The 72,089-nt window shown below is 26.0% G+C and overlaps 3 protein-coding genes across 6 annotated transcripts; 2 read left to right on the top strand and 1 right to left on the bottom strand.

The window, feature by feature from the left end:
* Positions 1-12,960: 12,960 nt before the first annotated feature.
* On the bottom strand, positions 12,961-24,356 carry LOC145828878 (uncharacterized). Its single transcript, XM_082936624.1, has 15 exons — positions 24,269-24,356; positions 23,758-23,942; positions 22,904-23,090; positions 22,205-22,285; positions 21,497-21,579; positions 21,352-21,436; positions 20,650-20,732; positions 19,828-19,864; positions 18,262-18,290; positions 15,988-16,021; positions 14,774-14,824; positions 14,561-14,611; positions 13,887-14,078; positions 13,454-13,703; positions 12,961-13,138 (listed from the first exon to the last, which is right to left on the bottom strand). Exons 1-15 carry the CDS (start codon positions 24,282-24,284, stop codon positions 12,961-12,963), a joined length of 1,542 nt encoding a protein of 513 aa, XP_082792750.1. The 5' UTR covers positions 24,285-24,356.
* Positions 24,357-33,326: 8,970 nt separating this feature from the next.
* Positions 33,327-46,407, top strand: LOC145829529 (uncharacterized). The gene is made up of 15 exons (XM_082937361.1): positions 33,327-33,361; positions 34,034-34,218; positions 35,440-35,659; positions 36,047-36,142; positions 36,484-36,572; positions 37,197-37,257; positions 39,156-39,184; positions 39,765-39,804; positions 40,507-40,569; positions 41,581-41,760; positions 42,179-42,244; positions 42,576-42,767; positions 43,387-43,642; positions 44,194-44,354; positions 45,942-46,407. The coding sequence occupies exons 1-14, from the start codon at positions 33,337-33,339 to the stop codon at positions 44,345-44,347; spliced, it is 1,656 nt and encodes a 551-aa protein (XP_082793487.1). The 5' UTR covers positions 33,327-33,336; the 3' UTR covers positions 44,348-44,354; positions 45,942-46,407.
* An 8,117-nt stretch (positions 46,408-54,524) lies between these two features.
* LOC145849601 (uncharacterized) lies at positions 54,525-67,475 on the top strand. Of its 4 annotated transcripts, none has more exons than XM_082954570.1 (4): positions 54,538-54,567; positions 56,531-56,600; positions 64,102-66,642; positions 67,319-67,475. In XM_082954570.1, the coding sequence occupies exon 3, from the start codon at positions 64,143-64,145 to the stop codon at positions 66,618-66,620; it is 2,478 nt and encodes an 825-aa protein (XP_082810696.1). In that variant the 5' UTR covers positions 54,538-54,567; positions 56,531-56,600; positions 64,102-64,142; the 3' UTR covers positions 66,621-66,642; positions 67,319-67,475. The 4 variants fall into 4 exon arrangements, with proteins under 4 accessions (XP_082810695.1, XP_082810696.1, XP_082810697.1 ...); XM_082954571.1 differs by having other exon boundaries at positions 64,102-66,646; XM_082954569.1 differs by lacking the exon at positions 56,531-56,600 and having other exon boundaries at positions 54,525-54,567; positions 64,102-67,475.
* Positions 67,476-72,089: the final 4,614 nt, after the last annotated feature.

Raw genomic sequence — 72,089 nt, 5'->3', positions numbered from 1 at the left:
GTTTTAAAATTATTGAAAAACAAAGCTCTAAAAATAATTAAGAGTTAGTTTAATAAAGGAGTAAATTTTATGAGATTTATAAAGTTTAGAAATAAAATGAGTGTAAGGGGTAGGCGTAGGATTTTATTAATTGTAGGTTAAAATATTAAGCTTATATTTAGGCATAACAGTTTAAATTAAAGTAACTATCACTTTTATTTAGTTTAAGTAAGTCAATTATCTTGTTTGTTTTATGTATTAACTTGTTGTGTGTATTACGTATAATTTTTGTTTTGTTGTTTTGTATTTTTTTAAATAGCAAGTATTATACTTGATTAAATATAATGATTAAATTAATTTAGTTGTTTTGTTATGTTAACAAAATAGGTACATAATTAATTATGTTATCATATTTTTATTGAATTCGTATTTATGAATAAATTTCAATGCAAAAACTTTTGAAAAATTGTTAAAATTTTTACATTAATAAACGCAAAATGTGCTGCTTTAGCACAGGCAACATGGACGAGTGGTCAAGACTCAAGGCTGTGTATTTTTGCTCAGAAACACCTGTATGAGGGTTCAAAGCCCACCACTTCCATATTTTTATTTATTTATATAATTATGTAAGTAACCACATATAATTATAAAACATAAATAAAAAGCCAATTATTATTTATCTATTACATTCAAAGAGTATCTTTAAGAAGTACACATCCGTGTAAGATAAGGGTAAGTTTAAGGGCATAGTGGGGTTAAAACACTTTTTTTAGAATGTGATCTAACTACAGATTTAAAAAATAAATTCAAAACAATCTTTGAGATATAGCCGGTCAAAGTCGGAGGCAACAATAGGTTCTTTATGGGAGGCACAACTAAAACAGCAAATAATTAGAATTCACTAAGAATATATCTTCTCCTAGGTTTTTTGAGATAACTACCTCAAATTTATAAGAAATGTTCCTTGCAATGTTTAGAAAAGTCTTTTGCGAAAAAAACCAAAAATATTATAACAAAAAAAACAAAAAAAAATTGTTTTATTTTATATATATATTTTTAATAATTTTAATAATTCCTTGCACCAGTATTTTCAAATGTTGCAAGGAACATTTCCTGAAAATTTGTGACAGTAATTTCAAAAATGCTAGGAGATATATCTTTAGTGAATTCTATTTATTTGCTGTTTTAGTTGTGCCTCCCATATGGAACCTATTGTTGCCTCCGAATTTGACCGGCTATACCTCAAAAGTTGTTTTGAATTTTTAAAGTATGTAAAAAGCAACTTGTAGCTTATTAAAAACTATACATAACAAGATCACATTACGAAAAAAGTGTTTAAACCCCCCTATGCCCCTAAATTTATTTTTACAGGGGGGTTACACTTTTTCTTAATGAATAACTAACCTTTAATTAATATTTATTTCTAAAAAAGTGTTTTAACCCCCCTATGCCCCTAAGTTTATTCTTACCTTACACGGATGCATACTTCTCAAAGATACTCTTTGAGTGTAATAGATAGATATTTTGAAAAATTTGTGCGTACCTTACACTGATGCGTACTTCTTAAAGATACCCTTTAAATATAAAACATATATGTTTTAAAAATTTAGTGAGTATCTTACATGTATGTAACCCCCTGGCCTCAACTGTAATTTCCTTATGCTTATTTAATGGAAGAATCATAGTTATATAAATAAACAAAAACATTGAAGTGATTGGCTTTTAACCTCCTATACCCTTAAAAAAAGTTCTTGTGGCAAATTAGATATCTGTTGTTCAAACAATGTTTTAGATCCAAAACAAAGTTTTAAAAACAATCAGAGGCCTAAGTTACCCTGTGAACTTTATTTTATACATTTAAGCTGAACTTAATTAAAAATAACTATAACTGTAAATATTATAAGCTAATACTTCAAGAAATAATATAAATTAAATCCTAATATATACTTGTTTGCCACTCTTTAAGTCATAAAATCTTCTGTGAGTAACCTTAACCTTCCCAGAGTTTTTTTTCAAATCCTTAAATATTTTTAATAAACTATTTAAAAAAAATTCCTGAGGTTTTCTTAAAAATCTTAAAACTGCTTTGAGTTTCCCAGAGTTTAAAAAAGTTAAAATTTTTGTGAGTTTCCCTGAGATTTTCTATTATCTGAAATTTCTCTGAGCTCATTAGTGTGTGGCAATCCTATATATTTTATTACATAAAAGCCAATGTGAATTTTATAACTATCTAGTTTAATGTTGCACCTGACTAACTGAAATTATATTGTATTTGATGTATTCTTAACTATAATTTTTGGCTAAAAATTTATATTTATAAGTACATAAATTAAGTTATATATCATAAATTAATAAAACTTAAATATATAATTGCATTTATTAAACAATATAAAGCAATTAAATCTTTTCAATTTTTTATATTGATTATGATATTGTAAAACATAATCAATCGAATACTTTAGTTTGTCATTAATAAATTTTATTCTCACTATGTATTTAAATCTTGTTTAAAACAAAGTATACTTCAAGCTAAACATAGTTAGCATAAAACATTGATTTTTAGCTTAAATAATGGTTAGAAAGACATTAAATTCAATATAATTTCAGCTTGACATTGGTGCAACTTCATCCTAGTTAATTACTGTGAATTTTTAAACCAAAATAATGAACCCCACCACTCATAACCTTATATTAGCAGTAAAAATTAATAATCCTAAGTTAAATTATTATTTAATAATTTTCTCTCATCCTACAGATGTATTACAGTTAAATTGTATACAAATTTCTGAAAGTAGTAAGGTTTAATATTTGAGAACATACTTTTGAATTTTAAACTAAGTCTTTTGCTAACTTGTAACAACTTGTGGCTCCAAAATATGATAAATAGCATCAAAATTTACGGTTGGATAGCTTTATCTCTATGAAAATAGATCAGCCAATCAGCGACACATGTGTAGAATATTCAGCCCGGATTACATAAAACTAAACTGGTCTTTTTGTTTTACTAAAATTATTTTAAAAATAAAGCAAACTTTGTTTATATTATATTGCAAGTATTTTAAAATTAAAGTTTTTAATTAATGCTGTGTGCGCAGTCACTATGTATATATATATATCTAATATTGTATTTAGTTTATTATGTTTAAGTAACTTTTTATCTTATTTTATAGTCATTTATCATGTCGTTTGGCATTTACAGGGTTCAAGTATTATTTGACGAAGTTAGAAAAAATTTCTTTGGTCAAAATTAAAAAGTTCTTTTTTTTAAAGCCTTCAAATGATAAAACACTTATTAAAAATCCTAAATTTAATCCTAAAACTACTAAAATTGCAAAATTTTTAATACCTTCATTTGGTGAAAATTATAAAAATTGATTTTATAAAACTGGAAGATCTTTCTACTATAATATGTAAACAACTGTTGTTTTAGGAGTATAAAAATAAGATTTAAAGCTTTATATAGTTTCAAGTGTTTGAGTACGTATTTTAGAACAATTAAAATAAGAGTTTGGTCAGAAAACTCAGAAAAATTTTAGTAAAAAGTCAGGAAATTTTTCTCAGTAACATGTACAGAAACCCTGCGTTTAACACTCTTTTAGATCTTGTAACCAAATTTGAATTTTAATATCTTACTTTTCATTTCAATAACAATTTTGTTAAGATTAAAAAAAGAATTAATCTTCAAGTAATTCAATTTTACTTTGAATTAAAGTTATTCTATACTATAAAAAACTGCAAAAAAAACAAATTTTATTTCACTTAGTTTTATATAGTTTTTGCAATACATTTTTGTAAAAATAATTATTAACTATCTAAAATTACTTCACTAAAAAATAATTATAGCTTGTATATACACATATCTAGTTTTTAAAATACTTGTAACAGAAAAGAGACATAATGAGTTTAAAAAAATCAGAAATGTATCAAACATTGAAATATACAACTATCAAACATAAATATTTTATTTAGATAATTTAATTTAAAGATTAGAAAAAGTACATAGCAGGGTTGCCAAAAAACCTGGAAAAACCTCGAACTTGAGAAATTGAAAAAAGTCACTTTAAAATATGGAAAGTCTGGTAGTTATAACAGATATTACATATTAAATTGTAAAAATTACATTTTACACGAAAAATCTGTCATGTAGACAAAAAAAAAATTCATCATAAAAAAAATATTTTATCTAAAGAAGCTCCTCTAAGATATATTTTTATACTATTTAACACAGTTTTTTACCTTAAACTTAATTATAAACTACAATTAGACCCTAAAATAAGTACTTTTTAAAACCTGGAAGAAATTTTAAAAACCTGGAATAACTTTGCCATGAACATTTGGCAACCCTGACTTATAAAAAGATTTAAAAAATAATAATTTAAAGTTGTTGAATATATGTGTGGGATTTAATTTAAATTGTTTTGTTCTAGAAAATTCTTTATATCTTTAATTGTTTTCTAAAACTGCAATTGATTTAGGCTTATTTGCTGATTTTTTACAAAGTTCAAGTTAGATTTTACTTTAATATCAAAATAGGTTTTTATAAATATAAAAAACTTAAACTCGAATATTTATAACATTTACCCTAAAATTAGGATTTTTAGGAAATTAATGGTTTTTATTAAAAACTGTAACTGTTTTTATTTTTGACCGTACCATTCATTTATAATTATTTTAGTAAACCCTGGCTATTTGTTATTCTCTCAAGTTAATTTTTTACTTCAATAAGTCCAAATTTTAACATTAATAATATAACTTACACTAAAGCACTAGTGTACGTTAGTTAGCTAAAGATATTGAAGAATGAGGAAAGCATAAATTAAAGTAACGATGCAGAAAGCTTCTTAATATACATAAAAAGTATGCTAGAAAATAATTGTAAATTATGACTTTGAAAGTATTAATATTAATTTGCAGTTACTTGAAGGCAATCTTAACAACTAATCTATGAGTTTAAAGTCAGAGAGCTTAAATGACTCTAGTTTGTAAGTAGATGTTCAAGATCATTTTAAAATAAATGTTTAAATATTCTTTTTTTTTGTAAAAAAATCTTGTTACAAATACAAGCTTAGATATTATATAACATAACATTTTTGTAAACCTATGAAAACATGTTTAACAATCAATGTACTCACATATAAAAAAATACTTAAAACAACAGTTTTACAAAAGCGCATTTATGAACCATTAAGATCATATATAGTTTTCTAGGTTAAGTTATTTTTCTCTAATGTTATTATTATTATTAGAAAAGTTTTTTGCTGTAAAGTCTTAAATATAGTTAGATATAATTTACTTTCTATGTGTCAAATTTTGTTTTATTATTTTTCTACTTCTAGTATTTTAGAAGTTAAAGTTTAAATTTAACTAGTTTGTAACTTTAACATTTTAATATAGCAACTACCAAAACAGTTTTTGTTAAACAAATTCGCAGGAAGTTTCAGAAAAATAACTGTAAAACTGGGTTATTTGAAAAACAAATTTAAACTTTATTATTAAATTAATACTTTAAATATTTTCAAAAAAAAAAAGAAAACAGACATCAAGTTATTGCTTTTCAGAACCTAAGAAAATATTTATATGCCTATTTAAAAGTTTTTTTTTTTGCAAATTTGTATATGAACTCTTGTTATATTTGCTAAAAACTAGCGTGAACTTAGCTTAAGCGTTTTTTAGGAACTTTATAAAAAGTCCAAACTTAAGACCCAATTTTTTTCCTTATCTTAATAGCTAATTAAAAACTTTTTTTAATTCTAGAGAACAGTCCTTTGTCTTTAATTTAAAAAAGATCCATTGAATTGGGGTTTGACTTTTTGAGTGGGGCCCATTTAAAAGTTTCATGTTTCTTTCTATTTTTTTATTTATACAGCCTCTTCTCCAAAATTTTTCTTTACAATTATTTTTTTAACATACTTATTAAATATAATTAGGTGTTGTAAACTTTTTTTTCAATTTTTTTTTTATATCATAGGCCTGAATAAACTTTTCAGAAAAATTCTGATTTTTGTATTTCAGATATACAACCTTTTATGAAAATAATAATAAAAAAAATTAATTTCACAGATTTGTATTGTTAGTTTTTATGATGTTGTTATATTTTTTTTCAGTTTATAATTGCTTTTAAAATATATGACCCATACAAGTTTTACCTAAACTCTTAGCACTTGAGCACGAAATGCCTCAAATAGCATTGCTAAAGTTTAGGTATTTTTATTAACTAATAGTTTATATTTAAAACCGTAAATATTTCTAGTTTTTTTGATCTTACTATTTGTTTATATCACATTTTAATAAATTTTGGTTAGCTTATAGATTTTCTAGTTAATTTTTTAACTATAAAATGACCAAATTTTATCAGTTATAACAAAATTTACATTAAAAAACTTCCATAGGTTATTTAGCTAAAGATATTAAATTTCAAGGATAGCATAAATTTAATCATGTAAAAAAGTATAAAGTATGGTAGCAAATAGTCGGTAACTATGACTAGATGATTAAGTATATTTTAATTTAATTTATAGTTACTTGTAGGAAAACATTACTAGTTAAGTAAGAATTTAAGGTCTGAGAGCTTGTCTAGTCCAGTTTGTAAAACCATAAGTTAAATCATTTTGAAGTTCATATATTTTTTTATTATTAAAAATTTTCTTAAAACATTAGCTCGGATATACTAAAAAATCACAATTTTTAGGCTCTGCTAAGAAATCTGCTACAAAGTTGTACTAACTTAAAAATAAAGTCTTTAAAACAGTAGCTTAACAAAAGCATCTTTTTATGACCATTTAATCATTAATTTCAGCTTAGTTTTTTCAGCTTAATTTAGTTTCATATAATGGAACAAAACAATCCTCTACAAGGGTCAAGAACCAAATCGGGCATACCACAAAATCGACAAGCACGAATTCAATTTAGGACTCCGCCGAGAATAGAGCGAAATCCGCATGGACCGTCAACATTAGGTTACAATCTCCGTTCAAGTGCAAGAAACCGTAGACAAAATGCAAACGACTCCGCTCAAAGTGTAAATGACCGTAACCAAGATACAAACAACAATAGAACAGACGCAAGCAACCATAGACAAAATGCAAACCACTCTACACAAAATGTAAATGACGGTAGCCAAAATACAAACAACCATAGAACAGATGCAAGCAAAAGTAGACAAAATTCCAACAACCGTAGACAAAATGCAAGCAACCGTAGACAAAATGCAAACGACTCTACACAAAATGCAAGCAACCGTAGACAAAATGCTATCAGCCCCAGACAAGATGACATCGACTTTACACAACTTTCAAACGACCTCACACGATTTGGTACCGGTCTCAGACAATTTGCAGCCGACCTCAGACAAGCTACAGACGACTTCATTCAAAGTGCAAACAACCGTAGACAACTTGTAAACGACCTCAGACAAAGTGTAATCAATCGTATACAAATAGTACTACCTTTACGAGTTCGTCGCCAAGTTTTTAGACGTCGTCACATTCTATATTCGAGGGGTCTAACACCCGAACGAATTGGTAGATTCAAACATTTTGATGCAGACCAGTCTATGGTCGGTGAACGTTGCATTATTTGCATGAGTGATTTGGAAGTTGGAACGAAAATGGTTCGTTTGGATTGTCATGTTGACCATTATTTGTGCAAAACTTGTACAGATGGTTGGTTTAAAGACCACAGAACATGTCCTACCTGTAGACATGCTTTCAATTGAAGCAGATAGTATTTATAGTTTTTGTCAATGCCTGAACAATAAACTATGTATTTTAGTTGCAGTTGTTTTAAATTATTGTAAATATATTTCAAATTATTTTAGCTAAAAATTTCAACCAACTAAATTAGCTTATTTTTATCTGAATTTAAAGAGATAAATAAAACGTTTCTTATATAAAAAAAATGATATTCTAATATTTAGCTAAGTATACTTTTTATTGCCCCACTTAGATATTGAAAAATATATTTCAACGTGTAAAATCATATTGTATTTTTAGTCTGTAAGATTGGCTTAAGTTTATTGCTAATTTACATTGTCTTCAAATTACAATGTAGAAGAGAAAAAAGAAGTAGTTACAATAGTTGTAATGAAATATAAGACCCTATTAAGATCTTTTATGAAATCAAACTAATTTTTTTTCTAAATTTTTTTTTTTAGAAAATATAAAAGACTCTGGTTATAGTTATATATATATATATTCTTTTTAGTATGGCTCCGTAATGTTTCCAAGTCTCGGGTCGCACGTTCTAGAAAAAATCTTTTGCGGACAGAATTTATAAAAAGACTGATATATGCAAGATAAAATCCTAATATAAAAATATTAATATCCTAAATGTTTTTCTTCTTTTTTAAAGTTCTTAACCAAAATGTCTCTCACATGCCGCAAATTTTTTGGCAATTGGGGTGGGGCTGTGGTTTGCCGACCCCTGCTTCAGAGAAGTGGTTCTAAAATTACTCAGTACTGCACATAATATTAACCTGAATTTTTTTCAGTTTGTAGAAGATAAAGTTTCAGGTAATTTGCCTAGCATGCATCTAGCTTTGTATAACAAAATGCAAAAAATGTTTTTGCTTAGGATTGCGATGGTTAAAGAAGCTACATTATTTAATTGCTCTGGCCAATCTGCTTTAAAAGCAAAACTTATATGTTCACAATATTGGGGTCAAAACTAGGGGCGTGTTTTGAATGGTTTCTTGTGCACTCCCTATAAAATTTAAAAAAAAAACGTTTAAATATAGTTTTCTTTAGATATTTTACTAAAAATAAATACCAATGTAATTGATTTTTGATATTAAGTAAAGTTTAAATCATATTTTTTATAGAACTACGTCACAATGACGTAGTTTTGTAATTTTTTAAAAATACATACAATACAAAATTTCTATAACAACAAAAGTTGCACAGTTTGAAAAATGAAACTTTTTATAAAAAACCAGCCGATCAAAAGATTTTAAAAAAGTATTTTTGAATGATTATACAATGATATAAAAACTGTAAATAATCTTATTCAAATAGAATATTCTATTGAATATGATTTTTTTGTTTAAACACTGACGAGGTCTTTGAACGAAACTTAGTTTGCGAAATAAAGTCTTGAAAGTTAAATTCATTATTTTTCCTCTGGTAGTTGAGATCTCTTTATATGTTTTCTTAAAATCAAAACATAAATTAAAAACAATTTTTTTTAAAACTAAAGTGTTGAAATCATTATGATAACACACAACTAAATATCGTTAACATTTTATTGGTCATACACAAGAATAGATGCAGGATTTCAAAGAACTTTTAAAATTAGCCTATTTTGAATTTCAATTAAGGTTTAACAACCAGATGTATAACTTGATTGATAAAATATCAAATGGGTTGCCACTCGGATCAACTATTTCGTGGGTTATGATCAACAACCGATTAAAGAAAATTATCTCATATTTTACAAAAGACATGTTGATTAATTGCTTGTTTTCTCTCCAGATGACAACAATATGACGTTTTTGTCAAAAATGAATGGTGTGCACACAAACTTTGGAGCTCACTGTGGAAAAAGCAATAGGTATTTAACATGTTTTTAAACGTTATAGTTTTACTAGGAGATCGAGAAACGTTTAGAGCAGAGTCTCCCAAACTTTTTTTCAAAAGGCCCCTTTAAAGCATTTAAAAAAACTATGACCCACTCCAACATTGTTATTCGAAAATCTATTCACCTTAGACTTTATTTGCTTTTTATCTACACCAGAATACTTATTGTAAGTCTCGAATTATGACCCTCCTTTTGCTGATAATGGCACCTTAAGTTTCTGATATGGCCTCCAAAAGCGGCCACTTGGCCCATTTTGGGAAACCTTGTTCTAAAGCAAAAGTACACTTGTTGGTTGTTATGTCCTACATAGCCAATAAAAAAAATGTATATCTTATTAGTTGCCTTGCGTATAGGGCAGTGAAAATCTGTTCCGACAGACATTAAACAACAGAATTAGCAAATGTGAAAAATTGCTTTCAACTCTCCACTAGACATCATTAAGACCAACATTTCCAAAACAAAACCAAAATTTGATTAGTTGATATTTAGAGCTAAAAAATGTCCGGTACATCTAAAATTCTAAAGTTACCATACAACCAAACTCCAGTTGCCCAAAATCGATTGAAGAAGTTGCTAGCGAACCTGTACAAACCTGTTAACTCAAAATTCCTGCATAAAACAAACATATTGTTCCAGATTAACAGTAAGCTACGTATTCTGAACACCAAACCATGTAATCTGTAAATGTGAACGTTTCTTGTAAACAAACAAACGTGGGTAGGACAGGGAACAATCTAATCCAGCGGTTCATATACTTTTTGTCATGTTTCACACTTTTTTGGAAAATTTTTACCAAAAGTACCCCTTTTTGGAAAGTAATTATTTACCCCCAATACACAAATAGTGTTTAATTTTGAGAAAACCTATTTTTTATTAAATAAGAAAATCATAAATTTTAAAGATTTTATTTAATTAAAAAACTTAGAGTTAAGTACTGTTTTATACTTTAAAATGACAATTAATAAAAATTAACTTACATAATTTGTAATAAAGATAATTTACCCCAGAGGTAAGTTTACCCCAGGTTAAGAATCGCTGATCTAATCAAAAGAATTGAACTACATCTACCAAAGAGTTCAACAAACAAGATTAGGGCATCTTAAAAAGGAAGTTTATAAACTACAGAAAACAAATAGCAATTAAGGGCGTAAAGGAGGTAAACACCCTTTTTTGGTTTTTGATCTTATTTTATATAGTCTTTACTAAGCTACAAAATGCTTTTTACAGATTTAAAAAAATCAAAGTCGATCAAAGTCGGAGGCAACAATAGGTTCCTTATGGGAGGCGCAAACTAAAATGGCAAAAATAGACTATTTCACTAAAAATCTATTTTCTCCTACATTTTTTGAGATAACTACCTCAAGTTTTCAGAAATTGTTCCTTAATATATTTAAAAAATTCTGTCGGAAAGAATTTTTTTAAAAATAAAAATTTTATAACAAAAAAACTAAAAAAAAACTGTTTTTTTTGTTTATTTTTTATATAAAATTTTCATTTTTTATCTTTTTAAAATTTCCTTCCGACAGGATTTTCTAAATATTGCAAGGAACATTTCCTAAAAATTTGAGATAGTTATCTCAAAAAACGTACGAGGAGATAGATTATTTTTAGTGATTTTAGTTATTTGCCGTTTCAGTTTGCGCCTTCCATAAGGATTCTATTGTTGTCTCTGACTTTGACCGGCTAAATCTCAAAAATTATTATGAATTTTTTAAATCTGTAAAAAGCATCTTCTAGCCTAGTAATAGCTATATAACATAAGATCAAAAACCAAAAAAGGGTGTTTACCCCCCCTATGCCCTTAAACGATTGGTCAAGATTTGATAAGTAATTAGAAATGCTTTGCAAAATATAACAATGGTAATCTACAAAATAATATCATGAGCTTATAACGATTTTCATCTAAAAACTGTAAGAGAAAATTTCAGCTTTAGCCTAATACTAACGCTGTGCACACGAAATAAATTTGTCTATTCGACCATGCTATTAACTTTGTTGAACTTAAATTGAATAAACTTATGCTCTATTTGGCTGATCAGTTGTGTTACTAATTTTTGTTTCAGCTACAACCAGTGAATGTTGTAACAGCAATTTCAGCCACGAATACTGATGAGAGCGGTTGAAAAGTACTTCTACATATTTGTTTATGTTAAGTAAAATATCAGTGATTTATAGCCGTGCATTATTATAATAAAAAAATCATTGTTTAGAAATTTTAATGTAAATACTATGATTGAAACAAAGTTTTTTATTTTACAGCATAAAACTTAGATACAAAATCATAGGCTGTGAATTCTAGTTTTTACAAATAAAATACTAATTTTTATTTTGTTGAGTTTACTTGAAAGTTTTTTAACAAAAGTAGTGTGTGGTACTAAAGTGTAAATATATCAAACTTGTTGAAAACATTCAACTAACATTTTTACGTGAATTAAAGCGATTTCCAAAAAAGTTCAAAGAAAAACTCACAAATATAAAAATGTACAAAATAAAAACCTAAAAAGATAAACTTCAATATTTTATTACTTACTAAAATACCAATATAACTAAACGTTGTTGACAAACAAACTAATAATTGAGGCATTATATGGTAAAAGAAAGTAAACTTAAGAGTAATTAGCTTAAAACATAAACTGCATTTAAAAAGGTTTTAAACATAGAATTGTTGCAAATACGAATGATAATATAAACATGGAATGATTATGAATATAAATTTATAAGTTATCTACATTATTTTATAAAAAACTATAAATAGGAATGGCAACATTGTTAGCAAATAATTGTTAATTACACTTAATTTACAAATTTGATCATTTTTTGAAGAAAAATGTTGAAATTAAGAGTAGACGGTATTAAATTTTAACTATTGATTAATTTTAAAAAAATATAAATTAACATATTTCGAGATAAGTTATAATGTACTATCTTATTCATAATCTTAACATATTTAAAAAATAAAAATAATATATTAGTACCATAAAGAATCGTTATGTATTGAAAATACTTAAAGAAAAATAGCTTGATCGTCTAAGTTTAAAAATGTGTTTGAGCTTAACTGAAAATTTTGTTTTGATCAAATAAACAGAAAAAATCACAAAATCTTTAAAAAAATAAAATCAAATTGGATTAAAAAAATAATTGGGCTGAAATTGATAATAAATCCATCAGGCTTTAGTTCTAAAAGTTAATTACAATATAGAATTAAAAACTTTATTTTCTAATGAAAAATATTATTTAAAAAATGTATATATAATTATATGCAAAACTAAACTATTCAAAAAACAACTTCACCCCAAACTGTATTATTTATCATAATAAAGATATAATAAAAAACATAAAAGTAAAACATAACTTTACAATAAAACTTTACAACAAAACGTAGAAAATATTTAAAGCAAATAATGTTTGCTAATTATCGTTTTCCAATGAAATTTTTCCAAGACTTTCCATGAGGTCCCTGTCAACACTGTTCAAAGCTTCGGACTTCTCCGACTGGAAATTTTCTTCTTCATTGTTTGTATTCACGCTCGTTTCGATCAAACAAATCGGTTTCAATTCAATCTTGACCAAGTCTGAGGTTCCAAACCTTGAATTATTTACACGACAAATTTACAAACGTAACGATTTAATAAAACTCTGAAATGATATTTTTTAATTGTTTGGAACTGAAACATGTATATAAATTTTTAATTTTTCAAATTAGTTGTTAGAGAATAAACATGAACAAATATTTTAAAAACTAATTAAACTAAAAACTTCAGCATAAATTCTAAAACAACAAAATGCCTGTTTAAAAAAAAACTATGACGATTTTAGCAGTTTTAGTTTGATTAGAATTTTATACAGCAAGAAGAAGTACCAACTAATAATAAGAAATTAATTTCATCCAAATTCAACAAACTTTATTGTGGTGGTAAAGTCGGAGTTTTGACCATACTTCAAACTAAAAACGTGCTTGTCGTAGCAAAACAGTCGATGAGAGTTTTTACCCAGCTGTGCGCAAGACCTTTCGACCTTCTGTAATTTTTTCCCGCGGTCCAAAAAGACTCTCTGCTGACACAAGCGGAAAAGTTTCAGCTGTTTGTTTTTGTACTTGAGAATTATTCCTCCCTTGGAGTTTTTTATGGTTCGCAACACTTGAGCTGAGTTGCCTAAAAACATTTTGGTTTTACTGATGATGTCATTTTTGTAAAACTATCTGATTTTGTAAACATTTTGGAAAAAAAATTGCTACTGTTTCAAAACAACAAACGAGGGAATTCTTTTTTTTACAAGCCAAAACTCGAAAAAAACAAAAAATCAAAAGCTTTTTACAAGAAAATAAAAACAAACACCTGAATACTTGAAAACTTTAACGTTTTTACCAATTCTTTCAATGAGTTCTCTCATGACCAAATCGTACTTTTTGATGGTGTAGTTGTACTCTTTGTGCAAGTTAACGTGAAGTCCCGTGTCTAGTTTGGCAACGAAACTTTCAGTCAGCCCGCCATAATTCACAGTCACTTGAAAGCGGGATAACTCTGAGTCTGGTTAAAAAAAAAAAACTGTCAATCTCAGTTATCAAGTTATAAAACGAAAGAGAACAAATTTGTAGTGTATTCTTAATTTTTGTACCCGCTTAATATCAGACGAAACTATTTTAACGTTGCATTTGGTTAGGCTTTAAAAACTTACTTTATTTTGCTTTAGAATAAAACGGCTGAGTCAAAAACTATAAGTTAAAATAAAATAAACTGTAAGTTAAAACGAACTTTAAGCTTTTAGAACAAAACTGTTATGAAAGGATAACTATTTATTATATAAGCAACATATCGAGTCTTCAGTTAACTACAATCATACAGAAACTTCAGTTAAAAATTCCAAAAACTATTTTTTTTTTACTTTTAAAATGTATGGAGTTTTTAGTTTATATATTACGACCGAAACAATTGTCATCACACTAACATACAGCTTTTGAATCACACAGCAACAGAAATGTATTTAAAATATTGAAAAAAACACAGCCTACCAGGTAGTTTCAAAATACGCCTTACAGATTTGTACTCGCTTCTTGTTTCGCCTGCAAAACGACTGTGTTTTAAATTAAACAAACAAAATGTATACGTAGCAGATATTCTACAGTTTTGTGACCAAACATATATTCAAACTTACACTTATTTTCAAGGCGGGCCTTTCATTCACTAAAATAACTATTTTCTATACAATTTTTTAATTTACTAACCTTTACAATCAAAAGTCATAACAGAAAATCCAATGGAATCTTTAGAAGTATCTGTAAATTAAAATAGATTTTTGATGATTTAAAATGTAAAAAGATGTATTTTTTTATACTCGCAATGAATACATACAAAAAAAAAACTGTTATACTTATCTTTTTAAAGTTAGAAAAATAGTATCACTTTTTATTTTTAACAAAAAAACTTAACATGCTTAAAAAAATACATATACTACCTTAAATCATTAAAATTAGTGTTTAGATAGTGTATACCAAAAACATATAAATTAAAATGTATGAAATTTAAACTTTGAGATAGTAATTATAATGCTTAAGTCACGACGTCAATCACGTTATATTCAAACTCTGAAAATTTAAACTCTGAAAATTTAAATTACTATAAAATGTTAAAGACCACTCCTCTAAAAATTGAAAACCTTGATCTAAATTTTAATTGCTAATGTATGTCCAATAAATAAAATTTTAATTGTAAAGAACTAAAAAATATATATTTTAAGATAAAATTTGTAATTACTAAATATAATAATTTATTTATAGTAATTTGATTAACCCATAATTTCATAACAAATTATTAACTATCAATCTTCCTTTTGGATAGGTTACTGTGTCTTATCTATTTGTTCTGAACTTAAAAGTTAAATTACTAAAAAAAGCCATATTTCAACAAGTTTCAAAACCTCTTTTAATCCCTTCTCAAAAATATTTTGAACTTGAAAAAAAAGTCAATGTAGGTCTGACTAATATAATTACAACAGAAAAAAAGTGAAACAAAGTTTTTTAAAAGAGATAATTCACAACAACTAAGAACTATTGAAATTTTTAACTGTTGAATTTTCACAAATCAAAATTTTAATAGTCTTGCACCCGTAACTCAGGGAGGAAAACTTAAAACCTGCAGGCAAGATCTGTACCAACATAAATTAATAAGACTTATATTTTAGGTGAAAAAAAATACAAAGCATACAAAACTAAGCTTTGACAAACAATTTCAACTTAATTTCAATACACAGTAGTGCTTGTTAAATAATATTTTTGTGATAGTTTTACTTCAAACGAGTAATTCTTTAATTTTTAAAGTATAGTTTACTAATAACAAATACTATCACTGGTAACCAACTACCAGAAAAGTCGTCCACCCTTAATGTAACTCTTTGTTAGTCAGCTAAACAAAACTTGCAAAATAACAAATAAAACTTTACCTGCACCTAGTGGTTTTGACAAGAGATCATTTTGCTGTTGAAAAATAATACGTTTTAATATTATAGTAAATATGAACTATAAGCCAGTTTTTATAGAATAAAGAGTTTAAATTAAGTTTTTGAGATAAATTAGTTAATAGTTATTTTTGTAAAAACTAAAAAAATAGATATTAACATATGGACTGCTTTATTTTCAACACAATTTTATAGGAAAACCAAAACTCATTAAAAACATGATCTTTTTTTTTCAAGCATAAGACCTTAAATTTTCAGGATGTATCCCTTGCAATATTTAAAAATAAATAATCAAATGTTTTTTTCTTTTCTTTTAATTAAGATTAATTTGGTGATTTATAAAAAGGAGACTGAGAAATTTTTTAAATATTGCTAAAATTGTAGCAGAAGAATTATTTTCAGTAACATAGCCTTTTTTGCCTTTTTAGTTTGCGATTTCCATAAAGAACCTATAAAACTCTCCGATTTTGACCATTTATTTTCTCAAAAGTTACTCCAAACTTTACAGAAACTTGCTATTAACTTAGTTATTTATGTAAAACCTTGAGTAAAAAAGTTATTTACTACAGTTTTGTTTTAAAACTGAAACTCAATCCTGTTTAAGTTTGCAAAAAAAACTCTGATTTATAATGGTACATAAACAGCTTCAATAAATTAATACATATTTTTTTGTGCGTTTTAATCTCACTAAAACTAATGCTTGAAGAACAAAAAAGCGATTATTTAGATTAAATTTCAGTTTGAATACCTATTCAAAAATACAAATTGTTTCTGCAGAATATCATGTATCTACCAAATTTTCACTATGGTAGTACGACAAACTCAAAAGTTCACAAACAATTCTTAGTCAAGTAGACTAGTTTATAAGGGAACGGGTCAAAATTGTACAAGGTTACTAAATTTCACAAGGGGACTATATTGCACGAGGGCACAAAATTTAACGAAGATACTTTTGTACGAAGATAAATTTGCACCTGATTGCACCAAGGATCAATTTTGCATGAGAGTAAAAAAAACAGAAATATATATAAAACAGGAAAAAAAACTAAAAGATAAATTAATAAAAAAACAAAAATAATAAAGTTACTGACCGAGGGTAAGGGTTAGTGGTAACAGTGATAAAAAACATAAAAAAAAAAACTAATAGAAATTATTTTTAAAAAAATGCATTTTAAAAAATAAATTAATTAAAAATAAAAAGCTACCAACCAAGGGTAAGGGTTAGGGAAAACAATGATAGTAAAAAAATTATAATAATCAAAAAGTAGATTAAATAATAAATTAAGTTATCGACCGAGGGTAAGGGTTAGGGGTAACAGTGAGAGTAAAAAAAAATGTTAAATTAAAGAAAAAGATAATAAACAATAAAAAACAGAAAATCAAACCGTGCAAAATTGTCTGCTTGTGCAAAAGTGTCTTCGTGCAAAAGTATATTCGTACAATTTTGTGCCCTCATGCAAATTAAACAGCTACCAAGTTTATAATGTAACTTAAAAATCAAATTACCCAGAGAAAGCGTAATATATTTATGTTATAAATATACCTATAACTATTGGTAATCTAATTTAACAATACATCTTTACATATTATAACATTTATACTAACAAACTTTTTTCAAAATACTTAACATATCAATTCAAAATTTTAAACTCAAAATTTTGAAACATCTATGTCAGGGTTTCCCAAACTTAGCCAAAGGGTTCCCTTTGGGCCCATGAGGTCTTAAAATGAAAATTACACTTTATATTCTGGAGTTAATGAAAAAACAAAAAAGGTCTTATGCTATTTATTTAGTTTTAAAACTTATACTAGATATTCTGGGATTGATGGGGAGAGCAAAAATAAAAGTGTTTTAGGCATTTCTAATTGTAGATTTTTGAGAAATCTTGTTGGAGGGGGCCATAGCTTTTTTTATTTTCTTTAAGGAGGGCCTTTTAAAAAAAGTTAGGGAAACCCTGGTCTATACTGACAAATCCAGACATTTTGCCTATGTTGTCAAAAATACTATTTTAGCTGATTAAATTGACTACTTCAGACACTGCATAGTGTTGGTTAACTTAATAACTTTTTATACGAATACTAACAGCAGGTATGAAAAACATTAAACTAAAATTAAAATCTTAAAATTACTCTTAGCTTGTTAAGTTATTGTTAAGTTTATTTAAATGTTATAACTGCATCATGTATCCTTTTCAGTTTTTACTATATATAGAGTCCTACTCTTGTAACACATGCTAAATTAAAATTGTTAACACTTACTTCACTTGCAGAGGGTAAGTTGAAGAAACCTGCAAACAATGTTAATGTTGAAATAAATTAACTAGATTAAGAATATCTAAAAATTAAAGTTGAAATACAAGTCTGTTTGTAGAAAAAAAATTAAACACTTCGGCTATTTGTGTTCGTTTCATAGCTTTATAATATTTATGCTTTCATAAACATTAAAAAAATAAGTTGTAAATATCTGAAATTTTTTTTCTAGTCACTTATAACAGTAAAAACTTTAATTGTGTAATTTTCAACACGAGGTATTAATAATAGCTTCATGTATTAAGTTTAAAAAAATTAGTTAACAAAAATTTTAGAACACTAAAAATATTAAATAAAATCACATTTTAAGTCATAAATCGCTGTATATTAGAACTACTTTTTTAGCTTGAGAATTATTTTTGTTTTCATCTTTTGATTTGTTTAACGTTTTTAACTATTAGAAGAACAACTTTTAGCAGCTACAAATGCTATGGTAAATTTTAGCAATAAAATTTTTAAGCAACTAAACATTTTTAAACACCGTCTCTTAAAACGTAAAACAAAAATTACAGTGATTTTGATGCTTAATTAAATTAAATGTTCTGTTTTTGTTCTACATATAAATTTGAATGCATCTTCAAAAACTTTACAAACAAATAAAAACTTTTTAAATACATGTAAATACGCATTATTTATTTGTTGTTTCCAAGTGGGTAGAAACAAAAACAAATTGTTTTAAGCGTAGCTCAAGTTAAAAAGTTATCTAAGATAGTACATGCAATAAAGCACATTTATTTACGGTACAAATTTTGCGTTTAAGCTTCTTCAAAGTACTATTTAGGGCATAGGGGGGTCCAACTTTTTTTTACTAAAATTAACATTGGATCTTATATAAAAGCTTTACAAACTACAAGCCAGTTTTTATAAAACTAAAAAATTGTATTTCACTTTTGAGATATTGTAATTTTTATAAAAAGTTTCGGATACAAACGTATGGACCGCAAGCTTTTTGGGGTCAATTTTCTTGGAAATTTAAAAAATCACTAAAAACCTATCTTCTTCTTCATTTTTTGAGATAGAGACCTCAAATTTTCAGAAAACGTTCCTTTTATAGTTTAAAAGACTTTGAATGTTGGAATTTTAAAAATATTAAAAAATGAAAATTTTGAATAAAAAAAACAAAAAATATGTGGTTTTTTATTAATAAAAATTTTATTTTTCAAATTTAAAAAAATTTCTGCATTCAATTTTTTTAAGTTTAATAATACACTTTCTGTAAAAATTTGAAGAAGATTGCTTAAAAAATGAAGAAGGAGATAGATTTTTAGTGAAATGGTCTTTTTTGCGTTTTTAGTTTGCGCCTTTCATTAGGAACCTATTGCGGTCACCCACTTTGTCTGCTCATATCTCAAAAAATACTTTGAATTTTTTCAAACGATTAAAAATGTATGATAGCTTGGATAAAACTCTATAAAATAAGATCAATTTGTAAAAATCAAGAAAGACCCCCCCTATGCCCTTAATGGTTCTAAATGGTGTTTAACATAAAAATACTTCAAAGTAGTTATATCTTACCTCTTACGTCTAAAGTGTCTTCATTGTCAGTATTCTCCTAAAAAAAACCTTGTTAATTTTTTTCAAGAATCAATAAGTTTTAAATGAGAGCCATAAAATAAAAAAGAATAAACTGTAAGTATTAGTTTTCAGACAAAAGAACTAGTATGAACTACATATCAACGTTCATAAAATATAAAAATGTTAATTAACTCCAGAAATATAGTCGATTTTGTAAACAGTTTCAAATAAAAGAATATAAACTGTAATTCCTACATTTTCAAATTATTCCAAACTAACTTTAAATATTGTTAAATATAACTTGTTGGGTATTTATTAAAGTTTCAAAAAAGTTACAAGAAAATTTCTATTAAAATAAAAAATTTATCATGGTTTTTAATTATGCAATATACATGTACTCTTTAAAACACCTAAGAAAAATGAAGAAAATTGAAAAATATTAGTTTAAATATAGGATAAGAAAAATTTAAATAAAATAGTCTATTTCGCCTTCAGTCTGCACATGTTTAAAAAACTTATTGGGCTCACCTATTTAAACTTTTACTATGTTTAAAGTTACTTAGAGTTTTGTTTAGTGATAAAAATGTGTCTTATAAAACTTTTCAAAACAAGTTTAACCTGTAATAAATAAGTTTAACCCACCTATGGTGTTAAAACGCTTTCACTATTTTTTGACACTAAAAACCTCTAACACATAAACTTAGTTGGTTATAATTGAGATATACTCTAAACATAAATAACATTACCTTATTGTTTAAGCCACTTCAAATTTGGATTTAATCATTAAAACTTTAGCAGATGTTTTAAAAATGTAAAACTTACTTGTATTATGTGTTGTGTGTTGAACTGATCAAGGATCATTCTTTCCTCTTCTAATAGCTGACAATGTATCTGCTGGTTCTTATCTGCTAAAATGTTTTTTTTAATTCTAAAAAAGTATAATTTTATTTGATGATCTAAAAATTGACCTACAACAGCGGTCGGCACATCTGAAAAATATTGGTTTTAAAATAAACTAGTTTTTAACCAGTATTTGTAAAAAAAAATAAAAGTTTTAAAAGATATAATTACTTAAACAAAACTATAACAAATCAATTGAAATAAAACTCTACAAGATAGCATTACCTATACAACACAAACCAAAAGCAGTTCATTCGAAATAGACTTACTTTATATATGAATATAGAAAACTTATTAAAGTATATCAAGTTGTATAAAGACTTTAAAAATATTTAAAACTTAAAATAAGTTTTTGTAATTTCAATAGTTAGTTTAAACAAATAGTCTGGCTTGAACAGTACAGTTTGATGGTTTATTAAAACAATTCATACTTTAGCGTACGTTTTCGAAAAAAAAAAAAAGAAATACACTTTGTGACAACCTTTATGAAGCTTATATCTATGACATTGATAATTGAATTATAAACTGTGAGATATGTTGAGTTTAAAGAAAGCGCAGTAATTAAATTTAGGCAAAGACAATAATAAGCTTGTTGATAAATAGACACATCAACAAAAATCTAACCAACAAGAAAACTCCTTTCGATGTTAGAGGCTTCGGAAATTGGATAATAATTGTTATGGGCAGAAGTGTGAGCATGTTGGCCACCCTGCAACAAATATCAAAGATTAGCAATAAAGTTCTCACTCTGTTACAACTTTTCATTTACCTGTGTTTCGTAGGTAACAACTGAAACTTCCGGCTGATGTTGCATTATTTGCTTTTTTGTCATTGGGTTTGGGTTGCCGTAATCTGGAAAATACAAAATACCGCAATGTGCATTTGCTAAACTAAAGTTTGCCCCTTAAGCTTATAAAGTCTAACTAATATTAAATAACTTTTATAAAAACTTACTTTTTTTACTGCCAACTAAGTATTATGTAAGTATTGAGAACTTATTTGTACTTCAAACTTTCAGTATTTATAAAACAAAACTAACTCTTACATCATTACTTTTTGCAGATTGTAATAAGTAGTTTTAAGTATGAGCCATAATTATAAGTAAAAACTTTGTAAATAAATATTGCTTGTTTTTTTAAATTTAGAAAAAAATTTAAATTAAAAGCTGTAAGATTTACATGGATTTCACTGTTGCATGAGTTATAAACTTTACAATAAAAAATTTTTCTAGAAGTTAACTTTTGTTTTGTCAAATATTAATTTTTTAACTTTAAATATTGTCTTCTTAGTGGTAATAAGTTTTTATACATTTATATGCATTTAAAGCTTTGATGGTTTTACGTTGAATTAACAACAATTAGGTATTTTTACTGACAAAAACTTTTACTAAATAACTTCTTTGAAGCTTTGAACAAAATAAACTTGTTTATTTTTTTACTTAAATAACAGCTTATAGAAAATTATTTTAAAAACTGACTTAAAAGATAGTTAGGCTTACTGGTTTTCTGTGTACTTATGTTTTGATTGGAGCTATAATGAGATCTTTTTCTGGATGAATCTATGAAAAAAAAAAAACAAATTTGAAAATTATAAATATAATGACTACACATGTTTTTTCAAAGTTTAGTGATAATATAACATTGAAACAGACTACAAGAGTCACATAGATGTACATAAAATTTAAAAAAAAAACATATATATACTACTAAAATGGTACATGTTTCTTTCTTTGTTATTTCATAAAGAATTAACTAATTAATTACTACCTACTACCTTAGTAGTTATATACATATACACGTACTACTGAGATGGTAAGTGTTGTATTCAAAATCTAAACAGCTGAAATATTATAGGATTAAGTTATATGAAACATATGTACTGTTAATTTTGAACTTTAGAATTTGCAATAGGATATCATAGCCTTTCAGTGGGCTCATTGATAGTTGAAGGTTAATTTGTTTCTACTACATTATTTATTTTTTTAATTTTCTGTGCATCTATTTTACCTATGGTCTGTATCAATGTAGGTGTTTTTGAAATAACTGATATTTTATGTTTGATGTTTCATAAAATAAAGACAATGAAATTAAGTTATTAATTTTGAAAATCAGAATATAATACTGTTAAAAACTGTTCAAATGTTTTCAACAACTTGTAAAATTTTTAAAACAATTACCTTTTCTGTTAAAATTTATGCAATAACAATTGTAATTTTTATCATAGTCTTTTATTCTTGTAAAATCTTTATTACTGTGCAATGCCATTCTGAAAGTATTTCGTAGATTTGAAATAATCTTTTTACTTTCTTCGTAAGTCCAAGTTTCCATTGCTGGAATAGGAAACTTTTTGTGTCTCGCATACTCCTTAGTAATAAATTTGTTTTGTTATGTTACATATAATAATTACAAATTTAGATTCACATTTGTATATTTAGATATAATCTTTTTTGGTACAATGTGTATAAAAAATATTTTTTAAATCTAGTGTAAAATTGTAGTAAATAAACCTGCTAGAAGGCACTGTACAGCAAGTTCAAATCTTAATACTGTTTGAATTTAAATTACTTCAAGTTTTTTATCTTATTGTGTGTTAAGCCAGCACTTTCAAATTAGGTACATAAAATAGCTTACTTTGCAAAGGAACTTTAGTGAGATGTAGCAGTTTAATTGTAAGCATACTTTTAAAGTTATTCTCTTTTTTTTTGTTATACTTGGTGTAGGTAATTACAAAACAAATAATTTATATATAAAAAATAAATTTTATAGAAAATTGCGCACAGATTTTTAATAAATAAACAACCAGAAACTTGTTTATACAGACAAAGTTTATGTTTATCTTAACATACTTTACTTTTTATAGTTAATGATTATGATATTTTCTAAACCATAAATAATAAACTTAAGTCTATTAAAAAAAAAACAAAATAGATTTAAAATCATGAAAAACAAGGTTTATCTTAAAACATTACAAAGTATTTTTAAGGCCACTATGTATGAAAAAATAATTTAAAAATTAACAGCTAAAACTAACGAATATAACACTCCACTTTTTCTTCCAACCAGGGTCATTCATTCTTACCCAGGGAAATTTAAATGTCCATGGTGGATAACCTGGTTCTTTGACCAGTTCTAATCCGGGGATATCCCCTTTATTGAGATGGTGGACTATCCAGTTTTTCAAAGTTGTACTTTCCATCATTAGGTCTTCTTTTGCACCTGATGATTTAAGGGTAAGTATTAGCATTTGATGATAAGTAAATGTTTTTAATAAGTAAGTACTTTTTATTGTAGACAAAGTTAAGCAAAAACAGAAGTTTTTCTTTGTGTCTAAAAATATTTTGAAGTACACTTGATTAAGCTTTTCCTTGTCTTTAAACTAGAAAAATATTATTTTCCACTAAAACTTCAAAAGAAACACAAAAAACAAATACAAAAACAAGTTCTCTAAAATTGAGATTTAAATAACAAAATGAAATGTGCTACTGCCAGACAATATACATTTAATATTTAAAACTAAACAATTTATTTTTAAAAAATTTAACTTGCAGAAGAATCCATGAATTCTTTAGCTAAAGTTATAAGACTTTTCTGCTGTGCATTAGACCTTCCAATATATTTTATGAATGTGTATTATCTACTAAAAAAATTTAAATGTTTACAATTATACATAACTTAAAAAGTTATTTTTAAGTTTGCTTAAAGATATAACAGTATAGAACTGAATATTGTAAGCTTTAAATATATTTAAAGATATTTTTTACTTATTTATTTTAAAAATTTATTATATTTTAAAGATAGAATCAAATTTGTATATAGTTTCCAAAGCAAATGAAAGGAAACAAAACTTTCATAGTAAGTTGCTTATAAAATTGTATGAGAACAAAATTTTCAAGTAAAATGTTTCTTTGTGCCTACAATGTGGAACTTATAAGAGCTCTTCAACTTAAATCAATTATATTTTTCAAATCCAGAAAACTAGTTTCAAAACAAAGTGATGTATTCCTTCATGTCCTAAATCAGCTCTTTAACAGTTTAGGAGAATAAGACAGAAGTTTAATAAAACTTTTAAAAGTAAAAGTGGTATGTCTGTTTTATCAAAGATGTTTTAACGAAATTCAGTAGAAGCCAATAGTAGAATGTGTACATATTTAGGCCATTTTACAACAGTTTGAAATTTACCTTAACTGCTACATTTGCTTTTTAAAATTATAAACTGTTACTCAAAACACTCTAATACAAATAGTTGTTCATTAAAACTGGTTAAGTTTTACAATGAAGAAATGTCGTTAAATGTACAGTTATTAACCAATTTGTTTTTTAAAGTTAAAACAATTTTTTTTTAATCTATCACAGTTTGAACTTAATATTCAAAAAATAGTTTTTTATCCATTCTAATTTCTAAAATTTTCAGTAAAAAAATAAAAAGTATTAAGGTAAATTTTAGACCACAGTTTTCCAAACTGGGCCAAGTGGCCCCCTTGGGGACCATAAGCAGTAAAGGGGCAAAGGGGGCATGAGGTCATAATTTGAAACTTACACTAGATATTCTGGAGTTGAGGATAGAGATCAAACAAAAAAATCTTAAGCTTTATTAATGATAGTTTTGAAACTCATACTACCTATTTTAGAAAAAAGATTGGGAAATGTTGGGTAGGAGTCTAATATGCACAAAGGGACACTTTTGCAGGCAGGATCAAATATGCACAAAGACACTTTTGAATGAACAGGGTAAAAAAGTTTAATTATTTTTTTTAATTCAATTTATTTTTTTCACTATTACTATTACCCCTAACCCTTACTTTTTGTCGGTATTTTTTTTATTTTTTTTTGCTTTTTTATTTGTTTTTATGGTTTTAGTTCTCCTTCTTTTTATTTTAATAAATTTTTTTATAGATTTTTTTCTTTCTTACCCTTGGTTGGCAAAGTTTTTTTTGTTTCTTTTTTTAGTTTTTTTTTTAATTCTTTTTTTCATAGTTTTTTAACCATTTTACTATAACTTTTACACCTAACCCTTACCCTTGGTGGGTAAGTTTTATATTTCTGTTTTTTTTTTTTTATTATTTTTTTTTACTCTCATGCAAAAATGACCCTTCGTACAAAAGTGACCCCTTATGCAAAAGTGTTTTTGTGAAAAAAAGTCTTTGTGCAAAAATGTACCTTTGTGCATATTTGACCCGTTCCTGTTTATGTTAGACAGCTTTGTCTGATTTTTTCCAGAGAAAATGTTACTATCATAATGAAAGGGTTATGGTTAACTTTAGGTGAGCACCAATATCAAGCTGAAAATATAATACATTTGATGTCTTTTTAACCATAATTTTAGGCTAAAAAAACAATACTTTGTTTTAAACAAGCTATATAAATACATAGAAAGAACTAAATTAATATATTATAAACTAAAATATTTAATCAATTTTTTTTTACAATATCATAATCAATATAAATTATTGTATTGGTGTAATCACTTATAAATTGTAAATTAAAAGCAATAGTATACAAGTATATAAGTTTATTATTTATCATATATAAGTTTAATTTTATTTATGTATTTATAAAAGATAATTTTTTAGCCTAAAATTAAGATTAAATAAGACATCAAATGTATTATAACTTCAGCTTGATATTGGTGCTCATCTAAAGTTAACGATAACCAATGAAAGTTAATTAGTTTTTTGATTTTTAATCATTTGCAGATTTCATTTTTAAAAGTAAATGTTTATGAGTTTTCTGTGGTGATAATAACTAGGGGGCAGTAGAGGTGCAAATGAGTTTTAACTACCTTAAACATATGTTAGTATACATACTGTTATACTAATACTTATACGCATTTAGACCCTTTTGCTACTTTTCCAATCTAAAAATAACATTTAAAGTTTCTCTGCTCCCATCATGTTATCAAACTTCATCCATGATGATTACCATGTGTGTAGTTCTTAAGTTAACTTTAGTCCATAATAAAACATAACACATACTTTAGCTCAGTAAATGAAAATAACTTTTGTTTTTTCAAAATAAAATTTTTTTTTATCAAAAGTAGTTATATTTAAAGGCTGAGTTGATAGATAATACAAAAAACTATATTGATATTTAATAAGAACAATTACATAGTTTTGGCAAATCATATTCATTGTGACAAAACACAGTGAATTTTTATTCTTTTTAACTTTACAAGTGACATTTTTAATTGAACATTCTTTATAATTTCAAACAGTACAGAAAACATTGAGTCCAAAAAATGTTGTTGCAAAAAATTAACTTTAAGAATGGTGTTTAAAAATAGAGGCAGGTATAGAAATACAAACAAAAGTTAGATTTTAGTAAAAGAAAAAGCATGTAGTTTGTAGTAGGGAATTTCCCAAAAAAATACAATTGTATGTAGACTATTAATGAAAAAGTTTTAGCTTTTTCAAAACTGTCTATTCTTACAACAAGCATATAACCCTATAACTAGAGATACTAAAAGAATACTTTTGTTAAAAATTTGCTATAAAAGTAATCGAGTCGATAATCACAGCCAAGGTCGATAAAATGAATTTTACATCTTTAAATTTATTAACTAGAACTGACTGTTGTAACAAAACAAATGACTAAACTAAAAGATTTGAAAACAGATGTTATTTATGTAGATAAAATTGTATGATTATAAAAAAAATAATGCTTGAAAATTAATTAAAAACATTTTATCTCGTAGTTTAACTTTCATTCGTTATAAAGTACTGTATTTTTTTTTATAAAAAACACGAAAACATAGTATTGTTTTAATCACTAATTTAAACTTTAAATAACGATAATTTAAAATTTATTTTTTATTATATGTTTTTTCTTAATACTTTAAAATTGTTTTTAGTTTGCTAAAAGATGTTCGAACTAATTAAATTTAAAAACCGATGTAAATTTTATTTTAATTGTAATCTATTTATAATAATTTAAACATAGTGGTGTAATTTTTTTCTAACCACACTTAATTACTTCAAACTAAAAATAGTTAAAAAAAGGGTCTTTAATCTAGTGTAGTTCATCTAACCACATAAAGATATTTATTACTTTTTTGGCTGGATATGCACAGATGATAATTAAGCACTGCTTAATTAGCAGCCCAATTCTAAAATAAGAGTAGTTAAAAACTAATTAGTCGTTAAAAGTTTAAAGTAGGATTGATTTCTCTTTTTAATTTTTTTATCCTTTTTTTAAGTAGTAGATTTTTTGAAGATTTTCAAAATTGTTTTACATCGCCTACTCTTTATTAAGAGTCTCTTTATTTCCTTGTAATAATATACTGAACCTCTTTGTTTAATTCAGATGTGGGCAATTTTAAATTTAAAAAAAATGTTCAGGTAGATATGTTTAAAAAAAGTTTTAGTGGGTCCTGTAATTTCAAAATAATATATATACAAAGCTAAAGCAACGTATAACAAAAGAAATGTTTAGGAACATTCATTTAATAACTATTTTTTGTATACTAAAAATCGTATTAGGTGAACATTTGAACCTATTTGTTATTAATTCTGATAAATCGTTTTTAACCTAAAAAATACGTTGCGACCAACATATTTATGTTGGAATGATTTGAATTTCAGCTTTAACGTTGCCCACTTGTAGTCAAAGATTTTACCTATTACAAAAACCATTAAAAAAATAATTTGTACATTATCAGAATGGCAAATTTAATAATCTTTAAAAAAGACTATTTGTCAATAAGTTTTAAAAACCACGTTTCAGGGTAATAAGTTTGAACTCAATAATTGTTATCAAGCAAATTATATTATCAAACAAGTTTTACTTTTTATTTTGATTTTTTAAACTTCATAAACATATTAAAATGCATGTAAAAACTTTTTTACATATCTATATTTTATGTTACGTGAATAGGACATAGGTCTTTGTAACTTTATCTTCTAGTTAAACGAAATATTAAGTATTTTAGTACAAATAAAACAATGATAACTTATAAATTTAGTAAATTTAGTACTTTTCAATAATTCTTTTGATTTAAAAACGTAATTTTTTAAAGAATGCAGTTTAACTTTTAGTTTTTGATTATTAATATTTTCAGATCTAGATTTATAGAAAAGTGTTTCTGGAAACAGATTTTGTTAGTGTTTTATTAAAGAAGTGACATTTGACAACAAAAAAAATATTAACCTTATATAAGGCTTGGCTGTCACCCTTGAATTGAATTTGAAATTTACAAAAAACTTTTATCAAAAATCCCCTACTATAACCACCTCTTTTACTTTTACATTCACATTCTCCTTACTACAATGTAAATGTAAAAGTAAAAGTATCTGCAATGAAGAATGCAAAAACAAGTTTTAAACTAATTTATGACCACAAGCTTAGTTTAATATTTTTAAAAAACTGTTAGTTTCAATGCAATTTTCAAACATCATAAAATTTAAAAAATAATAATGGTCAATTAGTGTTAAATGGTTAGTGTTCAGATAGTTAAAAAATATTTTTAGTTTATAGGCAGATTTAGTTTACTTTTTAATTGAACGGTAAATTTTTTCTTATTTTATTTAATAATAGGGCAGGTGGAATAACACTAATGAGCCCAAACTCACTCACTTGACCTTCAGAAAACGTTTATTGTTGCAGAGGGGAGAGTGAGTTCTTCTGATTTTTTCTACCTTAAAAAAACAGGTTTAAATTTATAAGGTTTAATAATCTACAGTAACTCAGTGATAAGTTTTTTGCAAGCAAAAAACAAAAAATTTTTTTAGTCAACTTTGACTGTATAAGTAATTAAGTCTATATCAGCATCCCAATACTATATATTTTGTAACCATTTTTATATTAAATATCTTTTAGTGATACTTAACAAAAGTTGGTTCATTAAAAACTTTACTAACATTAATTTTAGGCAGATTATATATCCTTAAAAAATACTTAACTTTAGGACTTTCCTGATTTTATAAATGATTTTGTCCCAATGAGTTTTTCTTTAAATTCAAGCACAACCTAAGTTTTCAACTATTTAAGGTAAGAATTCATATAGTTTTGCTGTTATCAAAAAAACTAATTACTAACTAGTTTCAAAGGCTTGTTGTTGTACGCTGTAAGATTTGGTAACTTTTTAGCTGGTGGGCCAAGTTTATTAGAAAAACTCTCTGAAGCGCTTTTTTTAAACCAAGTATTAGGTATCTATGTAAAAAAACATTTGTTGACCAGATTCTTAGAAAAAGTTTGAAAAGTCATACTTCAAAAACTTAAAATAATTCTTTTAAAGTATAAGTGTAATGAAATAACAATGTTTTCAAAGGTTTCAATTTGTTACAAAATTAAATAAAAAACACATTTCAAAGTAATTCTTATAAAATATTTAAATTTTTTTTTGCGACTGTATATTCTTATCTCAAAACAATCAAGTAATATCCAATAATTTTTTTATAGAAATTTTATTTATTTTAGGATTTTAACTCTTTAAATTGTTAATATTAAATGTAACTTGTAAGTTTACCACTTAAATATAATTGTTATTGGATGCAAGTAAAAGTGCAGTTATGATTGAACTTTCAAGTTGCTCAAGAAAAATATTATATGTTTTTTTTTAAAGTTAAAACTTTGTTATGAATGAGGTCATGTTTGTTAAACGGAGCCAAAATTTTATTAAGGTTAAGACATTTGTCTTTAGTATTAGTAATATGAGAGTTACTAAAAAAACTAGGAGTATCTTGAATTTTAAAGCTTAAGCCAAATAACCTTGAATTTGCAAAATTTTGGAAAAAAAAAACTAGGAACAAAAACTAATACTAAAACTTGAAATTCTATCTATTGTTACATGTATAATAATGAAGTTTAGACTAGATATCAAAAATCTATCACATACAATAAAAATTTATTGTATTGTTTAGTTTTTTTATAAGACACATTTTAAGTAGGATTATTGATTTTTTCAATATTTTTATACCATTTAAGACTTTATATTTAATTTATACTATAAATAGAGTTAAAAATAAATTATTCTCAAAAACCTGGAAGAAATATCTAATAAAAATATTTTAAAAAACATTCAGCAATTCTGTTGTATGCTTACAAATTTTTATTATAATAGTTGCAATAATTTTTTTAAAAATAGACTTCTGGTTTTCAAACAGAATTATCCTCTTAAAAGAAGCATAAAAAGGTCAACAACTATAAAATTTTAATTTTATGTTAGTATAAAAAACATTAAGGACTATGATTTATTATATGTTTTGAAAATATTTTGTTTCTAATGTAATTTATCTCTTTTAAAATTTCTTTTGTACGAAGTTTCCACTTACTCATGATAACTTCAACTTAAGTTTAAATAAAACTTGGACTTAATTTTTGTTATATATTGTAGTTAATTAAAACTCACTTGTCAAGGTTTTTTAACAATGTTGTAGCTCATTATCAAGCATCCACCTTAACACCTTCAATATTTAGTTTTTCAACATTTTACAACTTATTAAAGCCATAGGGGGGTAGGCCATGTTTTTTACAAGTTGATCTTATTTAATGAGTTTTTTTCTAAGCTTCAAGATGCTTTTTTTTTGTTTTTGAAAATTCAAATTATTTTTTGAGATATAACCAGTCAAATTCGAGCTGCACAATAGGTTCCCTATGGGAAGGGAAAACTAAAAGAGCAAGAAAAGACTATTTTAATTAAAATTTGTCTTTTCCTACATTTTTCAATCTATCTTCTTCAAACTTTCACAGTCTAACCCCTATACAATAACAAAAAACGTTACTTTGGACTTAAAAAAAATTTTAAGTAAAAATACATTTATTCTGAAAAAAAAATATTTTTTTTTAATTTTTGTTATAAAATTTTTATTTCAATTAAACGATTAAAATTCATAAGTAATGTTTTTTTCTTTTAATATAAGGAACATTTTACAAAAATTTGAAGAAGATTGCTTGTAAAAAGAAGGAGGAGATCAGATTTTAGTGATTTTTAAAATTTCCAAGAAAATTGACTCCATAAAATGTGTGGTCCATACGTTTGTATCAGAAACTTTAGAAAAAAATAAAATATCTTAAAAGTTAAATGCTATTTTTTAATTCTATAAAAACAGGATTGTAGTTTGTACTTAAAGCTTTCATATAAAAATCAAACTTAGTTTTTGTAAAAAAAAGTGTTGGACCCCCCCCCCCCCCCCCCCCCCCGCCTTTAGGCCTTAAATCAAACTAGTTTGAAAAAGTATCCATTTTAGCTGGAATTTGATAAAATAGAAAAAAATGGAGTTTGGTTAAAAATTCTTGAAAAACTTATCACCTTAAAATTTATTTTATACTTAAAACTCAAAACTTCTACTTTAAAAATCTTGGAAGTAAACATGAAAACACAAAAAAAATTTCTAAAATGTTAGTGGCCATCCTGGTAGTCACTCAAGATTTTATTTTGCTAGTGGCGACTCTGATAATGTATTTTTAGTTTCTAAGTTTGAACAAAGTTACTTCTAATTGAAACAAACAACAAAAAGACAAGATAGATAAGTAATAGGTCAAAGCAAGTCTTAATTATAAAGTTTTAAATGTGTAAATAGTATTTGAGTTTCTTTTTTTTTTTTTCGTACTTATGCTTAGTTGTAATATTTAACATAAAGCAATTACTTAAAAAAAACTGTCACTTAACTATGTTTTATGTTGTTAAAATGTTAAATTCTGAAGTTTTTTTGATTGAACTGAAATTGTTAACTTATATGTTTAGATCAAAGATATAATTTTGCACCAGTTTTGTGGCTGTAAGTTAGTTTTTAAAACAGAAATTTTATGTGAGGCTTTATTAAGTTTAGTCTATCTGTTCAAAAACTTTTCCTTTTTGTATTTTGTTTTTAATGGCAAGAAATATGTTTATTTAAATTTTAAGCATAACAGTTTCTAGATTTATAACAAAACTTAAACTATGGCACATTTGTTCCAGATCAAGATTATTGTTGTTTTCTAAACTACAGTTAAAATATTAAACTAACTAACTTTGATTACAATAATATTTGAACACTAATACTATTTTAATTTTATCTCTACTTTTATAGTTTTTTGTTTAAAACTTTATTAGATATTTTCTGAATTTTTTGTAACTAAGACAATTAATTAATTTTATTTTTCTACAGAAGTCTTAAAAAAATTATAACTGATATGTATTAAAATAGTTTCAAGTACCTTCAAAAAGTGAATTTTACTTATATTTAAAAAAAAAGTAATTAGTTCTCAGTTTTTAAAACATAAATTTAAAGTACCAAGTAGAAAATATAGACTATATCAAAGAAGTATATTGTCATATTATATTAGTATATAAATATTTTACAACTTTCTATGCTTTTAATTTTCATCTGTTTTAGTAGGTTTTTATCATTTGCACAAGTATGTAAGTATCTTGAATTTTTTATGTTAATAGACTAAATCATAAATATAAATCAGCTTATTAAAAGAAGTTCTTCAATAAATTTATAAGTTTAACTGACTTAAAATGTAAAATTTTTTTATTTCAAAATTTTATTTAGTAATAAAAAGCATGTCATAGTAATTACAAACTAATTAAATCTTATTAAGCAATCAGTTTCAGGACATTAAATTTTAAAGTTTTTTTAACATAATTTGATATTAATATTTATAACGTTTTACAGGATTAAATTATTCAAAAATGGATAATTCTTTTTTAGCTACAGGTTGTTTTATGCTTTAATTTAAAAAATTTGTGTAAATACACTTACTGTATGGAACATACACATTTGTCTCAATGTTAAAAATAATAAAAACTTTTTATTTATAATGTATTTATATTACTTTTTGTAATAATATAAGTATTTTGTATAGTTTTAACATTTAAAGTAAATGATAAGATTTGATAGATATTTTTTCTTTATGATCATTAAACACTAACCTGCACAACTTATAAAAGATTAATTTTTAAAAATTCTTTTGAACGTTAATAATGTCATTATTTAACACATATGCTTTGAAAGCTAATTACAAGAATAGTAAAAACTTTCTTAAAACTAGCTTTGAAATTGTTTTATATGAACTCTCAGAACTAAAAGAAACTACAAGAAGTTTCTGAGAAACCTTTAAACCTTAGTTTTCATATAACCTTTTAGGGGAAATAACTAGATCCATAAATTCTAATGGGTAATTAACTAGTAGAGAAATAGGGCATTTATTTTTAAATATTTTTCAAGTGGGATTTATTAAAATGAATTTGGGAAACCCTACTTTAAATAATACTAAAACCAAATGGTTTGCAAGTAAATTAAAACATTGATGGTAAAGCGCTTAGTTTTCTTGTTGTTTCCACTGGTATTTTTAAAGCTTTCAAAACTATTTATTTTTACAAATTGTAGCTGTCACAGAAGAACTAATGATGGCAAATGCCCCACTCCGGACATGGATTATCCACCATCTCAAAAAAGGGGATATCCCCGGATTAGAACAAGTCAAGGAACCAGGTTTTCCTGCATGCACATTCAAGTTTCCCTGGGTCAGAATGGGTGATCTTAATTGGAAGGAATATTGGAGTGTTATTTTCGTTAGTGCTTTGTTGCTGTTTGATAAAAAAAAGCATATGTTGAAGACTACAGACTGAATAAAGTGAATGTTGATACATTGTGAAATAACTTAAAAACATTGAGTTACAATAATTTAAATATATTTCTAAGGATACTTGGTATATTTATAATTATGGTAAACCTTTTTTAATATTTTTAGGTATAAGTTTATACTTTTGATACTTTATGTTAGCATTTAACTTTTTTTAAACTTTTGTTCAATAGATTTGGAGACAACTTTAATGCTTTTAAAGAAATTAGTTTTGGGCATAGGGGATATAACACTTTTTTAAATTTAGTCTTATTTTTTACATGAATTAATTGACCCGCTTGTTTATTTTTACCACTTATTTAAACAGATATAAGTAGTAAAGTGGCTTTTGAGATATAAGTAGTCAAAGTTTGAGTGTTCAATAGGTTCTTTATGGGAGGCACAAACTAAAAGAGCAAAAATGTAATATTTCACTAAAAATATATATCCTCCTTCAGTTTTGGAGCAAATGTTTTAAAGATTTATAAAAGTTATATTGAATAAACTTTAAACAACTTGTAAAACAAATTTTCAAGTTTTTGTAAAAATAAAATTTGATAAAAGAAATAATCTTTTTTTTTTCTTAATTTTGGTCATAGTATTTTATTTTCAAAATATGCTTTTTACATGTTTTTTGTTATATTGAACAGCACCTTTTCTAAAAATTTGAATTAAATTGCTTTAAAAATGAAGGAGATATATGTTTAGTGATTTTTTTATATATCAAGATAGGCCTTGGAAACTTTTTATTTCTATATGGTTGTATTTAGTAATTTTTACAAAACTGATTATATCTCAAAAAATAATTGAATTTATTATCTATTATAAGTATTTTATAGTATTTACTCTAAGCTTTATATAACAAGAGCCAATGTTAAACTTTGTAAAAAAAAAGTGTTGAACTTACCAGACTTTAAAGTTGATAAAAGGTTCCATAGAAATACTGTAAAAAAAGAATTAAGAGTGTTCTATAATATTTATTTTTTATTTAGTTTTGTTTTTAAACACAAAAAAACTTTGAAATTAATGTTATATTATAGATGTTATATTATAATGTTATATTATATATGTAGAGCTTTTAAATTAATATTTTTTAAATAGAAATCTATCAAATAAAAGTTTTTTCAAAAGTTTTAAAAAAATTATATTCAGCTAAAAATGCACTTTATAGGCTTATGCTGAACACAGAAATTTTCCTATTCCTCCCAAAGACAAATGGAGAGATAAAAACATCTCGAAAGATATCACTGAGTTAAAAAACAAGTTCAGAAATGCCATGGATAAGTCAAATGACTTCAGAAAAGTTGATCACAATTTTGGTAGCAATTTCAAATGTTATTGTGTGCAAGAAAACAGAAAAGTAAATAAAAGTGCAAATTATAATCATAACGGTTAGTGAAAATTTACTGAGTTTTATACTTCCAAAAAAATTAACTAAATTTTATTATTAGTTACAAAACTTTGAAGCTGGTTAAAGTGGACAAATAAGTTTAGAGCTAAAAATCTTAAGTTAAAACTTTTTAAATTTAAGAGAAAACTGATGATGAAAATTTTATGGTCTATAAAGTTTTGTTTAAAACTTTTTACAAAACTGACTATATCTCAAAACTTGATTTTTTTTTAATGTTTTAAAAAAAGTGACTCATAGTTAATACTTGAAGTTACATAAGTGCCAATGTTTTTTTTTTGTTTTATAAACCTTTCCATTGTGGCTTTATAGTTTTTTATAGTAAATGACAAAGTCACAGCAAAAATAGTTTTTATATTGTTATCAACAGTTAATTATGGACCTCCTTCAAGGAAGAGACCACATGGTGAATACAGTGAAAATTTCAATAACCAGCAACAGTACGTGGCTTACAACAATCCTTCCAGTTAGTTTGTAAAGAGTTTTGTGATAATTTGAGTAAATACTTGCTTTGAAAAGAATTTATTATGTTCAAACAGTTTTTAAAATTTCTGGCATTAGATTTTTTAGGTAAAATTTTAAGATTGTTATTTTAGTTTTTAACAATATACACCAGCCAAAACTTATGATTAAATGATTTTAGTTTATATTGAGTTTTGTGATAATTTCATTAAAAACTTGCTTTAAAAACTTTTAAGATGTTTAAAATCATAATGGAAGAACTTTTTTGCTGGTTTTGATTAAAATTAAAATTTGTTATAGTTATATGTACTGTTTTAAATTGTTAAAACTAGCTTGTATTTATAGCAACCAATCACCAGTTTGAATACCATCAACAACCTGCACAAGATGTTCATGTATTACAAAATGTCAATCCTGCACATTATTCAGCTCAAGTAAGTTATTTTTTAACTGTTTTGTCAAGTTTAAACATAATGCAAACAGTTTTGATTTCAAATTTAGAGTGTAAAAATATTTTAGTTTTAAGTGTCTCAAATCTTCCCCTGGTTGTGTGTTGTTCTTCGTGATTTTTTTGTCTTTATCAAAATCGTTTTAAATAAAAAGGTTTTTTTTATTTAACAAAAAAATCTACAAATTTATTAGTATTCGTTATATTGCCTAAAGTACTTTCAAATTCTTCTTCAGTAGGCAATTAGAACTGAAGAAGAATTTGAAAGTACTTTAGGCAATATAACGAATACTAATAAATTTGTAGATTTTTTTGTTAAATAAAAAAAACTTTTTTATTTAAAACGAAATTTAGAGTATAATATAGATAATACAAATAGTTTTGATTTCAAACTTTGAGTGTAAAATATTAATAATTCATCTTATACAAAATTTAAAAAGTTGTTGAGCCTAATTCATGTGATACTAGTTTTTTATATAAATAAAACTGTGTTGTTAACACATTTTTGTTAGTTTGGTTTTTGTAAATATTGTAGATTCATAAGTAGCATACTAATAATCCAGACTTAAAAAAAGTTTTTGCTTTAAAATGATACTTCATAATTTTTCAGAACACTCCAGCTTACCAGAACCAATCACAAATGATTCCTGTAAACCCAAACAACCAAAATGGTTTGTGTTAAAGTATAATTTATTATATCTGTTTTATTTAAGTGTGTACTTTATTTATTGATCAGTACTATACTACCCATTTTATGCAAATTTTATGTTGAGTTTTTTGTTTTTTGAACAAATGTTACCTTGTTAATATTTAACTTATTGTTGGTAATGAATTGGTGCTTTTAACTATATAATATCCTAATGCACTTTTGAAAAATAAAACCTCATGTATAATAAGTAATACAGAGTTGCCACACATTCAGGACACTCATAATGTTTTTGTTTTTATTCTCAGGATGACTCAATACAAATCAGGCTAACTCAAGATAGATCTGTTGTTTCATAAAACCCCAGGAAAGTTTTAAGATTTTTTTAATCTCACTACTTTTTTAGATTTTGACTGAGATTTAATTTATCTAGTTTTTATATTTTGAAAATTTTGTTTATTTTGAAATGCTTGTTTAATTTTTTTAGCTTAGAGGCTAGCTCTTCACTACTCTAAGAAACAACAAAAAATCAAGTTCAAAATATTTTCGTTTATATATAAAATTAACTACAATGTTTACATAAAATTATCCACAAACTTATTAAAAAGCTTACAATCGATTTAGAATTTAAATGTTGAATCTTCAAAAACAGCACTTTTTATTAATTTATTTAAGCATCAATTGTAAAAGCATATATTTTTAACTTTTAGATTTATTATTTACAGTAAAAGAACTATGAGGTATAAGCAGTTTGCGCTAGAAGTGAAAAAAAATTAAGAATTAAAAAAAATTCAGGATGACTCAGGACAGTTTTTGGTAAATCAGTTTTTTTTTTGACTGAAAGAGTAGCAACCCTTGTAATACTTGGTTCAATTATATTTAATAAAATTCTAGTTCTAAAATAATTCTAAAATAATTAAAATTCTGAAATAATTAAAATAACTAGTTTACACTTGCTTGTATTAAAAGTCATCAAAAACATTTTAAATAATATATAATTTTTTGTTTAAGTTTAAACGAGATAACTAAATAAAACTATTTTATTCTTATTTAAAATTGATACTTCGAATACGGTATGTTTATAAACAATTTTATTAAGTAATGAAAATAGTTTTCTGTGTTGTTATTATTATTTCGCCTTTTTTTTAAAGATAGAAATTGTTTAAAATTTTTGTTATGTTGACTAATGTAGTTTAACTTTATTTTTGAAACATGTCTACTTTTTAAACTGAAAAATGATTTTAATATCCTCATTTGGTATTAGTTTATTTTTTAAACTATATGTTATAGTTATTAAATTATTATTTTAGGTAGTTATAATTTATTTATAGTTATTAAACGCTCTATTAACGTATTTTTGCTTGTATTAAAAAATTATTAGTTAAAAACAAAGTGTTTAGCTGGTTGAATTTTAATTTAAATAATTTTTTTGTATTAATTTTTAAAATTATTTTTACAAATTATAGTTTTTTAAACACAAAGTTTTATAACTAAAAAATCACTTGGTCATTTTATAAAAAACTTAGCTGTAAAGGTCAAAGCTTTTTTCAAACTTGACTACCGTATAGTTTGATAAAGTTGTTTTCTTTAAAATTTTTTACATCTGTTTACTTAATGAGCAATACAAACAACATGCTCGCTTAACTTTGCTGAACTATAAAAAGATAACAATTTAAATTTGTTTGAATATATTCTTTTATATTGACATACTTTTAATTGATCCAAGTCTTTTTTTAATGTTACTGTTTTAATTTTTTTTTAATTTCTTGCTAATGAGTCTAATATTATCATTTATATACTTAAAAAAATTTTAATTGGAAAAAGAACAAAATAATGCTCATATTTTTTAGAGGTTTTTTATAGCTAATTTTTTGCAATAGTATTTCAAACATTTATAGTTGTTTAACAAGTTTTAACTTTCAGATTTTAACAACGAGTCTTCTTCGAGTAATGTAAGTTTAAATTCTTATAAGTTATTAAATGCATAAATAAAATTATAATTTTTAGAAGACTAAGTAAAACTTTTTAAGTTCTTGTAATTTGTTTAAGAATTTTTCGGATGTTGGTTTAACACCTTAACACTTTCTGACTATATGTTTAAAAAGTAGTTTATCATTGTGTTTAGAAATGAATTATTAAGATTGTTTACTTGAAAATTTATCTGTAAATTAAAATACAAATTTATAGTTTATCATATTTTTTTTTAATTTAATTTATTTTTTAACAGTTTTTATGTGTATCTAAAAAAAAAAAGATTGAGTTTAAAGTTACTACTTGTTCATTATGCTAAAGAGTAATCATTAAAAGTTTGCATAATATTTAAGTCTCTTACAGAATTTTCTGAACTTTTTTAATTCAACGTGTTATTAATGTAAAACATATATAATATTTTTTAAGTGTAAAAGTTTTTCTTTAATGCTTTTAATTTCAAATGCTTAAAAAATAAAAATCTATTCCTTAAATAAGTAAGAAAAATTGCTTAAAAATAGTTTTCGTATTAAAACTTTAAATAAAAATGTTTTATACAAACAGCATCAACCAGTTGCTAATGAATTAGCTCAATTTATGGAAGGTGAGAGTTTATTTGTGTTTTTAAATAAAATTTAAAATAAAATTTGTTTGAAACTTATAAAAGCTGGTGACTGAAAAGTTTAGTAACTTGTCTCCAATATTAGCTACAAATGTTTTATTGTGTACTTTTTTCTATATATCACAATAAAAGTTCTCGACTTAATGATAAGGAGAATGATCAATTTAAATTTTAAATATTTTATTGTATTTAAGTTTCGAACTAATAAGGTGCTCACCACAGAAATGTTGTAGCTGATATAATTTTTTATTAATATCTAAATAAGATACTTGTGTACATAGTAATTTAATAAATTTTGAGGGGCCATATATCAAAAAGTAACTTTAAATTCAAAAAATAATAAAAAGTACCTCACGGTCTAGTTAATAAGATTATGATGTTAAAATATTTTTCTTTAATTATTATTAAGATAGATAACTTTTATTAAAAAAAAATATTTATCATAACTGAGAGTCTCATTAATATTAATTGTTAATTAATAAAAACACTTGTTTATTCATAAATCAGTGAATCAATAAATTTGTATGAGATGACTTACAATAACTTAAAGTTGTAGAAGTAGAAATTTCAGTATTTTAAATGTTGTTCACCAAAAGTACTTGGTTTGAAATAAAACAATTTTCATATAAACTTGCAAGTTTCAGGTTTTTTGTATTAATAATAAAACTATTTTTTTATTTTAAGATACTTCCAACATAGACATGAAAGCTACCGAAGGAAACGACTTTAACATCAATGAATTCTTACGTTAGTTCAATTTTTTGTACTTTTTTATTTTTAAAAGCTTTTGTTCTGTATATTAGCGCTTTACTGAGTAGTAAACATCATTTTGAAGTATTTGAAAATTTAATCATAACAAATAAAAAAAAAAATTTTGAGTTTTGCATTTATGCACAAAAAATAATTGGTGTTGAGATAATTTTTAATAACTTTAAAAGTATACAAAAAAGCTCATTTTATGCACTGAGCTATTTAATCAACGTCTGTAACTAAAATGTTATATTTTTAAAGAAATTTTTAAATATATATATCTTCTAATTATCAATATATGTAAGCTTAAAATAGACAAACATATCTTACATAGTTTAAAGATACTAAAACTCAGCGCATATGGTAATGCTATAAATTATTAAAAAATAAAATTTATTCCGGTTTACGTTAATTACTTATGCCATGCACATAATACTTTAAAAGTAATAAATAAACTAACAAACTTTATTTAATTTTGTTATTTTAAAATTTATTTTATTCGTGTGCAAACTAAAAAAGTAGTTTGTATGATGTGCAAGTAACTTTAGTATGAAAGTACTAAGAAACTATTTTTGATTTCCATACAGAACAACACCAGTGGCTTTGTTTCTGATAATAATACAGTTAAAACTTATGTTTTTAAAGCAATTTATAGTATATATATCTCGCACTTATCAATATATTTAAGCTTATTAGTAACAAACATATCTTACATAGTTTAAAAAATTCTAAAACTCAGTTCATATAGTTATGCTGAAAATTATTGAAAATTAAATTGTTGCTATTTGACGTTAAATACTTGTGGCATGCACATTAAACTAAAAACAAACAAGCTGTTCGTGTGCAAACCAAAAAATTAGTTTGCCTATAACTTTAACTTGAAAACACTGAGAAACAATTTCGGATTCCAACACAGAAACAACATTTATAATGTATATGGTAATTTTAAACTGCACACTTTTTTTCTTTTTTTGCACACACTAACATTTGTTTTCAATTTAAATACAGAAACGACGCCGGTGCCCACACCCATGACAATGAATGACCCCAACTCAAATCCCGTATCCCCAATGAGCTTCAGGCTGAACCCTTTATCACCTATACACCAACAACCTAACAGCCCTGGCCAACCCCAAACCCCCAACCAAGTTCCCCCCACTTCCGACACCTACGCCAGTTCAAACACAAGTTGGTTTGAAAAAGTTCTTAAACATTTCAGGGTTGCCAAAAAGCCTAGAATCCTCGGAAAATTTTGAACTGGAATTTTGAACAAAAATAACTAAAAAACCTTGAATTTAAAGCAACTTTTACATATTAAGTAGTGAAATTTCGATATGACACAAAAATCTGTTGTATCGAAAAACTTCTTTTATCATAAAACACATTCAAAGAAGCTTTAGACAAGTCTTTTCAATGTCGTTATACTATTTAACACAAATTTTTTACCTAAAAATTAATTTATAGCTAAAAATATACCCAGAAACGTGTAGTTTTAAAAACCTGAAAAAAAATTGAAAACCTGAAAAATATTTTCCAAAAACTTTTTAAAACCCTGGCATTAGTTTTTTAAATAATTTTTTTAATACTATGCTTTTAATTTTAACAGGTCAAAGAACTTCACCTAAAAATATCAAGTCTTTGGATACAATTCTAAATGAGCTGAACATAAAAAGTAAGATGTTGTTGATGTTTTTTTTTATTTACCAAATAAATCGCTCATGATTTCTATTCCCCAGCTAGTTAAGCTGTAATTAATTTTGTAAGTTAATACTTATTAGTACGAGCCAAAGTTATCGTGTATATATAAAACTATAGGCTTTTCAGTTTATTAAATTGCAAAAGTAATTAAACGTTTTGTAACTAAGTATAAAACTAATATTAAAAACCTTTCATTTTTTATACAAGGTTTTATCACACTATAAATTACTCAGTAAAGCACACTGATTTGTTTTTATATATAAATTGTCAAGTAAACTTTCCTTAATTACCAATTCACATTGTAGAACAAGATTTATCTTGCTTTCAAGTGAATGTCATGTACGACACAATGGCGGAAAATCACATATTTCAACTAGACAAAGGATTGCAAATAAATTTGAATAAAAACTACAATGAAGTAATTAAAAAAGGTGATACTGTAATGAAGGAACTTATTGAAGATGTCGGTAAGAATTCGAAGACGTTCAAGTATGCAGGTAATTAAGAAAAATGGTGCTGTATTAAAATAGTTAAAATTGATAATATGTATTTCAAATAGTGCATCTTAAACCAATTCCCTTATCAAAATTTCCTTTTTCTAAGAAGATTTGAAAATTGCTGCTTCTTTTTTGTTCAGAGGCAGCATAAAAGGAAGACTGTTATCGACAAATACAATTTAATAGTTTTTCATGTTTATAAGTATTTCTATTGAACTTTCTTAATTATTCGGTCGGTCGGTTAAACACATGTTTATAAGACTCTATGTTGCTTAAACGCTTTTTACAACATTTAGCTCTTTAGTTTTTGAAGTGTTAGTCTGTGCTTTGATCAAATCAGATTGTTTTACATTCGCATAAAACCCAAACGATAAAGAAATATTTTTATTATGATGTGAAGATACATACGCTTACAAAACAAGTAAACTTTGTAGGTTTTTATATATAAAATTGGCTAATAATTGTTATTGTATAAGTTTACCTACGTATTGGTCCGGTCATATTCAGGTCACTTTTATAGCATTAAAAAATCAGGTTTAAAATAGAGTCAAATCAAATTGTTACAACATTAAATTAAGATATTTCATCTAACAACGGTTTTGATTTTTATAAAAAACAGGCAGCTACGACCAAGTCACGAAGATCATCTCCACCTCAAAAGGCGGCATCATACTAAAATACGAGCATGGGTCGTTAAAAGTGTTCAGATTGTGCCAGTGTCGGGTATTTGTTGCAAAGTACGGCTCTCAGGACTACCAAAAAGTACTAAGGTCCTCGAGCGATAGTGGACCGGTTCCTTTGGAGGTTTTCAACTTTTACAAGTTCGTCAACGGGTTCCAGAACAACCAAGTCAGCAGCCATGTAACTACTTTCAGGTTTATTTTTTAAACTGGCAGATTACGAATAAAATCAGGATACTTAAAGCACTTTTGGAGTGTTTTTTTTTCAAGTCTAACTTTGGTAGTTTTACTTGAAACTCAAGTAAGTTTTTACACTTATATTTATGTGTAAAATAATTTTGAAAATGTAGTAGTACTTTTTTTCTTAGTCTAGTTCAGGGTTTCCCAAAGTGGACCATTACAAAAATTTTATACATAAGCAGTCTGATAGTTTTTATAATCTAACTTTGGTTATAAAAAAGCCTTATATTTCTTTACATTACAATACTATTATTTTACCAACTATAGTTATTAATATGTGTTCAAAACAAGTCTTAAATAAAAGCAAATAGTGACATGTGTTTTATACCTCTTAAACTTGTGCTGACCAATGTAAATTTATTGTTTAATACTTAACATTCTTTATGATAAAAAGTTAAATTTAAATATACTGATACATATTTTATAGTATTGAAATTTATACTGTTCATAAAACATTACTGATAAATTTAGTAAAGTAAAATACTTTTTACGTGAAATAATTTTAGATTTGGGTCACCAAATAGCGACTATGTGGTAGTTAGAGTGATACCTATAGACGGGCCCCAGATAGAAAGAAACCTCGCCGCCAACCCAGATGATAACTTGGAATCCATAAGTTCCATCACTAGGAGCGTTGACAAAATGAGCATGAATAGTTAAATTTTAGGTGAGCAATTTTTCAACTAACTAAACAAAGTTAGCTCTTATTTGCAACCTTTGAAAGGTTAGTTAGTTATCTTTTAATGTTAGTAAATTATAAAAATCTCCAAATAGTAAAAGTTATCTCCAAATCGTCTTAAATTCCGCACGATGTGTTTTTTATATAATTCCAACATGTAAAACAACTTTGAGTTAAAAACTCAAAGGTATCATTCTAATACAGTTTACATTGGGGTAGATTTCAGAAAATCAAAAACCACCTCCGTGATTTTATTTAAAATCCTGCAGAAGCTGTTTTTGTGATATTTACCAAATAAATAAAAGGTTCTAGCTAAAAATTTTAAATTATTTTTTATAAGAACTCTTATATGGTCCGCTAGAAGCAAATAAGTGCCCTCAGGATTTGTGAAAGTATGTACATAAAACACGTAAGAGTTAAATCAGATTTGATGTGAGGCATTTTAAATTGAAATGTTATTGATTGAAGTGTAAAATTTATGTTCGAAATACAAACAACTGAGAAGTTTTATATCTCTATGACTAAGACTACTAAATATTCGGTGTTTTAGTCTATTTACAAACCATATAAGTCTATACATAAATAGTATTAATATACCTTTTAATCTCTTTTCCACATAATTTTTATTTAACAGGCATTAACTTTTGTGCAAAGTTTTTTATTTTTTTCGGAAATAGTTTGTCAAAATTAAAGCTATTCATGAGGTCCACGTACAATAAATTAAAATTAAATGATAAGGATTGTTTTTAAGAAGTATAAGTTTATATTCCTCAAAATTATAATTTCTTAGAATAAAATAAACTTTTTATAAAAATATTTTAAAAGGTCCGGAAAAAGTTAAGTAACTTTACAATTAGTAGTAGCCCTATTGAATCATCAGATTTCAAACTACTTTTTGATAGAGTAGTTTATAACATATATATATAGTTTGGACTTTAAAATACTTTAAGACCATAGGCATTGGGGGCCATGACAGGTGTTCAGGGGGCCACGAGCAGCAAAGAGGCCACTGGGACCATGAGTTCATAGTTTGAAACTTACACTAGATATTGTGGAGTTGATGACAAAAGAGCAAAAAAAAAAATCTTAGGTGTTTCAAATGGTAATTCTGAAACTTACACTAGATGTTCTGGAGAAAAAAAATTCTTAAGTCTTTTTAATATTAGTTTGAGTAGTTATATTGAAGGTGGCCATAGCTTTTTTAATTTCTTCAAAGGGGGCCATTTGAAAAAAGTTTTGGGAAACCTTGGTTTAAATTGTTTAGTTTTAGATTTTTCATTAAAATTATATCTACATTATTAGTGTATCAGTCTTATATTCTTTACACGAAATATCAAAAGTATTTTATATAAACAAACTTTTCAAATTTAAAACTATACCTCATTTCTTAAAGTTGAAAACTCTAAAAAATTATCTTGTGAACATTAATGGTTTAATTTTTCCACAAAAGTCTAAATTTAAAACTTATTTTTTACTTTTAATCTTTTATTAACTACCAACCCAACAAAAATTGATGAACGTTTCTGTTAATTTAATAATTTTTTATATGTTATTCAATAAACGAATATTATTCAGAAAAGTCAATGAGCTTGATAGGTTCTGAATGCAAGGAGAAATAGACGACAAAAAATATCAAAGTATATTTTCAAAAAGAAGTAAAATATAGTGCAACAAGTTTTGTGTAAAAATTAGTTTTTGTTGTTTATTAAAGTTTAGAAGTGTTATATTTCGTCTAAAAAAATATTTTTCCAAAAATATTATAATCAAGTTTTGAGTGTTTTTAAATTTTGTTTGATTTATGAAATTCTGTTTTAAATGTTTCACTAAAACATTTGTGTACAAAAAATGATAATGCAATTATTTTTAGTTATTTTGAAATTATGATTTTAGTTTTGTTTGAAGCTCTAAAATTTTTAATTCATATATTTATTAATCATTTTTACCATCTGTTTATATAATTATGCACATCAAAATCTTGGATACAACAGTTTGAATATTCTATTACTTTTAACATTTCATTAATGATAAACCTTTTTTTTTATCAACATCAAAATTTGCTAATCATTCCGACATAAGTTCATAATTGTTCTTCAAATTAGTGCCTTTCGTCAATATTAGTTTCTTTTTAGTTTTTTATTTAATGCAGTTCTATTTGGTGTTTTGCAGTGTTTGTTCTTGTATAATACTATACTTACTTTCTGATTACAAACTTATATTTTAAACAAATGTTTGAATAGTTGTAAAATAATTTATTAGCGTTTTTGTAGAATTTTAAATAATAAGTTTTGTCTTATGAAAAAACAAAATATTTAGTTTTAAAAAAATACATTTAAACAAATGTGTGTAAATACCATTTTATAGGTACAGTTTAACAAAAAAAACTATTTTCTTTCAATTACTGGTTATAAATTAGTACACATTAAGTGTTTTAAAGAACATGAATAAGTTAAACGACTAGAAATAAAAATTTCTTATTAAATATTTTGTCCACAGTAGTTATTCATGTTCGCATTTTTAAAATAGTTTTGCTAGCACTAAATTAAACATAAGCTAATTGTTAGACCTGTGTTATAAACTTTTCAACTTCTTATTTTTGTTTATAGTCCTTTTTACTACCGCTAACTTTTTTAAACATTAATTTATGAATAAATAATCTTACTTCAACTTATTTAGTTTAGAAAACTGGTTTGATTAAACTTTCATGAGACCAACTATTGTAATGAATTAAAACATTCTGTATTCCAATACTTATGAAAATGAAGTTGTTACACTAGACTAGAATAAACTAAATTAAATGTTTTAGTATAATCATGTTTGCATTTTAATAAACTTGACCACTAAAACATTTTTTAAAGGTAGAAAAAGTGCATTTGAAATTTTTAATGAAAATTTAATTTTAAGAAAATGTATATGTTACACAAATCAGATTTGTTAGATATATTTTTATAAACAATTAAAGTAAAAAGCTTTAATGTCGTACTTATATTGTAATTAATACCTTTAAAAGACTTCATAATTTCTGAAGATAAAAAGTAAGATTATAACCTTCTTTTAATAACTGTTCACACTAGCTTGTTTTGAAAAAAGTTATTTAAAAATTTACTTAAAATATTATTCTAAAGTATTCTCTGCAAAGCAAGCTTTTTTTGATCAATTCTTAAATTTTAAAAACATATGTACTGCACATTCTGAGAAAGAACTTTATGAAAACATTTCAAAAATGAGTTGCTATGATCAGGGTTGCCACAAAACCTGGAATTTGACAATTTAGCTTTAAAACCTGGAACTTGAGAAATTTTGAAAAAAAAAACAACCTGGAACTAGTGAAATTTCAACCTGACACAACTAATTTATCATATAGACCAAAATATTTTGTCATCATCAAAACTTTTTAATAAAAAAGCAAGTATCTTTTCAATATTTTCACTTTAAACTTAATTTTCAACTAAAAATAGGCCACATACATGTAACTGGAAGAAAAAATCAGTAGCAAACCTGTATTATATACTTATGTCGAAATATTTAGTATTTATCCACTGTAAAAAAAAAGTTATTTAAAATACATTGTTATATACTCTTCTGAAATATTTTAAGTATTATCTTAAAACAAAAGAATTATATTAACATTAGTGAACCAGCTGTTGGTTTGAATACCGGCTATCAGAAGGAAAATTTTGAAAAAGATGTAGCAATTATGGTTAAAATGTTAAATTATGGATTATTTATGTCTAAGAACTTCATGTACTTTTTAAGTTTTACTAAAAACTGTTATCAAATATTTACTTACTTATTTTCAAACGATTATATGTCGTTGTTACACATCTAAAGATTTATATTACCCTTTTAAACTCAACAATGACTACAAAAGTAAAGCACCTTAATTTTGAAATTTATAAATGTCCTTTTTGTTAAAATGAAACACTATATAAAAATTTTTATTGCTTTGTGTTTTTGAGTAACATTGTAATTGAACTAACTATGTTAAAAATAAAATTAGCTTAGTCCCTAAACATTGGTAATTGAGTTTTTAAATGGTTTTAGTATATTTATCTAAATGTTTTTTTATAAAGCTAAAAACTTATACAATACTTGAAAAGTATACTTAAGGTCTTTAGATAGTTAAAGAACTATACATGAAAAGAAATAGTTACAATACTACGGTTTGTATACATAATTAGATTACTTAAAAATTTAAAGAAAACATCGGCAAAAGTCTACAGAGCCTAAGCCTGGACTTTAGTAAGCTGTGAGACAAGCTCAAGTTTACAAAAGGTTTGATCAAACCAAATAGATCATCAGACCACAAGCCTTCGGTAGACTGAGGTAGGCTTGGTTCTACCGAAGGCATGTGGTCTGATGATCGAATAGGTATGATTAAACCTGTATGTTAAAAAATTAAAATATTGTTTTACAGCTGGATTACAAGAACTTATTTTCATTAGCGCAATTTTGGCTGAAATTTTATAAGTAATCGCCCCCATTTACTAAGTATTGCCTCTCTACTAGTTATTTTTCCATATACTTTTTCGCCACCCTGCTAATAAACGCCTCCGATAGCTAAAATCATTCCTAAAGGGGCAATTTTGTCCATTTCGGGAAACCTTAGTTTCTAGCAATTAAAATTACATTTCAACAATATTGATTTAAAGTATTTTATAAATTATCCCTAAAAGAATTATAAATTCATTGATTATTTAAATTGTATTAGACCTTACATTTTTTTTTTTAAGTTAAAGAGAATTTTTTTAATCAGGTAACTTTAAAGTTTGCACTAGATTGAAATAATTTAAATGTTGTAAGTAGCGTAAAACAGTATTAAAGTTTAGAAGTTTAAAATAAAATATCCTTGACTTTTTTTGCAAATAAAAACATATAAACTGGTTCTTATCAGTATCATAAGTTTTTATTTTACAACTGTAATTGCTTAATTTTGTACAGTATTTTCCTAAACACCTACAGTTATAATACGATACCTACTTACCTTACTTTCCAAGTTGACTTTAAGTATAATATCTTTAGGTTAATTTGTACGTTTTTATAATATTTTGTGAACCTGAAATTAACTAGTCAAAAACAATGTTTCTTAGTTTTGTTATGTATATATTGTTTATTTAACGACAAAAAAGCGCTAAAAATATTTGGTCCTAGAACCTGGTGCACGAAGAATATTTCGGTCATCGATTTATAGGTTTTTAATTAGAAATAACGAACATAATTACGTTTTTATTTGTTATTATTTAGTTTCTAATTTCGGAAAATATGATTTGAGGTATGTGTTGAATATAAAAGTTTCATTTTTGATAAAATAGTGTATAGAATTTTTTATAGAGAATAATTAAATAGATTTCTAAGTACAATTTAATTACGGCACATAATTTAAGCAATACATTAAGCAACTATATAATATTTTTTCTATAACTCTATTACAACGTTTTCTTGTATAAAATATACTAAGTGCAGTAGTTAGTTGGATATTTTAAAAGTTAACATATAATAAAATTAAATAAATTCTAAATATAACATACACACAAATTTTTAACATTTGAATATTAAAATCATTTTTTACTAATTTATTAAGTTACGCTTTCTACTTACACTACTTATTAGCAAACAGTAAAAAAGGTATTATAATTAAATAAAAATTAGCATCAAATCTTTATAAGTATAAAGCATTTATGCATAGTATTCAAATGCAGTCTTTAATATAACATAAACAATAAAAGTATAGTTTTGAAATTAAACTACCATATAACTTATACAGACAACAAAATAATAACAACTTAAAACTATAACAACGACAACAAAATATATATATTATATAAAATTATAACACTGAAACTAAATCACAGAACCAAAATGAAAAAAACGACGTTCACAAACATTTATTATGCAGAGAAAATGCACAAAAAAAAACAGCTGTCGCGGCGCATAGCTATCCGCTGACGAAACCTTTCTGAGAGTGCCTGAAATGGACCAAGACGCCTCGGACACCAACAAGCCTTCGTCTTTTCCGACGGAACCGAAGGTCAAGGACTCTCTAATGCTGTTCAAGTGGATCGACGGTGGTCCTGCGGTGGCTCTCCGACGGAACCGAGTTCAAAAACTTCCGAGTTCATACACCGTTGGGGCGACGGTGGTCCTTCGTATCACAGTTCTCACAAATGCGTTCACCTGCAGCGCGGCTTGTGTTGCAAAGCGTCAGCGGCCTTGTGCGAGGTGCTGAAAAAGTTTTCTGATCAGAATCCGATCGTTCCCGCGCAAACTTGCCAGTTCCTGCGCTTCTTTTGGCGCTCGGCGTCTTCAAGGCTTTTCCGTTTGTCGGTTCTGTTTTTGAGCTTTCGCGACTTCGTGCATGCGGAACCTCGTTTTTTCCGATTAAAAATTTTTGATGCTGCAACTTTTATCGTGTTTGTGAAAATCCCATATAAAATCCCTTGTTTTGTTTCCTTCTGCGTTCTTTTGAAAAAGTTTTATGCGAAATTGTTTGCTGTAAAATTATGAATAAAAGCCACTTGGATACTTTTGAAAATAAACTAAATGTACTTAACAAGTTGTTCGTTTTACACAAAAGGTTTTTGCATTAAAATTGTCTATAAAAATATTTTATAATTTACATTAAGTAGAAAATTATAAGTGTTATAAATTCAATTTAATGTTAATAAACTTATTCGCTTTACTTTTAAAACAGAGTTTCACAAACAATCTGAAAAATAAGTATAATTTTGAATAAAGTGTCAGAAATTTTATATATTTCTGTCTTACATTAACATCATCTTTTCAATTTTTTTAAAAGCTTGTATTAAACAAGCAATTGAAAGGTTATTTTCTACATACTAAACAAAAAGATTAAAGCTTTGAGTTCCTTTCAACGAGAGTTTGAAGTTAAACAATAATTTTATGTCTTTGTTGTTTATAAATAATACTATTTATTTTTTAATTTATCTACAAACCTCTTAGTTGCAAGTTTCTAACTTTTAGTTTTAAGACTTTTTTGTTTAAATCTATACATTATGAATTATGTTTGTTACTATTTTTTGGTTATTTTATTATTAATTATTCAATGAATCATTACTTTAATTTAGCTGTAACAGCAAGAAAGAGTTTTTTAAATGTTTATTAAACAATTTAAAATACTGTGTACTATCTTAAAAAGTTAACCGACAGTTTGTTTTATACTACTTCCAGACAATTTGTCATAACTTCAGAACATAACAAAAGAAAATAGTTTAAGAGTAAATATTTGAAGGGTAGTTAGAATTTTATATTATTTTTTAGTCATAGTGAGTTTATTAATATACCAGCAAAAGCTAATTTAGTAACTGTTAAAAGCAAAAAATCTTACATAAGTTTAAAAAAATCTTTAAAAAGTTATCTAAAACTTGTTTTAAAAAGAGAAAGTTTGAACTTAAAGTTTTACCGGTACTTCGTTGTTTGCTATTCAAGTAGAAGCCACAATGAAAGTTTCGGTGTTTAGTTTAGGGCAGGGTTTCCCAAACTATTTTTAAAAGGTCCCCTATAAAAAATAAAATGGCCCCCTCCAACAAGATTACTCAAAAAACTACCATAAAAAACCTAAAATCTTTTTTATTGCTCATCATCATCAAGTCTATCCAGTGTAAGTTTCAAGTAAAGGTTCTAGTGTAGTTCTAGTACACTACTCTACATCTAAATAGTTCCCAGATACAAACTGATCTCAGGCAGGTTAACAAACATAATTAAAGCAACTTGTTAAATCTAGCATATAAAAATGATGATTTTAGTGGGAAAATTTTATTTTTGTTCTTTTGTTTTTAGTTCGCCCATGCAAAACCGGTTGATACTTCTGTCGAACTGTGGAGTTTTTCAATAAGCGTCCACCACTTTAAAGTGTATATGTTATAAAACATGTAAATACAGCTTCATAAACTGTAAGAAATTTAAATGTTAGTTCAACTTTTAGAGTTGTTATTTAGTTTGTTAAATATAAAATCGAACAAGATTTAAATAACTAAATCAGTTTTTGCTTGGCCCGCGTGTACGGCTATTAAATAGTTTTTTAAAAACTCAAAAAAAAAAATTAAGTTATTGTCAAAAGCTGCATGAAACATAAGTATTATTTTAATAAAATTTTGATAACATAAATAGTATCTATAAAAATATATACATATATTTGTATATAATTTACTTAGAGAAGTCGATAAAAAAAATACAGAACATATGTTTCATAAAGCTGTATGCCTTAATTTCAGCTAGTACGGTTTGAAATAAATAGCACCTTATTAAACAATGATACAAAAGTTATAAAAAAAACAAAAAAAAAAAACTACAACGTAACTAAAAAATTGTACAATACAAGTATTAAGTGCAATAATTAACCCTTTCGAAAAAACAACTAAAATTCACAACAAACTAAAATTAAGTGACTATGAAATTTTTTAAAATTTATTGTATTTTAAAAGGAGCTTTTTTATATGTCGACAAGACGAAGTAAGTTCACTCCTCTTATCTATCAACCTTCTTTTTTCAATACATACACAACGGCCGTTGATTCTTTTGAGCACAGCCTACAAACAGATTTATTACCATCTGCTATTGACTTTATATATTGGCAAACTATATTTTAAATTTAAAATAATAACAACACAGACTATAGAATTAAATTAAAATTAAATCTAAATCTAATACTAATTACGGCTGCAGACTTTGCAACTTGGAAAAAATCTAATTTAATAAATCAGACAAGACCATAACACTAAAGAAGAAAAGCGAAAAACAAAATGTATGCATTCATTACCAAAAATATTTTTTAGCAAAATTAAACCTAATTAAATATTAATTAAAGTAAAATTAAGCCTCGCACCCGAGCAGTTTAAATAATTTTTCAACTTTATTCAAATGCACCATTTCTTAAACCAGTAACAAAACTAAAGTTAGCGTATTTTTCAAACTTAGCTTACTGTACAAAAACCTTCATTATTATATTACCACGTCATAATATTCACAAAATTTCTAAATCTTAAATTTCTGTAAAACATGTTTAAAAAATTTAGCTTTACTGAGGAATATATGAGATAAGATAGAAAAATCTTAAAACCGAAACAGCTTTATAAAACTGTTGTTTATTATACAGTTAAAAAAAAGTACATATAAAACTAAGAAAACTAAAATCTAAAAAATACATTACATACGTTTCATAAAACTAATAAAATTTTTCTTAATTATCAGCTGTAAGTTTGAAATGAATTAACTGTTGCTATACAATGATACAAATGTTATACAAAGACTAAACAGTATGACATATTGTTAAATACAGTACAGTACAAATAAAGATAAATTTTATTGTTATTATGTTCTAACCTTTTAAAATCAAATTTTATTAACTGTTTTAAAGCTCTTCAAGTGGGCTCTGTGGAAAGTTGTTAAGTTAATATCATTTTTCATATATGGATATTAAAGAAACATGAAGTTTTTACTGATGTATATGTTTCTTTGTTCTGCTTGACAGAACAGTTTTTCAGTCAGTTTATTACAATAAAATGTTAAAACATAAGTTAAGATGCACATGGAACCAAGAAAAAATAATATATTCCGAATATTTTTGATTCCAAAAAAGGTTCTGCGCTAGTTCTGGTTCAAAATGAAAAAAAGGTTTTCACATCCTAAAAAGTTTTTTTTAATTATATTTTCAACAAAAATATTCGTTTCTTTAAATTTAATGTAGCGGAGAAACTGTTAAAACTAAGTCTAATATATGAAATTCAACAAATTATAAAAAAGTTGCAAAAAAGAAGCATAATATTTTTTAAGAAAGGTAATTGGTAAAAAGTAAATGTATTTGTGATTGTTAGCAAAAACACAGTTGCTATATTTCTACCAGCATGCAGCCAAAAGTTGTTCAAGCATAACAATTTATCTTAAAATTTCATTCAGTGTTTAGAAATATTTTGTTGTTGAAACTCTCTTTTTTGGTTTAAATTGTAACTTAAGTTGATCTTTTTTATTCTTTGACTACATTGTTGAAACTGTAAGTAAATATTGCTCCTGCAAAGCAATTACTAAAATGGACAATTTACAAAATGGTTGTAAATATGGCTGTTTTGAGACTATTCTAGAGAAACAGCCTTAGTTTCCAACAGGAGGGTGATAAGTTTTCTAAAGAATGCAGATTTTAAACAGTGTTTTCTTGGATGTATTTCCATGTTGATCACTCATATGGAAGCAGGTTATTTTGATAAATTTAAATGGTGTGGTTTTTGTAAATCTAAAAGCTTAAAATTCAATTTGTTAAAGGTTTTCTATTTTATTTACTACACATATTATTTTAGAGCATTTAAAACACTACTGCACAGCTGTCAAGTATATATTATATTTTATAAATTTTTATTTTTAAATTGCTTTGATTGACGTGATCATTAAAATTTTGCTTTGAAGTTATTTACCAGTTTTAAGAAGTTATTGTTCATAATTCATTCAAAAAAAGTAGTATGTTTTTTTTTTATGTTCATTTTGCATTTTGGAAATTTTTACTTGATAAATACAAGATACTAATTGTTAAGCCTCTGCATGTTCAATATTTAGGCTGTTTAAAATTATAGAATTTGAATTGTTATGAAATTTAAGGCTTTTTAGGTTCAAAAGGCAGTTTTACTATACAATTAAAAGTAATTTTTTTAAAGGTAGAAATTTTTAAGGTAGAAAAATATCTATCAATACCTATACACAAATTTACTTAACTTTGAAATTTTTAAGTCAAAGTAATTAATGATGTTTTCAACTTAAAAAATTATTTTACTTTAATAGTGTTAAAGCTTAACTATACCATATTAATTTTGCATGTTTTAAATATAAAAGGGTTTCACTCATACATTCCACTTTAAATTTTTGATCATATTTTAGCAGATTCCAATTAATTTAACCTTTTATAATTTTTTTTTTTAATTAGTTTTAAGCAAATTCCAACTAAATTAATAATTTGTTATTTTCATTAGATATTTATTTTTTTTATTATTGCAGACTACCACTATATAATTAGTGTTGTTGTTAAATTTACATTTTCATGTAAATAATTTGTTTTATTACATTATACCCCTACAAATTTTCCAGCACAACATTTAAAAAAAAAAAATTTCTGACTAGCTTTCAACTTGTCATCTTTTTATTTATTAGTTTTACCACATACTCAAAATGTCTCTGTACTCATTATAGATCCAGATTTTTTTGATTGTTTTTCACATCTTAAGATAATTCAGGCTAGTTTGTTTTTATTGTATAAAACTCCAGATAATTATATTTCAATTTAAATATCTCATGCCAATTTTTTCCACATCTTAAATGAGATTTAGTTCATCCAGTTCAAGTTTTTATTTTGTAACCAATTTTGACCAATAGCTTGATTTTAAGCTGTTTAAGGGTGCTTAAAAACTACTAGGGTTAAAACTTTACTATAGTACAGGGTTGCCACTTTTCCTGGAAATTTGGAAAAACCTGGAATTTGACAAGTTAAGTAAAAAAACCTAGAAAAAACTGGAATTTTAAACAATTTTTTCATGTTAAGTAGAAAAATTTTGATTTGACACAAAAATCTACCATATAAATAAAAGTTTTCTGTCATCATAAAACATTTTTTTATTGAAAAAACATTTGAAGTAGCTCTACAGTATCTTTTCAACATTTTATACTTTTTAACTCAGTTTTTTTCCTAAAAATTAAGTTTAAACTAAAAATAGACCCAAAAACAAGTACTTTTTAAAACCTGGAAAAAAATTTGTAAACCTGGAGAAAATTTCCCAAAAGTCAGTGGCAACCCTGTATAATAATATCATTTTAACTTTTCTATTAAATTGTTTTTCATTCAAATGTCATTATCATAAATTTGTGAAAACATGAATAACTTTTTCTAGTGAAATAATAACTTATATAAGTGAACATATAAGATTAAGAGCTAAGTATTTAAAAAAACTCTAGAAATCTGATATCAAGTTCCTTAAAAAAATAAGTATAAATAACTTTGTGATAAAAGTATAGGATTATGTTTGAAAAATAAATAAATGCTTATGTAAAGTTTATACTATTAGTATCAAGCAAGGTTTATTTTATTGTCTTTGTTCAAATTAATTGTTAACAAAGTGTTGTTTTTATTAATTAAATTTAAACAGTTCAGTTTTTGAGCATTTTTAATTGGACAGTGTTTACAAGCAAATGGTGTGTAGCTTGATGAACAAAAGGTCTTTCTGCACACTCATCCATTTACCATAGGTGTTAGCGTTTATATTTAAATACTAAGCATTAACAATAGTTAGTTATGTTTTAGTTATATTAGAATTAATGAAATATTATTAAACTTGTTTCTTGAACTGAAAATGATTTGTTGATACTAATGACAACCTCAGTGAATATTTTTGTTATTTATGTAACATGTCCAAAAATTTAAGATAGATTCTATAAAAAGATTCTTATAGTATTTTTATGTATTTTTTTAACAATTAGCACATTAGATGGCTTTTGCAAAGTACTATCCCCAAGTACTTTAGTAACATCTTAATTTTGTAAATATATTAATCGCCAAATAAAAGAAAATAAAAAATTTAAAGTTTACTAATTAGATTGATTAAGTATACCAATTTAAAACAAAGGCTTAATTTTAATTAAAATAAATTTAGGAAAAAAATACCCCACTCCCAAATAAGTTGCTCTCAGGTATGTTTCTTATTAGTAGACTTGAATGAATTTACATAGTATAAAAATGATAATATTACATATTGTAGAAATTGACTGAAAATTACTGTTCATGTTTTTAACTTGACCCATCTTCAAATAAGCTTATGATGAAAGAAAAAAAAAAACACAAAAACCCAGGAGTTTTAGAAAATACTGGAATTTAAGAAATTTTGAAAAAATAAACCTAGAATTTTGAACAAAATATCTTTATTCAATTTTATTCATTTAAAAATACACATGAAGCAGATTTACAGCATTTTTTCTATGTTTTTATACTATTTCAGATTTTTTTTACCTTGAGTTTAATTTTGTACTAAAAATTTACCAACAAACTACTTAATTTTTGAAAACCTGGAATAAAATTACATAAAACCTTTCTCAACCCTGATAGTGCACAGGTTTGTCATAATACTCACAAAATAATTCAGACTACTTTAATTTTTTTTAAATGTCAGACAGATTCTGACTTAAATAATTTTTCACTTCTAAAACTCCAGTAAGTTGAAATATTTTTTCCTAAATACTGAGTTGCCAAAAAAGCTGAAAACCTGGTATTTGACAATTCAGGCTTTAAAATCCTGGAAAAACTTTGAATTTTAAAAATTTTGAAAAAAAAACTGAGTTTTTAAAAATTTTTACATGTTAAGTAGTAAAATTTCAATTTGACACAAAAATCTATCCTATGGACAATCTATTTGCCATCATCAATTTTTTTTTTAACAAAAAACACATGTGAAGTAGCTAAACATTATCTTTTCAACGTTTTTATACTATTAACACTTTCTTACCTTAATTAACTTCTCCAAATAGATCCAATAATGTGTACATTTAAAAAACTGGAGGAAATTTAGAAAACCTGGAGAAAATTTGTTAAAAACATTTGGCAACCATGTAAGTATCTAGTCTGGTTTTTATGGCTTGAGATTTTTATAATTTTTTTCAACTTCTGTTATTTTAGTACCTTAAGGTATACAAGCTTAATTTTTAGTATTTAAAAAAATTGGCAGATTATTGTTCAATTTGTCTTTAAACTTAGCTAAAAAGTTGATGTAACTCAGGTTAGGTTTTGGTAACTGATACTGAAAATGTGGATACAAAATTCATTTTACAAAATTTTAACTGTTCAAAAGCAAAATAAAATTATTCTATTATGTTGAAACTGACTTATACTTCACACTCTAATTTTTCATATATGAGTCAATTTTTACAAGTTACTTGACTCCTCTATTAGTACCTACTGCTTCAGTTAAAAAGTCTAAAATTTTTATTTAAAATATAATAATCATTGGATCTTATTTTTAAAGAGTAAGTTGTATACTAAAAATTATTTTTTAAAACATAATTTTTTTATAAACTTATGAAACAAAGTAATTAAAAAAAAAAAATATCATTGCTAATTGTTTTGAATTTTTAAAACTTACTAAAAAGCTATCTTATTCAATTCTTAAGGCCATAGGGGGGGGGGGGGTCCACTTTGTTTTTTACAACTTGATCTTATTTTGTAGAATCTGAGCTATCAGACACTTTTAACCTCTTAAAAAAACTCAAAGTAACTTTTGAGATATAAGCAATCAAAGAAAGGGCATTCAATAGGTTCCTTGTGGAAGGCGAAAACTAAAAATGCAAAAAAAGACTATTTCACTAAAAATCTATCTCCTCCTTCATTTTTTGAGTAATCTTTCTCAAATTTTTACAGAATGTGTATCATTAAACTTTAAAGAGATCTATTGTAGGAATTTTTTTCATTTTGAGTAAAAAAAAAATTATTGTCAAAAAACTACCCTTTTTTTTAGTTTTTTGTGGATAAAATTTTTATTTTTCAAAATTTCAAAAATTCCAACATTAGGATTCTTCAAAATATTAAAAGGAACATTTCCTGAAAATTTGAAGTCTCTAGGTCAAAAAATGAAGGAGGAGATAGGTTTTTAGTGCGTTTTAAAATTTCCGAGAAAATTGACCCCAAAAAATTTGCGGTCCATACGTTTATATTGAAAAATTTTTACAAAAAATTAAATATTTCAAAAGTTAAATGATATTTTTGAATTCTATAAAAACTGGTTTGTAGTTTGTACTTAAAGCTTTCATATAAAAGCCTAAGTTAATTTTTGTAAAAAAAAATGTTGGACCCCCCCTATGGCCTTAACTAGTTAAACCTCAAATTTTTAAGAAATGTTCCTTTCATTATAAGAAAAATCCTATTGTAACAATTTACATAAAGAACTTTTGACCATCAAATTAATATTAACTGAAAAAGTTTAAAAAAAGGTAATCAAAAACTTCAAAGGAAGATAAAAGTAATAGTTAATTTTTTTTTATATGGTCATCTCAAACCCATTGAGCTCTCCAACTTAATACACTTATATTTCATAATTGATTTATAGTGATAAAAAGGTTAAATATCCTAGATATTTCTTTAAAATAAGATCAACCTCTAAAATTGTTATGTAGTCTCTAAATGGCTTTAATAAGCTGGAGTAGTTTTTCTTAAGTAAATATTTTTATGATTTCTTCTGTTTAATTTAGTCAGTAACTCAAATTAATTACATAACTAAATTCTAAAGCAGTCTTATAATTATATTTGTTAGATATAATTTTAACCATTTAATGTAGTTAATTTCTCTAAATTTTAACTTTTTGTTTGATTACATCTAAGTATTACTATAGAACCACTCCAAGTTTAAAAATGTTAGTATAAAAACATAGATACCATGCCTTTAAGTATTTGAAATTAATATACTAACTTTTAGCTGATTGCACTAATAACATCAAGCAAACAAAAAATTGAGTAAAAACACCATTTCATTATATTTATGATCACTTATATTCAACTATAGTCTTTCATCAAAAGCTTTAATAATTAAAATTTCTATTTTCCCTATTTTTTTACTTCAGAAAATATGTCATAAACATCTAAAATTCAGAATACATTTTAGTAAAGTACAGGGTTGCCAAAAAACCTATAATCTTGGAATTTAAAATTTTAGACTGAAAAAGCTGGAAAAACTTGAATTTCAGAAATTTTGAAAGAAACCTGAAATTTTAAACTATTTTTACATGTTAAGTAATGAAATTTTTTAAGCTTCTAAAAATATAACTTGAACAATAGTTATTTTCTTTAAAAGTAGTTCATGAATAGTCTCATTTAAAATAGCTTAATTGTATCTTTTCAATTTAGTTATACTGTTTAGGACAGTTTTTTTTAACTTAAGCTTAATTTTATACAAAATATAGATCAAAAAAGTTAAAAAACAAAAAATCTTTAGCAACCCTGAAGTATTGTCTTGTAAGTTTTTAATTAACTCCCCTATTCATAGTTTTACGTTAAAAAGAATAGAAACAGATGCTATTAATTCCAGAAAACTTAAAATATGACTAATGGTAAGAATTGATATTTCATATTAGTTTAATTATATTTTTTTTCCTTTTTTTGTCCCTTTGATCTCATGATTTACTTAAACATATTTTAAAGTTTAGGGGCATAGGGTGGGTCCAATATTATTTTGCAAAAATTAACATAGGCTCCTACAATCAAAGCCTCAAGTACAAACTACAAGCAAGTTTTTATAGAATTAAAAAAATTTATATAACTTTTGAGATTGTGTATTTTTTGTAAATAGTTTCCCATACAAACATGGACTGCAAATTTTTTGAAAGTTTAAAATGTTTGAAATTTTATAAGTCAATTAAAATCTTCTCCTTCATTTTTTGAGCTAGAGACCTCAAACTTTCAGAAAATGTTCCTTTTATAGATTAAGAACATTAAAGACTTTTACTCAGGGTTGCCAAGAAACCTGGAAAGACATGGAATTTGAAAATTTAGGCTAAATAACGTAGAAAAACCTGGAATTTTAACATTTCATGTAGTAAAATTTGACTTGACTCATTAAATCTATCATATATAAAAAAAATTTGTCACTATCAAAAAATTTTTATTAAAAAACTCATTTAAAGTAAATTCAAGTATCTTTTTAATGTTTTTATTTAACAGTAGTTTCTTACCTTAAACTTAAATTTAAAGTAAAATTAGACCCAAAAATATGTATTTTTGCAAACCTGGAGAAAATTTGTCAAAAACATTTGGCAACCCTGTTATGATTAAAAATGATTTAAAGTTAAACTCAGTTTTAAGATGTAATATTTTTCAAAACCCAACTCAGGCTATTTTTGTTTTTTTTTCATACTACCCTGAAGCTAAAATAAAAGTTTCAATGTTTTATTTTAAGGCCATAGGGGGGGGGGGGGGTCCACTTTGTTTTTTACAACTTGATCTTATTTTGTAGAATTTAATCTGAGCTAACAGACACTTTTAACCGCTTAAAAAAACTCAAAGTAACTTTTGAGATATAAGCGATCAAAGAACAAAGAAAGGGCGTTCAATAGGTTCCTTATGGAAGGCGAAAACTAAAAATGCAAAAAAAGACTATTTCACTAAAAATCTATCTCCTCCTTCATTTTTTGAGTAATCTTTCTCAAATTTTTACAGAATGTGTAACATTAAACTTTAAAGAGATCTATTGTAGAATTTTTTTTAATTTTGAGTAAAAATAAAATTTTTGTCAAAAAACTACTCTTTTTTTTAGTTTTTAGTGGATAAAATTTTTATTTTTCAAAATTTCAAAAATTCCAACATTCAGATTCTTCAAAATATTAAAAGGAACATTTCCTGAAAATTTGAAGTCTCTAGGTCAAAAAATGAAGGAGGAGATAGGTTTTTAGTGCGTTTTAAAATTTCCGAGAAAATTGACCCCAAAAAATTTGCGGTCCATACGTTTGTATCGGAAACTTTTTACAATTAATAAAATATCTCAAAAGTTAAATGATATTTTTGAATTCTATAAAAACAGGCTTGTAGTTTGTATTTAAAGCTTTCATATAAAAGCTAAAGTTATTTTTTGTAAAAAAAAAATGTTGGACCCCCCTATGGCCTTAACTAGATTACATTATAAATGATTTGAACAAGCACTTTGTTCATTTTTACTATGAGTAATTATAGTTTTATAATATTTAAAAAAATATTTATGTTAAGTTGTCATGCTGAAAGAAAAAAATTGTCCAATTACAATTTTTCATAATTTAATAATTATAGATGTTAAATTTTATTGTTCACTGTATTTTACTAAATATACTGTGAACTAAACAATTAAAGCCTCTATTATAGTATTAGTATAAACCCTCTGTCAACTTAAAATAATTTTGTAATGTGATTGACTAAATGTTTTCAATTATAAAAAGATTGCTTTAAAGTACTACTAAAACAACCAGCTAACAATTATTAGCATAAAAGACAAAAATAGTTTACAAATAGGTTTATTACCCAATAAAAATTACTAAAAACATTTTTTATGATAATGAAAATATTTATTTTCTAAAATATATATGTTTTGATAAAGTTGAAATTAAGTTCTGTACTGTATTATGAAAATTTAGTGTACAACTTTTAATTATCTAAGTTGTTTTTTTACAGATATTTTACTGTATAATGATAGTTTGCAGATTATTTCATCTATTTTATAATTAATGTGTTTAAATAATGTTTTTACTACATTTCAGTCATTTTAAAAACTGCATACATTCAACAGCGTTATTTGTATGTAACAGATAATGTTTGTTACAAGCATATCTTGAGCAAGTATTTAATTTCTTGTATTTTTTATTAAATTTTTGCTAATAGCAAACCTTGAATTAAAATGTTTTATTTTTATTTTTAAGATTTAGTTTTATGTCTACAAAATAGACAAATAAATTACTATTTTTTGTATGCAACAAAATAGTAAGAAAGTATGACGTGGTTATAGTCTTTATCAAGAACTTAATTTTTTCAAATGTTTTTTTATTTTTGAATAAATTTAGTTGTTAAGTATAATTAGATGTTTTAAAAGTTTTAATCAATTTGTTACAACCCTTAATTTTTTATTTAAACTTGATTAAAAATTGAAAATTATATTTTTTGTTTACTTATTTCATGGTTCCCACACACTCAAATAGTTTAGGACGTTTATAATTTTAAAAAATCTCAGGGTGACTCTGACCATTTTTTATAAAAACCCCGGATAGGTTTAAAATTTGCTAAATTGTCATCCTTTTTCTGGGTTTTAAATGAGATTTAGTTTATTAGATTCAATTTGTTTTTATGGGTGGCTTCAGGTTACAACTACTTTTTTGAATTGCTTGAAAATTGTACAAATAGTTTGCATATTTGCTGAATTGGCATTTTTTTCCTTTTTAATTTTAATAACAAAATTTTACTTATGATTTTTTTTATGTTTAGGTATAGTGGGTTAGGGATAAGGGTATAAATATATATAAAAAAATTAAATTAAAATTGCTGACTCAGCAAATATGCAAATTATTTGCATGATTTTCAAGCAATTCAAAATAGTATTGGAAATTTGAAGCTAGCTTAATTTATTTATAACCAAATTTGTTTAAGAACTGAAGTTTTATTGATTTCAAAAGTTAACTTTTTTTTTACAATTTGAAAGAAACTCTGAATTACTCCTGGACAGTTGTTAAATCAGGATAGTTTTTTGACTCAAAGAGTGGCAACCCTATTATTTGTTCAGTTTAATATTAGATTTGTTACAGTAAAGACAAACTTGATTAAGTATTTTAATATTTTTATTACTTTGATTGGAAATTGAATTATTGTTTTTTATTAATTATTAATATAAATGTTTAATACTTATTTTTTTAAGTATTTAAGCAAAAAATACTTAGTTTGTTAATATCCTTAGTTTTGAATAATGTTTATTATTTAAGAAAGTATGTCTTTATTGCCCCAAAAAGTTTTATTTATTTTTTATGAATTTTAAAAGTACCCCAGAATTATATATTTTTTTAAATAATTTTAATTAGTGTTTTTAAAGTTGTTGTATAGGTATGTTTTTGATTATTCATTCTTTTTTATTATAATTTTTAAAAAACTAGAATTTATTGGTTTTTTGTTGCAACTATTTTTTACCAAGTTTTTACAAGAACCAGTTATTTTGCTTAAATGTATATTGACACCTTGATGTTAACACAATTTGGTTTTCAACAGCAAAAGCATTTTTATAAGCTAAACACACATCAACTGCAAAAATGACCATGTTTGTGATCAGACTGCGCAACCTCTCCATGGCCGCCCACCCTCCCCACATCCGCGAGTTCTTTAAGGACCTGGAAATACCCGAGGGAGGGGTGCAGATCATCGGTGGCGAGGACGGAACGGCCTTCATCCTCTTCAACTCTGACGAGGACGCCAGGAGGGCCATGCAGCTGGATGGGCAGCTCTTGTGCAGTAGCCCGGTGAGACTCACCCTCTCCAGCCAGGCAGAAATGGACAAGATCATCGAGGGCAACCAGCCAGCTTCGTCTGTTGAGCCCGTGGTGATCACCACTCCTTCACACCACCACAGCAGCAGGTACGAGGCTGAACCGTACCCGCCAGTTGTTTCAACACCCCCCTCTGTCATGTACGGAGGTGTTGAGCAGGAGCATTTGAAGTACATTGAGTGCCTTTTCCCTTCAGGCTTGGTGGCTGAGCACCACCTCACAGCCTTCTTTCACCCCAGAACAATCCACTTCATCAAGATCTTCAACGGCCCCAACGACAGGTTTGAGTCAGCCATCATTAAGTTTGCCACCATGCATGAGAAGAACTCTGCCTTGAAGATGGACCCTGCCATGATCAACAACTGCAGCGTGAAGATAAGCACGCCACCGGAGACATACTGCAAGTCGTTGGAGGACAAAAAAGTTGCTGCTGTCAGGGCACCAGTTGAAATTCCACCAGTGGTTTTGCCTCCTGTTGTGCCTGAAGTGGCTGCCCCCATTCCAGCTGCGTACTGCTTGGAAGTCTATGGAGTTTCTCCAACGGCTGACTACAACAGCCTGGGCGGATTCCTTGGTCTTTCCAAGCACTTCAAAGAGCAGAGGTTGTTTCTTGAGATGCGCGGTGAAGTATGCAAGGGCAGGGCCTTCATTGATTTCGAGACTGACAAGTATGAGTTTGAGAAAGTGCTTGCAAAAGACAGGCAAGTTTTCATCAGCGCACCTCTTGACATCAGGCCTGTTCCCATGCGCCTCATGATTGACACCTTCTACAGGAACAAGGACTTCACAAATGAGGTTGACTTCATAAAGAACTTGGAAAGAATCAGAGCTGTTGTACCACCCCACAAGGCCCCAGGCGCTTTCCAGCATAAGCCAAGGCCTGTAAAAAGCAAGGTTACCTCGTATGTGCACAAGCCAAGAGAGAATGAGTTGAATGGCACAATAAAAAAAGTTGAGGAGAAAAAGAAGGAAAGTTCAGGATCTGAAGGTGAGAAATCTCCCAATGGTGAGAAGGCTGAGACTGAAGACAACAATGACCACGAGTCCAGCAAGTCTCCAAAGGCAGAGGAAAAGAAGGAGGAGACTAATGGTAAGGAGAAAGCAAGTGAGGAGGAAAGAATCAATAAGAGAAAGTTCTGTGTCAGGATGGCCAACGTTGCCTACCATGCCTCTAATGAAGACATACAAAATTTTTTCAAAGACATTAAGATCCCATTTGGTGGTATTGTTTATTTAGCAAAGGGACCCAAAAAGACTGGACATGTTTTCATTCGTCTGACATGCGCTGAAGATGCTTTGAAGGCTGAGAAAATGCATGAAAAAGACTTCTTTGGCAGGTCAGTGCTGGTCAAGTCCAGCTACGTGCAGTACCTGAAGACAATCTGGGAGCGTGTCCTGCCAGGTGAACCTTTTCCAGACCAAGTTTTTGACGAGGAAGCTCCTCTGCCGCAGAAACCAATCACCATGATGTTCCACGAGGACATTGACAAGCTGAACATGAACTGCATCAACATCAGGAACCTGCCTTCCGACTGCACTGAGACCGACATCTACAACATACTGAAGAGGGACAACCACATTGACAGCAGGCGCATCCACATCATGAGGGATCCCCACGGCAGGTGCAGGGGAGAGTCTTTTGTTGAGCTGGACAACAGGATGGACTGCCACCGTGCTGTCGATTTGCACGAGAAGATCAGGTTCTTTGGCCAGCAGCTGCAGTTCTTCCCAATCAAGTTCGAAGACTTGCAGAGGACAGTTGGGGTTCCGCCACCCAGGCCTGCATACGGAGCTTCTCCATACGCCCCACCCCCGCACGCACCACCACACTCTTACTATGCTGCACCCCAGCATGCCCCTTCTCCATACTCGCCTTATGAGAAACGCCCTCGCGTGGAAGGCACTCTGGCGCCACCACCGTCGGCCGCCGCACCTTCTCCCTACTCTCTGGCGCACAAGGCGCCCTCCAGCGGACCGGGAACCTTCTTTGCTCCGCCGCCAAGCAGCTCCAAGCAGGTGAAGATGCTTGGGCTGTCCGCGTCGGTCACGCAGGAGGACATCATTGAGTTCTTCAGCAAGTTCCGCCCGGTTAGCGAGTCCATCCGGCTGGTGTTCGACAAGGCGGGTCACGTCACCGGCGAGGGCTTCCTCAGGTTCAACCACCCGAGCGACGCCAGGGCCGCCGTGGAAACCCTCAACAACCGGCTGTTCCTGAACAGGCCCATCAAGCTGCAGCTGGACTGAGTGGAGAGTGACATTTTCGGAAGTAGGTAATTAGTTCTCATCGCTTTTTGTACATTTATAAAGTAGACGCTTGTTGAGTATTTTTTTTTTATGAATGGTAAAAACGGCTTCTGATTATGTTTTATTTTTATATTTTTCGAATAAAAAGCTTATTTTCAAAGTATGTTGGATGATTATGTTTATTTTTTATTTTGATATCAATTTCCAAATATAAGTTTTTTTGAGATAAAAACATTTATTGTATGGTTGTTTGGACGTTGGCTCACAGTTACGAATGAATTTTTGCTTTGAATTAACATTTTCGCATACATTACACTTAATTGGTAAACATTTGAGTTTCGAAAGTTATGCTTAAGCTTCTATGGTTTCAATCTGAAAAGTTATTTTCAAAATTTTGTGTTCAAAAGTATTTTTAATTTGATTAATTTTTCAACTTAATTGTATATTTTTGAGTATCAATTTTTTTTTTGAACGAAGTTTAAATGCTATTCTTTTGGAAGTTAAAGAAAGCTTACTCTTTTTTTTAAAGTCTTAAGAAACTGTTAAGCTCCTAAATTTGTTTTGAATGCTAATAATTCTCAGTTCTTAAATTTCAAGTTGATTGCTCAAAACCAAACTTTTTACATGCTGATAAGATCTTTGCAATTTAATATATAATTTTTTGTATTATCTTATACACGCTAACATATAGTTTACAGGTCCACAACGATGATCGATCGAATTTCCACACGATGAACTTTTCTGACTTCAATTATGTTTTGTTAATTTTTTTAAATCAGCCGTTTGTACGAATAGATGTTTTATTTTAGGTTATAATGATATTTTTTTTTACTCGTGTAAATACAGAATGAGAACTATAAATTTTTATTTGTTGTGTTTTTATTCATTCAGTTACTTAATTATCATCACTACTTATGTTACAAATTTATTATTGCCAGATATGTTTTAACCTAACTATGTAAATAAGTCAGAGTTAATATTTAGTTAAAATGTACAAACGAAGAAAACTTGGTTAATAATTAAGGTTTTATTTAAACTTATAATGCAGCTTTAATAAAATATCTTGACGAAAGAATTTACGTTAAATAATTTATAATTGGTTTTTAATATTTTTTGAAAGCTTAAAACTAATAAGTTAAGTTAATTTAATGTGCATTAGTTATCAGCATAAAAGTTTGAAAGCTATATGCACATTTAATTTTTTGTAGAGTTTTTATAAATGAAGGGCATTAGATATGTTATGAAAGTTTTATAAAAATTATAAGTTCAACTAAAAATGTAAATTTAAAAAATGTTACCCATAATTGATTTTATTAGCTGAAAATATCTTCTTTTAAAAGAGACAATTTTAGAATTGTTTAAAGTTAAATTTAGCAAAATCTTTATTTTTTAAAATTGCATTGGTTTTTAATATTTATTTTTAATATTTATTTTTACTTTTTTGTTTAACAAATTCAATATAGTTTTTATTTAAAATTCAGGGAAGCTAAAATAAACATTTTCTTAGTAAAAAAGAATCTTTTTTACATAGAAATTATCTTTGTTAATAACTACACAAGAAAGACAGTGATGTTGTCTATAAAGTTTCAGAAAAAACAATAAAATAAGTTTTTATTATTATCTTTATTAAATTTCTTTTCAAGATTTTTCCTAACAATTTTAACCTAGTAAAATATTATATTTGTTTTTGAAGTAAAGTTTGTTTCGACAACAAAAGTTTTATTGGTATTTATAAAACCTTAACCTTATAATTTACTTTTTAGTTAAAAGCATTTAACAATTCAGGAAGCTAAGATAAACCTTCAGTCAAACAGTTTGTTTTTGATTTGTAAAATAAAAATAAATATAAAATTTATTGTTAATTCAAGTCTTGAAAATGAATAAACTTGAAAATGAATAAATTTATATTTGCTCAGTCAGTATGATTAAAAAGTAATTGAAAACAACATGAATTTTTTTTTGCGAACTCATTAAATATGAAAATTAGCTTGCAAGTTGTTTGCATAGTTTTCAAGTTCCCCGAAGAATTTTATTATATTTAATAAGTATTTATTACTCTAGTTGAGTTGTATAACTTACATAGCTTACATTGATATTCTTCATATAACTTAAGGAACAATTGCTTACAGCTTAATTTATGAAAGTTATTTATCAACTTTATAATAAACAGATTATGTTCCAAATGATGGTTTGGTAAGATTATGTTTGAATTTAGTAATCTTTTTATATTCTTTTTATATTTTTTATACAGTAATTTAACTGAGAACAAGATTTCATATAAATGCTTTTTGCATAATTTAAAATTCGGTTGTTTAATGATATTTAGATGATTTTTTGTTATTGCCAGAAGTGGGTTCTAAACTGACTATATCAGATATAAGTTTTTAACTTCATTTGAAAGATAATTAAAAAATGAAAAGCTTTATATACACGTGTGCAACAAAACTAACATTTCAATTGTTATAAGAAGGTAAACAAACTAAGCTTTTCAAAACTTAAAAAGAAAGACTAAATCTAACACAGTATGTTAGTAAAACTTGTATTGAGTACTATAAGCTACTTGCACATTATAGCTTAAATTATTTTGATTTGTTATAGATAAAAATCCAAATAAGTATATAGTAGCTAGAGAGTTATTATTGAAAAAGGACGATTTAATTAAACCAGAAATAAAAACATGATCTGTGTTAAATTTTAACTCTGCTTTGATACACTTATAGTAATTAAAATTAATTATTTTAAACTGAATAAAAAGTCTTTGGTTAAAATCAGTTAGATAGAATACACATGTTTATTAAAGTACATTCTTTCGTTAACTAAAAGAACTTTATTTTAACTTTAAGCTGCTAATATGATTCTTAAAAACTTTCTTTCAATAAATATACTATCATATTTTGGGTTTTGTATACTCAAAATAAGCTGTTTGTTTTATTAAGTAATTACCGAAAGTCAGATTTAAAATAAATTTTTAGGATTTAAAATCAAAATAACATAATCGCACAATATCGAAGTGTTTTTTATTTGTTACTAAGTCAATATTAATAAGGTTAAAAGTAATCAGTATATTAATACACTTGTTTTTGGTTAAAAAGTAGTAAAAGGAAGTATAAAAATTTTTAATAGTTTTTAAAATCTGAATGTTTTTGACAGAATAAACAACAGTAGAAAGTTTATTAATTGCAAGTTTTTATTGTGCACAAAAGGTTTTTTTTTTATGTCAAAAGATTTTAAAACCAATGCAAACACGTATTAAACTTGAGTTTTTGTAAGAGAAACTACACTATTTGTGCATAAAATGTTGTGAAAGTATTTCTAGAGTTATTTTTTTCCCTATTTAATTTAAACTTAGTAAATAGAGTAAAATTTATAGTAACTGCACATAAAAAAGAGTATTTGGTTAAATACATTAATTTTTTGAAAACTAAAGTTTTCTTTTGTTTTTTAAATATAGTTTCAAAAGTTTGAGAATTACTAAAGCAGCTACATTGTTATAACAATTTACAGCATCTTTTTTTCAAATTCAAACGCTTACTTAAACAGATCGGTGATTAAACTACAGCATTTTTAAATCACTTAAACAGAATAGATTCACAACAGATACTCAATAAACAATAAAGAATGTAGACAGCTTTTTTATTGTCATCAAAACATAGTAGTTGTTTTTTTAAACTTCTCGACTGCTTAAACTTAATTTCTAAACTAATGATTGTTTAAAACTTTTTTTAAGTTTATCAGTTATTTGCTTTGTTTGGCTAACATTAGTCCTTTTAGTTATTTTTTTTTTACTTAAGTATATCTTAAAACTGTTTTGATAAATGTGTTACAACGTATAATTAATTAAACAGCATTCTAAGTTGCCGTAGGCTAGATATAGTGATTGTAATCATTAGTTTATATTGTCTGTTTATGAGTTTACTGTAGCGCGTTTTTCGTCTACCTTTCCAAAAATGTTTTATTGAATCTAAAATTAAAGTGTAAAAGTTGTATGTTTAAGTAAAAAAGTAAGTATTTTCTAGGTTGATTTAAAAATAGTATAAGTTTAAGTTTTTTTTGTAATTTTCTTAGTAAATTTTTATAATTTAAGTGCTATGAAAAATTGTCATTGAATGTTTGAAAACATTTATTAAACGTATACTTAACTTTTTAAAACACTAAAAAATTATAGAAAGTTTTTAACTGTGTTTTCAGCTTTTGAGAAACAATAGCAGAAGATAATAATGATATAAAGATAAATTAAAAAAAAACTCAGTTTTAAAATTGTTTAATCAATGTATTATAAACAGTATATAGTTATCTAGTACAAATGAAACAAGTTTATTTTTGTTAATAAAAGGTAGTACTAAATTAATCATCCTGTATAGTCGAACAGTCTAAATTTTACTGAAAGTCAAAAAAACATTAAAAAAAGGCGACCAAATTTACTTTGTATGTTAAATAAATGAGATGTAAAGCGTAAAAATATTGAAAGAAGAAAAAAAATAAAAGAAGATTATAACTAATATTAATTTTGGCAAAATGGCCACATTTTTTTAGTAGCAATAGGTTGTGAAATTTTTCAACACTTCTTGCTTTGTACAAGTTTTAACCATCATTCTAGTTTAAAGAAACTTTAAAATACTTGCTAAGACTGTTTGTTTTAGATTATTTACAATGTACTTGAAAAAAAAGATGTGATTTCATTTTAGAACTTATTGAAAAGTATGGTCATTTAATGTGGAAAATTAGCTACTAAAAAAAGAATAATTTCGTAAATTTTATTTCCTTGTTTTTGCAGCAAGCTAATGCATTGCCAGTAAATGATTAATTTGCAGCTTATTACGTATGCAGTCAAGTTACTTGGAAAGTTCTACGCTCACAACTTTCCCGCGCTTTTTACAGTGAAAACAGTTTTAGTTTGAAAATATAACGAGTATTAATAACACTGTTATTGCACTTTATACATAACATTGTAAATTTAAGCTTATTAAATATTTCTATTAGACTTCGTTTTAATCTTATTGCCAGAGAAATTAAAACAGACTTTTGTAAACTTTTTAGTTAAATTTCTAAAGTGTTCAGAAAAACTTTCATTATTTTAATAAAAAGTAATGTAACAACTTAAACTGTCTAAAACACTGTTTTGTTGTAAAGAAGTTTATTTGCTTGCGATATTAATAACAGTCAAACACTAACTACTTGGTGTTCTATAAAGTTTGTTGTTTTGGTATGTGTCAAAACACTCTCAAGACAACATAACCAACTGTACGGCTGTGTGAAAATACTTGGTTGTAAGCATTAAAAAGAAATTACAACGTTTACTTAATTAGATTAAACTTTTATTAAGCTGACTTTACAGCTGAAAAATATAAATAAATAAGTTTGGTGTGTACTTTTGTTTTAAAGAAATTTGAAAGATAGTATTTTTGTAAATGTTCTTTAAAAAAGTTGTTTTGCTTACAACTTGAGATAGTAAGAGTTATTCAGTAACTT

The sequence above is a fragment of the Thalia democratica genome, chromosome 2 (genome assembly GCF_965202585.1).
Source record: "Thalia democratica chromosome 2, ktThaDemo2.hap1.1, whole genome shotgun sequence".
NCBI classification, from domain to species: domain Eukaryota; kingdom Metazoa; phylum Chordata; class Thaliacea; order Salpida; family Salpidae; genus Thalia; species Thalia democratica.
The sequence above is the reverse complement of the archived record's forward strand: the minus strand, read 5'-3'. Positions and strand labels throughout refer to the sequence as shown.

Coding starts and splice junctions, on each gene's coding strand:
- LOC145829529 (XM_082937361.1), top strand. CDS start 33,337: ATGGATAATTCTTTTTTAGCTACAG. Junction 40,570..41,580: donor TAACATCAATGAATTCTTAC/GTTAGTTCAATT, acceptor ATTTAAATACAG/AAACGACGCCGGTGCCCACA. Junction 42,245..42,575: donor AAATGAGCTGAACATAAAAA/GTAAGATGTTGT, acceptor TTCACATTGTAG/AACAAGATTTATCTTGCTTT.
- LOC145849601 (XM_082954569.1), top strand. CDS start 64,143: ATGACCATGTTTGTGATCAGACTGCGCAACCTCTCCATGGCCGCCCAC.
- LOC145828878 (XM_082936624.1), bottom strand. Junction 21,580..22,204: donor TAAGCCTAACTATCTTTTAA/GTCAGTTTTTAA, acceptor TGTATTTTCCAG/ATTACGGCAACCCAAACCCA. Junction 16,022..18,261: donor ACTTACCCTCTGCAAGTGAA/GTAAGTGTTAAC, acceptor ATTTTTCAACAG/CAAAATGATCTCTTGTCAAA.